The sequence below is a fragment of the Prosopis cineraria genome, unplaced genomic scaffold (genome assembly GCF_029017545.1).
Source record: "Prosopis cineraria cultivar Desert tree isolate PC_DT_omini unplaced genomic scaffold, ASM2901754v1 PC140, whole genome shotgun sequence".
Classification (NCBI taxonomy): Eukaryota; Viridiplantae; Streptophyta; class Magnoliopsida; order Fabales; family Fabaceae; genus Prosopis; species Prosopis cineraria.
In genome coordinates, this window is record NW_026555467.1 from 1 (window position 1) to 68626 (window position 68626).

The window sequence follows — 68626 nt, forward strand, 5'->3', positions numbered from 1 at the left end:
GGGGGAGCCTAATATACAGTATATGTTACTTTCCTTCGTTAAATTACAACGCAAGTTCTATTATATAAAATAAATTTAAAAAAAATAAATTTTATTAATAATATTTTTTAATCTTACCTTTCAAGTGAAGAGAGGAATTAAAAATAATATAATAATATAATAATTAACTATGTAAAAGGTATTTTTGAAAGGTTATAGTTTTATTTTGAAAAAGTAAATTTGTAAAGTATTATTATTTTAGTTTTATTAGCATGTATAATTTTATTTCAAATTTTTTTATAATTTAAGATGAAATGAGTACTCCCTCTAAATCAAAATATAAGGCATTGGTAAGTACTCTTTTTAATTTAAAATATAAGCAATTTTGAAAAAAATTTGCATACCAATATAGCTTTTATTCCATAAAAAATATATATTTTTTATTTTTACTCATAATTCCAGTTACTAATTTGATATAGACAAATGAGCGATATATTTACACAAATATTTAAATTAATAAATATAAGGGGTAAGATGAGAAATTTTTTTTTTACACATACCAGGTTAGTTATATTTGAATTGGGATTAGTTGAGGAGGAAAATACCTATATTTCGGACCAAATGGAGTAATTTACAGTTCTAAGAAAATTAATTGAAACTTTAATTTATTAAAAAAGTTTACATCTTTTCAAATGTTATCTTCATTAAATACCCTACATAAATACTTTGATAATGATAATTAAAATTTTAATCCATATTTTTTCATAAAGAGTAATAAATAAAGTAGAGATATAGTTTAAAAATTAAAACAAAATATAACTTTGGGTTCCTGTATTTTGTTCGAATTTGTTATAAGTCCCTACACATTTTTGACGTTACAATGTTTTACCTTTTTATTTTTCAGTGTTCTTGGTTCTTCCATGAGCGATATATGAACCTAGAACATCAAAAAAAAAAGGTCCTAGAATATAAAAAAAAGTGTAGAGATCTACAACAAAATTTAAGCAAAATGTAGGAATCCAGAGTTATACCCTCCTAAAAATAATTATAAAAATACCTCAATATATTACTCTCTCTGTTAAAAAAATGTAAAGCATTTTAGTCTTTCAAGGTGTAATCATTGCCCTTTTTTTTAAAAATACCTCTATTAATAATAAAATTTATATTTATTGTAAGGTATTTAATAGGTGTAAATATAAAAAGATAAAGTTAGTTAAAAGTAGATAACTACTTTATTGATGATGAGATTCGATTAAAAATACCTTATATTTTTAAACTGAGGGAGTAGTATATTTAGATTAAATAAGGGTTCTAAAAGTTGTCATATTATTACTGAAGAAAGTACTCTCTCTATCCCAGATAATAAGACAAAATTAAAATGTAATGATTTAGTGTATGAGAGTATTTTTGAAATTTATATTTTATTTTAAAAATATAAATTTGTAAAGTATTATTATTATATTTTATAAGTATGCATAAGGACTGATTTAGCAGGAAAGTAAGGTTCAAATTTTTGTTAAATTTACATTGTTTTTACATGTTAAAAATGTTAAAATTAATTTGGCCTCCGATTATTGGAATATAGTTTTGCCTTGTGGCCCTTTCATTTGATTGGGTTCTGATGTGATCTCGTAATTAAATTTACCACAAATGCCAGGTGACATGTCAGTTGGCGTCAGCATCGAAGCCCTTACGGTGTCCTCGCTGGTTTACTTAAATGATCGGTGGTGGGGGCTGCTGCCGATGGAAATAAAAAATAATAATTGAAAACACTGCTTGGGAAATAGGAATTGGGATCAAGTATTGTTTATGGAGAGGGCATGGCTTGTAGAGCTGAAAATTCGAATGGGTGGCTTATTCAACCCAACCCTAACAAGTTTGAACTCAAACAAACTTGACTTTTTCAAAAAGCCTGAATAGTTAAGGGTTGGCCCAAATTCCTTAGCTTTGGGCGGCCCGAATACTCGAATTTAATTTTTAAAATTATTTTTAATTATTTTTTTACTTTGAAAATTAATATTTTATTTTATAAAAATATAAAAAATATATTTTTTTAAGACTTAAATGATGTCTAGGACTCAAATATATGGTATTTTAGTATAAAAGATCTAAAACTTAAAGAATTAATTAATATTTATTATATTATATATATTTTTTAAAAATAAATTTTTTATTCCGGTATTCGGGCCTATTCGAATCGAGTATAAAAAAACACCTTGTTTTTTAAGCCTGACCTTAAAATTTTCGGGCTAATTCAGGCTAGCCCGTCGAGCTTGGCCCGAATTACCGACTCTCATGGCCTGGAGTCTCACATCCTTGGAGAAAATGGGGGTTTTTTTTTTAAAAAAAAATAATCATAATCTTTAGCTGTTGTTATTTTATTAAGTTTTGTTTTCAATTTTTATAATTTTTTAATATTTTTAATCTTTATAATTTTAAAAAAATTGAAATGATGATTTTGTATTTAATTCACATAGTTTTTATTTTTTAATTATTTTTAGTTTCTATAAAGATTGAAACACTAAAAAAATATTAAAGACTTAAAAAATTCAATAAAATTACAGAAATTAAAGATTATATTTTTTTATTTTTTTTAACATGGGAAGTAGATTTTCTCCGTCCTTGTATATAAAATATTTAGGAATTAAAAATGGAGGAAAGAGAAATACTTAGATGAACAGAATACACTACATTATTTATAATCTGTTCAATTAAAATATTTTAATTAATCTAAATAAAATTTTATGTGATGTTTTTAATTAATTTTATTCTTATAATAGAATATAAATTTAATTTTTTACTTTTTCTCTCTCTATTTTTATTAATATCAAAATTAATTTATATTTAATATTATGCAAATGTTATATTTTTATTTAACAGAATATAAATAATGTGACGCACTCAATCTACTTAACAATTTTCATGCAAGTTTTTTGTTTTTTATATACCCACATTTTTTAAATAATAAAATAAGGAAAAATTGCCCATAATGCATATGCATTTGGGAACAAAGGGACGTGACTGGTGGAGTGTCACCATCGGATGGGGGGGCTTGGAGCCTGAAGTCTGATGGACTTATATAAATTTTTTTATGAAATATAAAACATTTTTTTTAAAAATAATATTTCTTTCATTTTAAATTATATGGTATTTTTAAAAGAGTTTTTATCCTAAAATATAAAATACTTTGAATTTAATAAGATTTTATTAAATGTATAATTTTAATATTATCTTTTATCTCTTTATAATTAATTTCCTTCCCTATCATTTTTAATTTATTAAATTATAAGTATTTTAAAAAAATTATTTTTATTTTAAAAAGATAAAATTGTTAAGTATATTTAATAAAATTAATTAATATATAAAATTTTATTTAAAAATATTTTATAATTTGAGATGGATGAAATAATAAAATGTATTTTCTCCGTTAAAAAATATAAGGTATTTTGAGGAATTAAATGTTAAAAAATGTAAGATATTTTTAATCTTTTAAAATATAATCATCACTTTTTTTAAAAAGTACTTCTATTAATAAATAACTATATTTATTATAAAATATTTAATAAAAATTAATTTAAAAATAAATAATTATTTTATTGTAAGATAAAATTTAATTGAAAATAATTTATATTTTATAAAGAGAAAGTATATAATTTCTAACTTTAAAAGACTGACGCAGGCGGCAGGATTGAACCAGAAGAAAACAAAGGAGGTAATAAAAGGAAATGTTTGCAGAAAAAATTAAAAGCAGCGCGAGGCTCCCTATTGCCTATTGTGACCATGCATGTTTAACTTTCTTGTACCATGCACCTTTTGGATGTGGTCCTTGTCTGTTCTAAGCTGCTCCGTTTCGATTGCTTATAGGCTGCCCTAACCGCCTCGTTTATAGCACATTTTCTATCGCAAACATTTCAATTTAAAAAAAAATCTGACATCCCTCTCAAGCACATAATATTCCCTGAAGATCCCCTTCTCCATCATTCACGGATCTAGTACATACTTTTAGTAATTTACAGTATTTGCGTTTAATAGGATGAAGATTTACTCTCTGCATCTGCCCCGATCCAAAATCAATCCCATCATCCAACAACTTCCACAAAAAGAAAACTCAATCACACAGTATTTGGTTCTCATAATTGGACGAATGTGACTGTGCCATAGTCCATAAGATACACGGACTGCACGCATCCTAACAAAAAACTATTGTTAATGTATTCATATGAAATAAAATATAAGAATGACAACATTGAAAAATGACAGATAAAAAATTTTCATTATTAATTTTACAGACAACTACCATCACTGGTTTTATACGTGAGTCACGTTTTAGATGACATCAATGAGTATTTTTCCAAGTCATCTCACAATTTTCTATGACTAAAGTAAAGGTTGCACATGAGTAAGAAAATATTTATAAATATGATGCGCTCCCTCAAATTTTTATTGTAAAGCAAGTTTTGGAAAAGATTGATGGTACTTGATATAAAATACTTAATAGAATATTAAATATATTTTTTCAACATTACCTCTGTTTACACTTGAAAATTTTTCATTTAAACATGGGTTAAATTGAAGGTTTATTTTTTTAAATAAAGTTAATAATTTAATCACATTTTGTTAGCTCCAACAAGGTAATTAAAAGTGCTTTATAATAGTTGAGAGAGTACTTAGCAGGAGTAAATTGAATATTTTTATTTTTTAAATAATGTTGATAATTTGATTACCTCTCTTATTTGATAAGTTAAAATGACTTATATAATTATTGAAAAAAAAATTTGAATCGTTTAAAAAGACTATGCATACCTTGTCCAATACGCACCAACTTTAAATGACACGCTCCTTTCCTTATATGAGTGACAGTTTTTCAATATCTCCAACCTCACTTGAGCCCGGAAATATCTTAGATTTAGTCCGTCCAAAATATAAATAGCTCTGAACAATAATTTGCATCCCAATAAAATAATTATTCTCATGAAAATATATAGTATTATTTTATCCTTTTGCCTTTAATTCTAATTTATAATGAGTGAGAAGAAGGATGTAAACTCGCTGATACAAGAATCTGTGTTAATAAATACAAATAATGAAATCAAAACAAATTTTAAATACTAAGTTGTTTATATTCTAGACTATGACTGATTGAGAGAAAAAGCTAATATTTTATATAAGAGGAAATATATTAATATTAAATAAACAAAGATATGAATAATTAAAAAGTCATTAAAAAACATTAACAAAAATATAAAAAAGGACCAAAAATACCAGCAAAAAAATTAATTAAGATATAAAAAATAAAGAAATTCCTATATCTTATCGGTGAGAGTTGTAAAATACCTCACCCTCGTAGTATATGAAAGTTTAGGATGGAATAGAATTGAGGGTTCTTATTGTGCTGGAATTGAGTGTAATGGATAGCTCAATTTTTTAGATTTCATTGGACTGCTATTGGATAATTATGATTAAATCAATGAAATAAAATTAATTATAATCATATTTTTTTTCTTATTTTAGAGTAGAAAGAGTGGGAGGGTGGTAAAAATGAAGATAATTTTACATCAGTGTTATTTGTTTAAACTCATCCTAGGAATGAATTGAAGATCGCGTCGTTCATCAATGGCTGCAGCCACTTCCCTTCGTTGCATTCCACGTTCGAAAAAACTCGGAAACACTGCCTCGTGAAAAGCAACATTTCAAATCCCAAAACATACATGCGTTGTCTACGCCAGGTGGAGAGGGATGCGTTCGATATGATGTGACTGGATCGCCCATCTTTCCGAAGGATGGGCTTGAGGATGGGGAATCCCACTTTTTATATTGCTTCATCTTTCATCATGGCAATGACAAGTTTTATTTGGGATTTCTGTAACTGGTATGTTTTTTCGGTCAACTTTAGTTTGAATTACATTTACCAAAGATACACCCCCACCCCACGCTCATACGTTCTTCTCTTTTGATGGTCAATTGCGTTCTTCCCTTTTATCGTTACTTCCTCCCATCAGCGACTGTTCTGGACTCCTTCACGTGGAATCCTTGACCGCCCTCGTTTTGGAATATATTCCCCACATACCCATATATTTATATATACATATATACTACTAACTACATAGCCTGAAAATTGTGTGATCCGCACTGGAGTCACTGCGCACAGTCAAGTTCATTTCTTGCAAGAATTAACCAGACTTCCCAGGAAGATATCCATTTATATCATTCTTCACCGGAGGCAAGCCAGCCTTCGTTGAAACAATGAGCACAGGGGACAAGAAAAACCAATCTAGTGAGTGCACAAAGAATTTCTCCAACACGTAACTTTAAATGTGTGCTTGATTGGGAGGAAGGTTAAAATTTTTTCTCCCCTCCTCTCCAAAGCCTCCCTTTCAAATTGTGAGGAGCTCTCCTCCCCCTCCTTTCCCTCCTCTCCCCTCACCTCCCCTTTCATTTTCTGTCCTTGAACCAAACATATCTTAAAATTTTGTTTCTAAGCCCAAAGCTTATCCCTCTCATTTCCTGGTCCGGTAATGGTCGGATTCCCATCTGAGTTGACCAACAGTGCAACAATGATAGACCCCATCTGGTCCTATTACAAGGTCCCCGTTTTCAGCCTCGCGAGCCTTGTATTATACTGCAAGTTGTGTCATTGAGTGATCATACTTTGTTTAATTTGATCCTTGTTTAACAAACGAGGTTCGCCTAACAGTTGGTGGTAGTTATATACTCAAATTCTTCAGATCAGTCAAACAATACTATGGGACGCACACAATCAAAATCATTATGCTGGCCACTAGGAACCCGATATTCCACTGATGTTTGCTTACCATGAAAGAGGACGTCATTGGCGCCGTGCCTCCCATGGGTCCTCCCTTGCTTCCAATCATGACCCCAAAATCCGTCAGCTTCCCTTTTAAACTTGTCCCATCATTATAGTAATTCTTTTTGCTTCCGAGTGTTCGCGTGCGTTTGTATTAGTATGTCAGGCAAGAAACAGAGAACATCATCATGAAGAACTTATAGTACAAACGGAACCAAACAGACTTCTATTAACAGAACGACCTCTGCATATTGTAACGGCATTGTTTCAACAGCAGAGATTACACAGCTTCAAGGGAGCGAGTTTCAAAACCGTCAGATTGAGTACACAATCACGGTGCTAATATATGACAGGGGAAGAAAGACTCGCCATTCTAATTGGCCTTCTCCGCTATGCTTTTTTGTGGTTTCTGGTTAGTACTGATTAGCGATGCTACTGGATCAATCAGAGTCATACAGTGATGGTGGGACAAGGAGCGGCCATGGCGAGCAGCTTCTTCTCTTTGATTGCTGGATCCTGAAGCAGCAGAACCTTGTCCTTCTCTCTAACCCCAACCATGTGAAGGTGTTCTTCATCGTCTCTCTCTTTTCCTCTGAACAAAAGCCTCTGTTCTCCGGGCTCCAAGCTTGTTACCAGTGACAATACCATCTTCAGTTCCCCTGCACACCCATTAATTGATTCACACTCGAGCACCCGCGGAGCACTATCTCTAATTCCTGAAATTAATAACAGCGGATAATTCTAATGGCTGAAACTTACCGAAAGTTGAAGTGGATTGAATGGAAATGTCATGCCAGTGCGACAGAGCTGAGACTCTGATGGTGATAAGCCCATCTGCTGCATGTTGGTCAGCGTCCCTTTTCTGAACAAGCATGCCGCCGGGCCGAAGTTCCCATTTGATGTCAGAGATGCTTCTGGAGTCCTTTTTCGGGGGCGGTGCTTTGCCTCCATGGGCGAGCTTGGAGAAGCTTCTGCTGAATCTGTTGGACCTGAAGTTGATCATCTTCTGTTGGGTTTGGGTATGTGAGAATTGTGCGGTTAGGGTGAGGGAGGTTGAATGCAGTTGGGGAAGTTATATAGTGAAGGAGAAGGACGAAGACGACACGGAACAAGAAAACGAGGAAGGTGGGGCAGCACTTGGGGATTTTTGAGCTGATTTGGGGAATATGGGAGCGGCACATGGGGAACACGCATGCTTAATCTGCGGGCCTAACCAAATTTCTATCTACATTATATTAAATTAAGGGTAAATTACTCGTAATTCTCACCTTCAACAGATTATTTTTTGTTCTTAATATAAATTATTGGAAGAATTTCGGTTAAAAATCACAATAGAATTTAATTTTAGATAGGTTTAAAAAAATTTTAAAATTTTAATTCAGTCTGAAAGAAAAAAATTAAAAAAATTTTAACAGTGAAGAGATCAATATATCTTTTATTTATTATGTAAAATCATTAGTTATTAATTTTTTTGCTGTATTTATTAATTTATCAATATCATTTATAAATTTATCCTTTTGTCAAACAATCACTGATGTTAGTTATTAATTTATTATTAATTTATACAATTGAAGTTAGTAGATTATAAGATCTAATAATAATTTACAATTGATGTTAGTAAATTAACAATTAAAGTTAATAATTTAACAATTGATATTATTATTTATGATTAAAAAATTGATATCAAGTTTTATATGATTATTGACATTTTAACTCATATTCGTAAACTAAAAAGTGAAATAAAAAAATTAATTAGTAATTTCATATAATAAGTGAAGGGTAGTTTCATCTTTTCACCTTTAAAATTCTTTGACCTTTTTCTCCTAAAACCAAAGTGAAATTTCAAAAAATTTTGAGTTCACATAAAATTGGATCTCTGTAGTAGTTCTTAACTGAAATTCTCCCTAAATTATTTTGCTAAAGTTTGTGTAGCATTAATTATTTTAAGTTTATGGTATTTATTAGGGGTGAAAATGGATATCAAAACAACTATTAAATAGTTTTAGTGATGTATCGCGGCATGTATTTTCATAAATTTATTTTATTTTAAAATACTACTTTCTCTATTTTAAATTATAAGATATTTTTTAAATAAAATTTTACATATCATTAAATTTTATTAAATACACTCAATAATTTTATCTTTTTCAAATAAAAATATAAATTTTTAAAAATATCCATCATTTAATATATTTAAAAGAGAAGAGATAAAAATTAATTATATAGAGAGAGAAAAGATAATGTGAAAATTTATGCATTTAATAAAAATTTAATCTACTTAAAGTATTTTATATTTTAAGATAAAAAATTTCTTAAAAAGTATTCTATAATTTAAAATGAGGGGAGTATAAGGGATGTTATAATATTTTTGAACACTGATTGAACAATTTTATCTTTATTATATCGAAAGGGGAAAGGATATCACTCCTTTTTTTTTCCTATCTCTATAAAGATTCTTTTGTCATTAATATAAAGTATTCAATGTGGTGGTAATTATATTTTTTTAATATTTTTCCTGTTTAAGCTCAATCATTATGAAAGGGAGTGTAATTTAAATTTGAAAAAAATTAAATAAATAGAGATAGGATTAACATTTTATTATATTTTTAAATAAAGTTAATGATTTAATTATTTTTCTTTAGTTTTGATGAGAGGGTTAGACATGACTTGTAATATGGACATGGGAGAGTAATTATCTGATTTTTCACCATCGTGATATTAATTTTGATGTTATTAGAAACAATCAGAAAAATATTGTGGTTTTGATGTTCTATAAACTAAATAATTGATATACAAAATTTTATTAAAAACGCCTTATACACGAGGGGAGTGGGGGCAACTAATTCTTCTTGATTATTGTGAGCTAGTCATGGGTGACTTGTAATTAGAATTACAGGGCGTACCCTCTCAGCTTCTAAATACATGATGAAATAACTAACTCATGTAGTTTTGTAAAGTTAGTTGAGTGTAATAATTATATTTAAAAGTAAAAAAATGCACTAATTACCCCTGCAATTAATTAAATAAATTTGTCCAGTGAAAATAAATATTACTTTTATAATGGACAATTTAAGAAAAATGTAATAAATATTAATTTTATTTATAAATAAAAACAAAGGGAAGTTTCTTTTTTTATTCGAAGGTTCAATAGTATGATTAAAAAATTGATTAAGCTTATTATTTGTCATTATTGTGCAAAAATGTGTGTCACCTTCTCTAAAATGCCTCTCTTTAATGGCGCTATTAAGTCAATCGGTGTTGGGACCTGATGGAGCACTGTTAAGACATAAACAGGCCTAAATAATCCATTTTATTGTTTTTCAGGCTCTTGTTTTCCTGGCGATTTTTCTTTTAACCTTGTTAGTTTGGATGATCCGGGCAGACATAACATCGAAGACTGATGACATTTGCAAAGGGAGATTTGAAATAAAACTCTTCCGTTCTTAAGCGTAATTATTTAATATGTTAAATTTTTTTTCAACCACAAAGAGAGTCAATTTTATTAATATAAAAAAAATAAATACATATACTAATAATCGAAGTAAAAAAAAAACACTCAAAAAAAGTTAAGAGCAAAGACACGAAGTCCATTTAATATGTTAATTTGGTTACTTTTTTATTTGTCTGACGAAAGTTGAGATTTATACGTAATTCAACACTCCGTTTCCACCAAATATTGGCTGCCACGTAAACTGCTTTATTTTTCTTGAAAAGAACCACATGCATGCGCAGGGTTTTCAAAGAATTTAATCAGTTAATGTAGATCCTAAATTTAAAATAAAAATCATCAGAGAGAGTATGAGCTCGATTTTTGTTAATACCGCTTCACAGTATAATAAATATTTCGATTGTTCTGGCTCAGCGACATTAAACAATTGTTTGACTGCATTAAACTCGTGTGTTAGCTAAACAACGAATAAATTTAAGACGGGGCATTATTCGTCTGCATAAATATCAATTAATTAATTTCTTCTCTGGAATAAAATCATTTCATTGATCATAACTTCTGTCTTTTGCCTTCATTAAAATATATATATATATATATATATATATATATATATATATAAAATGAAAGATGCGTAGGCTAAACAATTCAAGGCCTAGTGACCTTTCGTTTGCGACAGAGATACCAATGCAAGTAGCTTTGCCTGGACAACCTTTTTAGATCCTCTTCACGTATACAAGGACAAGTCAAGATATGAAATCAACGGTTTAATTTAAGGAAAACTTAATTATTAAATTACTGTAATTTTAATTTAGTTGTAATTTAATTTTTAAATTTTGACTCATTTTTTAAAATTTTGATTCCATTGTAAATCAATTCTTAAATTTTGTTTTTTATAATTTAATTTCTGAAGTTTCAATCTCTTAAATATTGATCTTTATATTTTAAAAAATAAAACAATAAAGATTAAAAATATTTTAAAATGTACTACTAATATCTTAAATTACTAAACTCTTTTAATATTTATAAATATTAAAATTTTAAAATATTTTTAATTTTTATAATTTTATTTTTTAAAATATAAGGACCAATATTTAAAAGGTTGAAATTTTAGAGACTAAATTCGAAGAGGCAAAGTTCAGGGATTAATTTACAATTAAGTCAAAACTTTAAAAATTAAGTTATAATAAGTCAAAATTTAAGAACTGAATTACAGCTAAATAAAAAATATAAAAATTAAATAATTATTTTTTTAATTTAATTATACCAATTTATTCACGAAACAAAAGCCATTAAATGAAACACTAAAACCGGTGGATTGAAGTACTTCCTCTAATTTTTTTTATGTTTTTTTTTGTAGGTTGCATATTTTAGGCTTTCTTTTTGGTGAGTTTTTTTAGGCTGCATTCCTTCCATTTAAAAATATAAAATATTTTTAATTAAATCTTATTCATAATAAAGTAATTATTTATCTTCAAACTAATCTTATATTTTCATATTAATCCCTATTTAATAGGTATTTTACCCTAAAATAAATATAAAAAGATTTATTCAATAGAGGTACTTTTTTAAAAAGTAAATAATCATACATTGAAAGAATAAAATATTTTATATTTTTAAATATCAAACTTCTAAAAAAATATTTTATATTTTTTAACAAAGGGAGTAATTTTTAAGTTTTTTTCACTTTGACTATTAGTATTTGTACTTTTTTTATAATTAATAAAAAGGATTTTGTTTTGGCAACAAATGTACTTCCGCTAATACTTTGTCTGAATCATAATATAAAATATTTTTTAAATTTAAAATATAGGATATTAAGTAATTTTTATAATTGATTCTTCAACTATACTCACACCTCATTTATTACTCTTTTTTTAAAAATAATGCATTAAAATTTTAATTGTTATTATTAAGGCACTTATATAAAATATTTAATGAGGGTATAATTAAAAAGATGTAATTTTCTAAATAAATTTAAGTTTTAACTTATGTTTTTTAAGAATTGTGAATTAGTTACTAATACCTTATATTGTGGTTTGGAGAGAGTACTATTTATAGGTCACTTTCATCATATTTAACTGGAATCAAGAAAACTATTAAATCTCATCTACCTTGTTTTAAAATTTAATAAATTTCTACCTCCATCTCTTGATAAAGACAAAAAAAATTATTTTTACTTCCTCTGTTCCAAAATATGAGCAATTTTTTTTAAAAAATTCACATATTAATAAAATTCTCATTTTCATGAAAATATATATCATTTTTTTTATTTCTAATTCGTATACTAATATATTACATGATGAGTAAGATATAAATTTATAAAAAGACCTAGGTTAACAAATAAAAGGACCGAAATAAGATTTTTTTTTCATGTGATAGTTTGCTTATGTTTTGAATTGAGATTAATTAAGAAAAATATTTATATTTTGAACTGAAGGGAGTGGTAATTTTTCATAACTTTTAATAAAGGTAAAAAGATAAAGAAAAATATAAACCGAGCAAAATTAATTCCCTCTCCCTACTCTATAAATAAGATTGGAGGAGTATGTAGTCGTTGAATACTCCATCTGATCATTTACATAATTCATCTTTCGCTCCTTCACTTAAACAGAATAATTAAGTCACTACCTCACTCAGAACTAGAAGGATGTTTTGCACCCGCCTCATAGGAAATGTTACAAAACTGGCATGACTTAAAAAAATGAAATGGATGCTAGTCATCCAGAAAACAATCCGAAACAAGGAATGGGAAAATGATGGTAACCAAGGAACCTTGACGTTGACGGGGTTACTATTAATTTCATAATGAAAGCGTTTACTTAGTGCAAGGGCAGTTGGTCAGTCCTTATATGAGGTACCAACCCCCCCACGTGAAGGCTCAACCAGAAAGGGGTTGGAGAGAACAAATGAACCAGAACGAGAGGGAAGATCAAATATGCACGTACGAGTCTTGAAATAATACTACTGAGAATTAATAACACGCAATTTGTGCCTTTATTACTTATTGGTTTCTAAGACACAGACCGCATGACGTGGCAACCCCACATGGGCATATGGAAAATAAGTGCGACATCCTCCATAATCATTCGGATTTTGTTCTCAATCTTGGCATGGCCACACATTATCTACTTTTCTTTACATGAATCCACCCTCCCTACTTGCCTCGACCCCTTCTTCTACTTTTTTCCCCCTCACGTTATAGCCCAAAATGTTGTGCTCCAGGTTCACATGTTCTGTTTTGTAATATTGCCGGGGAATCCAACAATAATTTGCATGCTCGCTTGGTTGGTTTGATCCCCGATGATATCTAATTAGATACCCATTTTGTAATTATCACACAAAGCGGATACCAAAAGCCAGTGTTTGTGTTTTGTCACTTTAAAATTTAAAATGGTATTCTGGGACATGCACGTATCTCCAGCTATTATTTATGCACATGTCACCCTTTTGTAGTTTTGCTCCTCACCAGAATCCCTTATATATATATATATATATATCGTCAACTTGTTCTAAATCTCTTCAAATCTCTTTCTCACGCCTGGAACATGCATTTTATTATTCGTTGCAGATTTAATTGGGAAAAATTCTCTTTTAACCCTATATTAATCATATTACTTTTAATAAAAGAACTACCTGCAACATTTTTTTGTTACTTTTTCCATCCTAATTTATAAAACAGTCTTGGAGAAATTTAATATCTCAAAATATAAAATATTTTAATAAAAATAAAATCTCATTACTTATCAGTAATGTTTTTTTCAATATTATTCTTTCTATTATATTCTCCCTCTGTTTAATTTTTTTTTATAAATAGAGTATTAAATGAAAGATATTTTTAAATATTTATATTTATATTTTGAAAAAAGAAAACTATAAATTTTTTGGCGTGTGTGATTTTCATAGTTGTCAAACTCTCGAGTTAACCCTACGAGTTTAATATTTTTATATTTTTAGCTTAATAAATCGTGTCAACTTACTTATAAACTCAGACTAGATACAAGCTCGATTAAACTTGTGAGTTTATCGTTTTAAAGTTTCTAACTTACAAAATTGTGTCAACTAATTTATAAATTCAAACTAGATGTAACATTAATTAAACTTGTTAAGCTCATTAATTTTTTTAGTTGGGCGAATTAAGTATGTATTATAAAGAATTCAGTTCATAAACGTTATAAGACCTAGTCTAAAAAAGAAAAAAACTTGAAGTCCAAAAACTAAAATTAGTAAAAAATTAAAAATAAGTTCCCCTATTTAAAGATTTTTATGTTATGTATATGATAATTTATTAATATAGATGGGTTTAATTTCAATGACTTATATTTTTAATATATTTAAATTAAATTATAATTATATTTTAATAGTTATTTATTAATATAAGTAAATTCTTACGAGTTTACGATATGAGTTTATAATACGAATTTATATTTTTATTATGAATTTTCTTAAATTCATAAGTTTAATAACTTTGATGATTTTGTTTAAAATTATCTTGTAAATTGGGATGTGGGGAGTATTAAATACCTTAATTAATACAATATATATGTATAAATAAAAATCAAATATACCTAAATTATCTTTTGGTAAGATCTACTCTAGTTAGTATTACACCTTGATTAAAATAAAGTTTATATTAATGATTGCCCTGTCCCTATCAAACACCTGACGTAAACATTGGATTTTGCTAAACTAGAAAATCTAGTGGTTAACCTAAATTTGACGTTTCCATTATGACTTCCTTATGCTTTCAACGTCTTCGAACTGTCCATTAAATTCGTACAATTCCTGTTTTTCTTTTACGAGCAGGATGCTATTTTTTCATGAATAAATTACGAGATGATAAATTGGAGAAAGGCAGCGCCACTTTGGTGATAATTACAACAGAGCATGAGAATAAAATGATACATTGCCAGGCACTTTAGGCAGCTTATCAAATTAACTAATTCATTCATTAAAGATGCCACTCGGCCCAATTGGCCCATCGGCCTGCAATAATTTTGCGCGCATCTTTCTGATTTGATTCTTTGATTCCCTAATATTATAAGCACCAGTGTTCGTTTTTATTGGCGTGTTTGATCATCGATACATTCTTATATATACATGTTCCTCTGTATTTAATTTGGATGGTTTTTTGAATCTTATTTACTGCTCATTGGCATTTTTCTATTAAAAAAATTTTATTTGAGACATGATCAAACGTTAAATATGGACATATCTTTTATTAAGGATTTAAATATCGGTTCGTTACGTCGGTAGGGATTAACTTCTTTCACTAGATTCAGACCCATTAGTATTTTATGAATTTATTATTGTTATATTTCGTCAATAACTTGTTCTAATCGATCATTCATGCACCGAAGATTTAGCACCAAACAAATTAAATAAACAAAACATTCGCATATGAAGAACCGTCCTTCCCCTGTCGTTCCTTCCATATGTTTTTCAATATATTGAAGAATAATTACTCACTCTCTCATGTCCTTAATATTAAATGAAGTTAGTCAATTTTACGTCTTTTAAAAAATGATAATTACATTCTTAAAGTTATTGAAAAATATATAATTTGTTTAATTTCATCATTCTTTGCAATTAATAATTATAATAAATTGTATTCTAAAAATTCAAATGATAATAAATAAATGAGAATAAAATTGAAAAAAAAAACAGCATCATGTACTCTAGCTTCAGGACCAACAAAATTTCAATTTTTGTGTTGGACAGTGAGTAACTTTTGGATCAGTGATTCAGTTCTGTAATCTACTCTTGACCAGTAAAAGGAACAAGGCAAAACAGAAGCCAGCAAACCACGCGAATTCCGTCTATCGAGTGGCGATCAACAGACAACAGAAGTCAGAGGGAATCAGTCTTCCAAAAATCTCATATTCTCTGCGAATGTGTCAGGGCTTCAAAGAAAGAATTGAATCCAAAAGAACAAGCTAAAATTACCAAGAATTAAATCAGAGCCAAGAAATCTACAAATCATGCTTATGACAATTTATAAACATATTTGGGATGAATTTTGTCGAAAAAATTTACTCTAGCTTGAAATAACGATGCCAAAACCTAGATTGACAGGCTGTTCAGTTTCAGTGCTATTCTTCTCAAAGTTGGGTGTTACTGTATAAAATTTTGTTAACTAAATTGATTGCACCATGTCATTATAATCTATTTAATTAAAATAATTTAAGTCATTTAAATAAAATCTTATTACGTGACATTATTTTAATTAATTTTATTCTCATAATAAAATGCGTAATTAATTTATTGCATTTTTTCTCGCTATGATCATTGATATTTAAATTAATTTATATTTAATACCACATGAATATCATGTGTTTTTATAGAATAGATCACAAATGAAGTATCACACTCAATTTACCTAAAAATTTTTCATTTCTGTGTTCTTACAAGTTCATATATATTTAATTTGACTGTATATATATATATATGGGGGCACGCAGCATACACGCACAATATCTTTACAAGCAATTTTGCTTATAATTGTAAGAAAATGTGCTTTCTTTTATAACAAGCCAAGGGCAACATATATAATTGGGTGAAGAAGTTAATACGAAGGAAGTCATTATCCGTTTCCCTCCCACAGCAGACCAAATATAAGAAAAATGATGGGGGCAAACAGGGGTTTCAACTTTCAACTTCAAATTGTGAGAGACATTAGTGTTTGTTTGAGGGGTAATTGAAACATTCTCCTCACTCTCCAGCTCCATGGCTCATATGAAGTTCATGTTCAAGTGGTGTCCCTCGTTATGCATCCCTGGGTCCCCAATGCCAATTCGGTTAAGAATTTTAGAAACAGCAAAACCACTTGTTCTACAGAGTTAAAACCAGAAGGAATCAATAAGTTGAGCCAGATATGTTAACAAGAGCTATGAGTTATGAGTATGAGCATGACAAACCCACAAGAGAAACATCTGTACATATGAACCATGATTAGTATTGTGGTTTGTGGGAAAGAAGTTTACCGTTAAATCTGGGGAACTATTTGGTTTATAACCGTTGTTGGCGTGAGATGGCCCGTTCCCACCAGCAGCACCGCCATTGCCGCCCTTCTTCTCGTCTCTCGCTTTACTGAATATCACTGTGAATCCTTCTGCAGAAGCAGGATCATTCACATCCCACTCTCCAAATTTTGGCAGTGGTCGGCCTTTGTCTTCCTGCACTTCAAAACTACGTTTGAAAACCATAACCATGCTGCGCGCGCGCTCATACTGTAAGCCATATTGGATGTTTATCTCTTAATTTCCAATTATTGGTGTAAGTTAATCAGAAGCATTATTGATTCCTTGATACATTGATCACTTTCAGCAGCGAACATTGCTTTTCTAGCTTCGCTTGTCCATTTGGCAACTCTTTTGCATCGCTTGAACCAGTCAATAGAGATATTCTTTAATTATTAATTTTCTTCTGGATGAATTTTCTAGTTTTCCTAGTTGTTATTAGCAAAAAAGAATTACGCTCGTGTTAGATTCGGGGCAGTAGGATTTGGGGAAAGAATGATAAATGGGGAACAATCCCTGACATATTTCGCTTAGGGCTGATGCGGCTTGTCATATCAAATGAACCCAACATGAAGAAAGCAATTCAAGCTATTTGACTTTCTATTGCCACGAGAATGATTGAAGAGCAAGGAAATTAAAGCTATAACGGAATTGACCGTGACTTATCAATATTCACATGTAACATTTTTATATCATGTTTAGCTCATATTTTTGATAATTCAAATGGGAGTAACAGAATGTAAAGCGCAATGAAATTGAATTGTAGAAGTGGCGTTCACAACGGGATGTGCCAAAAATAAAAGCTAATCAGAGAAGAGGCACTTGATAATGAAGAGGGTGATGGAGAATAATGGAAGGTGCATTAAAAACAAAGCGATGCAGAGAGAGAGAGGTATAATTACCGAAGCCATTGGTGAATATAAATATCAAAGACCGTCGTATTGCTGCATCGGCAGAGGGAAGGGGAAGATGGTGCAGTTGCGGGGTGGGGGACGAAAAGGGAGGGAGGGGAACGAGTCGATAGAGACGGGGAAAGCGGGCGCGGGCGTTGAAGCAAGATCGGCAAAAATATCGGCCCTTCAGCCTAAAAGGGTCCTCAATTTATTATTTTTTAATAAATGAATATTTAAATTTTATAATTTTAGATTGATTGTAATTTAATAATTAAGTTTGGGTTTGAATGTATAATCTTCGTCACGAGTTTGAAGTAGTTACACAGGACCTCTTATTTTCAAAAAATTAAAATGAACTTTTTTAATATTTTAATTTTTTTATATCAGATTTTCCTACTATTATTTTTTAGCCATTTTACTAATAAAAATTATCATATTATATTAAAAAAAAATACGCAACAGTTTATGGGGCATCCAAAGTAGGCTAGTAATAACAAAAAAAAAATACATGGATAAAATTTTTAGAATATCATTATTAACTTATATTGAATGCAACATAAGTTATTAGTGTCTATTTTAACGTGATATAATAACTTCTATTAGGTTTAAAAGTTACTTTTTTTCGTTAAAAAATGTAAGGTATTTTTTGAGAAATTAAATGTTAAAAAATATAAAGCATTTCTTTCAAGGTATAATTATTATTATTTTTTTAAATATCTTACATTTTTTAATAAAGGGAGTAAAAAATAAAAATAAAGAAGTGTGTTAGGAAATAAATAAAAGGTTTGAATTTTATATTTTATCCTAAAGTTTGAATTTCTATAAATTAAAATTAAAATGTTAATGGATTCAAGGAATGAAGGGTGCTAGGGGAGGGTCCTCCCCTTCCCTCTTGCGATTTGAATTGTTTAAATTTAATTTAAATAATTTAAGTTTATAAGTTTTTTTATTTTTATTTATTATAAATTATTAATAAATTTGCTATATTATTGTTTTAAATAATTTAAATTTAATATAGATGGTTCAAATTTAATATTAAAAATAAAAATAATCTTCTAACATGTATTTTTTGAAAATATTTTTTAAAAGAATTGTAAGTTAAAGATTTTAAATATGAATTGGTCAAAGTATTTTTGTATAATTAATTTATAAAAATTATAAAATATCGACGCCTTGATCAAAATAAAAAACTAGATCGATCCCGCGCTCACTTTTCGTAGGTCTTGCCTTGCCACGAGGGGATCTGTGGCTCCTGCGCCATGAACATCGACGGTTGCAAGGACTTAGCTTTGCTTGACTAAGATACCTCCTGGAAATCCCTCCACGACTACTCCACTACCCCATATGTTTGTGATCAAGGATCTGGTGGTGGATATGACCAATTTCTACAATCAATACAAGAGTGTTGAACCGTGGCTGAAGAGGAAGAACTCACCTCCCGTGCCAGAGCAAAAAAGACAGGGCTAAGCTTGATGGGATGTACGAGTGCATATTGTGCGCATGCTGTAGCACATCATGCCCCAGTTACTGGTGGAATCCTGAGTCCTATCTCGGTCCCGCCGCTTTACTCCAGGCTAACAGGTAACGGCTGCTTTAACGCTTTGACCATTCTTAAGTCAACGGGCACGCAATGTGGCTATGCTATAATCGCTTTAAGTCTATAAGCGACGCGGTATACTATTTGTTCTATCCCATGAATTGTCTGTTCCATGTTATATGGATTTTATTGTGTTGTTTACGAGCTTGACTTTAGGTTGCTTGATGTATGCTGCTAGTCGAGGTTCTCATTGGTCAAGTGCGCACGTTAAGACGGCGAGAAAGAACATATCTTGAGCTCAGTTCTCTGTCATATCTGTAGGAAAGAACTGGAGACTTTGTTTTACTTTATCATAAGCGGAATCGTGGATTCAAAGAATAGGCTTTTACCGAGTCCCGTTGGTAAATTGATACTCTTGCAGATTTCGTTTTGGTTCTATATTTTCGTAACGTATTTCTTCCTTTGTTTTTTATGAAAAAGTTTTTGTTATATTTGCTATAGTCCTGACCAGCGCATGAAAAGCCTCTTATTTCTTGAAGAAACTGAAGGAGACAAATAAAATGGGGCAGGATTCTCTGCCTTATGAGTTCTCATCTTTGAGCAAGTCAGAAAGTGGTCTTTTTTTTACCCTTGCAAAAACTTAGTCTCTACTCTTGTGTATCTTTAATTCTGATTTTAATTATCTGGCCTATTCCGTAAAGTAGACAATTGCCCTGCTTTAACATGCATCTTGATAGTAGCTCTTCTTTTCTTGCTGGCATTGTCAGTCTGTACTCTATAATGTTTGGATTTGGATTTGGATTCTGGAGGTTAAAGTTTGGCAAATAATTCGTCGAATTTATTGCATGTTTATGTAAGATTTAGTGTTTAGCACTTCGCAGAAAAACTTGAAGCTGCTGTTATTTCAGGCATTTGAGGTCATACATATAATTCACATAGTTGTACACAAGTTTATTTTCCTATGTTTTTTGTTCCCTTTTTTTTAACTTTTTATCGCATTTATCTTGAATCCATGCTGATTCACTGCGTGCGTATTTGAGATAAAACTATATACAACTTTTGGATCTGGTACCTCTGTCCCAAGCGTACTTCATAATCGAATCGCATCTCATTCTTACCTTCAGGTTTTATATGGATTCTATGTCTAGTTGATCCAAATTGGAAGACACTATACTTGATCCCTCTCTTGTTTCAGAAGTTATACTTATACTCAGCTCTTCTGAATTTAGTACAGATTGCCAAAACTCCCTGCTAGTGAAGTTAACATCCGTGAAATGTAAGATTTTGATTTAAAAAATCTGCCAGAAAAACAAATAAACCAACGTTAAGCTCCCATAGGAGACTATTTTTTAAGGACGTGACTGTACAGACGGTAAATAACTATACTTCTTCGAAGGAATAAATATTATGCATAGCCGTATAGTTTAACTTGATGGACTGAAATTGAACCGAAAGAAGAGTTTTTACAATATACATATATATATAATCAGAACGTTGCGTATAGTTTTGAACAAGAGACGTCAGTTAGTTTAGTCGGATTTTAGCAAAGATGGACATGATTAATTTTTATTTGTTAAATTTGTTAGAGGGGAATATTTTTTGTTTCTATTTTGGTTGAGTGGTTGTCAAGAGCGACATATGGCTTGTGATGCCACCGCAGGTGGATAAGTGACAGTCATGAAGAGTTCACACAGGAGCGATTGGAGGCCATTAACGATGAATCCAAGCTGTACCGATGTCGTAGCTTTTTTTTTTTTGGATAATAAAGAGGGCTAAGCCCAATTACAAAAAGAAACTAAACAGAGTTTGGGGATTTAGTTCCATAACCTCCCTATGCACAATGTCCTTTAGGAAAAAAGGAATATAATTGAAAAACTCGGATTTGTTTATTCCTCTTTTTGCCAACATATCCGCAACAAGAAAATGTAAAGATGTCATACCATATTCAACTGCGCTCGTGCCTGCCCAAAGGGCTTGAATCCAGGAAAGCAAATTCAAAACATCAAGAAGCTCAAGTTGGGAGTTGGTAAAGCGCGAGTTTCTACTGTCTGATTCATCATGGTTTGCGCAATTAAATCATTTACTCGTGGAACTTGCTTCCCCCTGAATGTGGTGATAACCCCGGCTGACGATCGGAATAAATCTGCAAATGTTTTGAAATAACCATGCATTCGACCCAATGCAACCCACCATTCGATTATTGTTGGCTGGATAACTACCCTGCATCATACACTTGACAGTCTTACAGTGTTTCCATGCGGCCACCTGATGGGGAAATGACTTTTTTTAATATATATTATATATATATATAAACTGATGTGTGTGTGAGTAATATTTATATCATTATTTTTCATTTATTTCGCTTCTTAGTTTATTTCATTTTATGGGGCCATGTAATTTGCCTGAGTTGGATGTGAATCTGTTTATAGGTCAAGATGACGAGTCGGCCACCATCATATTGTTGGAAACTAATACAAGCTACAAGGGTGGGGATTGACTGTAGAGAGGACTTGAGAGCTGTGCTTTTTGATCAGTAGTTCCCGTGTAATTTACAAGGAGTCCCCTCCTCCCCTTCCCTCTTGTCGGCCCAGCTTCAATTCTGTGTTGTTCGGCCTGGCTCAATTGAAGCTTGCTTTTTGTGGATTTTAAATGCACACTTTCTAGTTTCTTTGAACGTTGTATCTTCCTCCTTCTACATAGGCTTGAAAGGAATCGAGGATGAGGGGATGGCTGATGCCACTCAGCGGCTTTGGGTTCAGAAACTCAAGGAGCATTTTTTTTTAAAAAAAATATTGAATGAAAAATCGAAATCATCTCATTCTCAAGTGTTATATATTATATATGTGTGTGTGTATGTATGTATGTATAAGAAACCATATTAATTACAAAAACTAACAACGATGTCTGCAAGAACAGAAGCAAATCACCCGTGTTCATTCTCCATCTCCAAATACATTGAGGAGATAGATAGAATCATATCTTTTGGCCGAGAAGAAACAGATGAAAGACAGAATCATCTCAACTGAAACCTTTGAAAGCCGTCCAAGTGGATAAAAGAGATACGCTGTCCCTTTCTGCAGACAGAATTCAGATCTAATGAGTGAAATGTGAATTTAAGAAAAGAAAAACAGAGCAGTGACTTGGTGTGATATGCTACCGATAAACTCAAGGACTATCGGACGGTGATGACAATGGTGTCGCTTCCTCAAATCCTCATGATTTCTTTGAAAGACAAAGAGTATGATTTGGCTATGTAAGAGTAGATTATGACGTGCTACATATCCAAGATGGAGTGCACTTTATGTTTCCAATCCGTTGAAGGTCCCCACTCCCCACGCCACCAGGCTCGACCAGAGTTGGGATATTTTGATTTTAAAAATGAGAAAATGAAGTGGGCTAATTTTAGCGGCTGACGAACAAATACCTGTCTTTCAGATAGGAAGGATGAGGATTTATTTAAAATTATAAATTTTCATGATAATCCAACCTAATAAACTTTCAAGTGGTGCGTCCCCACCCCTGGCTTAGCCGTGATAGCTGAAATCAGGGTACGGGAGAGAAGATGGAAGGGTTTCATGGAAGTCGGCGATACTGGAAGGAGCATACGACGCGTGTGGATGGCTGGCCTTCGCATTCTGGTCCAGCTGCTTATACCCCCAGCTGTTCTTGAATTTCCGAAGAAAGAGGTATGAATCCAATCACTGCTTCATTCACATTCAGTTTCCTGTTTCGAACTCTGATCCGAGTTTGTTGCGACTTTCTTAAAAAGCGTGGTGGGTCTGAACTTCAACTACGCCTTGATGAACAATACCAAGCACGCCGTGTATTTCATCTACAACGCTTGCCTGTACTTCAGTCCCGACGTCCAGTTCCAGTACCGCTCCAAATATGGATTTCACCAGGTCTTTCCCCTTCTTCCACCATCTCTTCATTCACATTCCTTGAACATGTTTCCTGCCTTTTCCCATTCATTTCAACAGAAAATGAAGAACCTTGTTTAAAACAATCAAAATAATCTAACAAGTGGTTGGCTCCTCATGGTTTTGTTCCTATTATCTTTTGTTCCTATTATCTTTTTTTTAAAAAAAAAAATTAATCATTCATAACCAATTAAATAACTGAAACTTAAGGAGTCAACTTCCACGAGTTAAACTTTTGAGTTTTTTTCTTTTTTAATCTTTTCCAGATGCTCAAAAAACCAAATGGGGAAATGAAATGCGAGGGATAAGTGGCTTTGTTAATTCTTTTTAGACTCGTTTGAGGGAAAGGGAGGGGAAATGTTGTTTGCTTGGAAAGATTGAAGGAGAGAGGTGATAAATTTTCTCTCTTCCCTCTCTTTCCTTTTCCCTATTTTGTTCCTTTTTAATTTGGAGGTTTTTGGGGTGGGAAGTGTTTGCAAATTGTAAATGATCATTGTCTAATTTTTAATATCCTTAATTTAATTATAAATGCACAGAATTTAAAATTTGAGAGTATTTTTAAATGTTAGGAAGTTTCTTGATAATAATTTTTTTTATATGAAACTTTAGTGTAATTTTTCCTTATAATTAGCCTCCTGCTGAACTAAACAAAAATTGCTAAAAAATTCCCCCCCACCCCAACTTCCAAAGGCACGCCTGACTGTTAGAAATGGTGTACTGACTTTTGATAATAACTGAAGCAAAAAATTAAATTTTAGTACTCTGCGATTTTTAAGTGAAATCAATTTGAGTAAATTATAGAAAATAAAAACGAACACGGAAAACTGGTTGGACTTCCCAGAGTCAATGTCGTTTAAACATGAAATTCGATATCTTCTTTATTAAAAAAAAAAAAAAGCACCATGATAATTTAATTTTAGCAGTAATTAATACTCATCCAACCTACTTGCAACATATGCACACACAGTATAACGCATATTTGTTCTTTTAATACTTGTACCTGTTGTACGCACCCAGAATTAAAAAAATGCTAAAAAATGGGAATGTATGTGGGTTTTGATTGCTTTGGCATGGAGTGATGAGAAATGTGATTATAATAGTAATTTGAATTGAACATACTGATTACTGAGCTTATGGTGGGGTGTGTATTTGGGCAGATGATACCAGTAGCAGCAACGACGTGGCGTTATCATTTCACTTTGTCGTTTTGACACTGCTCACCCTGTTGCAGATAGCAACTTACGACGTAAGCACATACCTTAAGCTTAATCGATCCTAGCTGGTCCAAGAATCCGGATTATACAGGTTCAACCTATTATTAATCTGTTGCATTCTCTTTGGGGGTGTTGCAGCGAGGAAATCAATCGCTGTCGAAATTCACCATTATTATGGTTGGTGGGGTGTGGTTGGGTGTTTCGTTTGTTGCTTTGTGGCCTGGCCTTCTCACTCTTGGCTCTGGTTTCTCTCCATCTTAACGTGTGTCTAACTCTCTCTCTCTCTCACACATACACACACATTTCAAAATTATAATGCTGCATTTCTGCTTATGTACTTGATTCCGATATTCCTGTACAATCTTCAGGCAAGTTACAAGATTCTGATGTGAGTATCAAAATAAACTGATACTATATTATATGCATGAGATGAATATGCGTGCCAGTTATATCGCGCTTCACTTACTAAATAACCATGCAAACTGACAAAGAAAGATTTGTGATTTGGAGAATTTTGATTTGCTGGGCTAATGAGATATGAGTTTGGACTTTTACAGCTCCATTCAAGTGTGTATGACGGCCATCAAATATATACCCCAGGTTAGCTAGCATTGGTTGTTATTTTGTTTTGTGGTAATCAAATGGAAAATAAAGCGATATTGGTATATTGTACGTAATAAATAATGGAAGGTTACGCAGGCGTTGATGAATTATTTGAGGAAGAGCACGGAAGGATTCAGCATCGGTTATGTTCTGCTTGATTTTCTGGAGGAACCTTAAGCTACGCTCAAATGATTATGCAGTCCATCGATCAAAGTACATCGATTTCAACTTTTTGACTTTTATAATCAACTTATGGTTTTTGTAACTAATCGATTGATGTTCTGTTCCTGATCGCAGATTCTTGGGTCAACTTGTACGGAAACATTGGAAAAGTCTTGCTCTCTTTGGTACGTATGCATTTTCCCGAACTTAAAAACACCTAGTACGTTGAAGTTTGCAGCATATTCATTCATGACGCTAAACTGTACTATATGGCAATTATTTACCAAGTTGTTGTTGAATGGAATATGAGAAATTGCAGGTATCAATGTTGTTCGACCTTGTGTTCATGTGGCAGCACTATTTGCTGTACCCCAACACAAAAGGACCTCATTCTTCCAAGTTGGATGAGCAGATCACAGAACCACTGGTGACTCCCTTATCACAGCAAGATACTTCTGTTACTACACCTGATAAGTCATCCACCATCCAAGGTGCATGAACATTTTAGTTTTAGTATTATAGAAAAAAGCCCATTTGTATTAACCAAGCATGTAAAAAGTCCATCATCGTTAATATCAATAATTATGTAAAAATGTTTGCTAATTATTATCAACATGATCATATTGGTTACTCTCAGATTTCTTGGTCATGTTTGTTCGCAATTCCAGTTTGTAAATATCAATATTTGTTATTCAATTTTTAAAATTTTTTATAGAAGACATGAATGTTATTGATTCATTCTCCTGAGATCTTACTGTAATTTAGCCTCTCACTTTTTATTCCTTAGATTCAATTATAGGTTTTTTCCTCCGACTTTTGTTGGGTTTGAGCTCCCTTCCTATGTGAAGAAAAGCTCAATATTAAAGCCTATTGTGAGTCTTATTAAGTAAAGTGGAGAGTGGTCAAATTAGGTAATGTGAGAGAAGTCATATTCAATTTTGGTGGCAAATCCTTCTCTTTTTTTTTTGGAATATCTTTTTTCTATGCATAATAGCACAAGTTCACATAGGATAATTGATTCCAAGATTCTAGTCTTTTAGACACCTTTATAAAAAACATGAGACTTACAAAGTGATAAGAGTAGAGATGACTTTTCTAAAAGTCATGTCTTTATAAATTAAAATTTTTTTATGAAAAGCTATACAGAGAGTTATAGTTACCAAAATCATGTCTTTCTAAATTCTAAAGGCACCTTTAGAGGGTTATGAAATTAAAATGTATCAGTTGGTAAAAGAAAATGTATTTCAAGAAAATTCCACATATTAGAAGGATTTATACTTTCATGGAAAGTTATTATAAATAACCCTAAGTTGATATTAATTATTAAGCTGGGTAGGTTCATGAACCAACATATGAATGTTTATGAATTAATATAAGATTATTCATGAACAATATAAAGATTATGAACTAACATCGACTATAACTTTTAAGAAGAATTTTATTACTTAAAATGTACTACTTCAATATCTATAAATATCCCTCACCATCGCTCACTCGAAACATAAAAAAAAAATTATATATTGAAACCCATTGCCTTTATTTTTTTTTTTGGAGTGCACCAAAGATAATGTTAGATTATTACTTTGTAAAAAACTGTTATTGTCTTTGTTTGAATGTTGGTAGTGCAAACCATACCTAGGGCTCTTCATTGTATTTCGAAGAAAATTTGCTATCAATCCAACTAGCATCCAAAGATTGGTATATATAGGTTGGGGTGAATTAAGCTTAAAGAAAAATCCTGCCCACGTTTTAAAGACAACGTGCACAACTTTCTTCTTCATATTTACTTCTTTCATTTTTTAGAGAGCTATCCCTGCAAATAGCTAAAACGCCAAGAAATTTTTATTACTAGTTTACCTCATAAGTTGTTGGTCGAAGAGATTATATTTTATTCCTTTCTTATCCTTATTTTTATTTTTATTTCTAACAATTAAATCAATATTTAAATCGATCAGATTTAATCCCTTATAAAATTATTATTAAAAATTAAATCATAAAAATAAATAACTAAATTTAAAATATTGAAATTTAATTTAAAGAGTTTAATAATGCAAAAAAAAAGAACAAAAAGAAATGTTCTATAATAGATCAAATATTCAAATATAAATTAACCAAATGTTAATCTCATGGTTCAAAATTAGAAAGAGAAGAAAAGAAAAAGAAAAGGGAGAATTATCCACTGTTATGTGGCACCAATCTCATATAAAATTAAAACTAGTATCCTACCCCCTCTGAGATGCATGCATGAGCAGTGACAAATTTAAGGGAGCCATAACCCATGCTCCAAAATTGCTTTTAAAATAAGTAAAATTTTATGAGTAAAAAAATGTAGAAATTATTGTCAACCCTCATATTTAGATAAAATTTCAATTATGACACCTACAGAAAGATTTCTAGATTCATCTTTGTGCGTAAGATATTATCTAATTAAATTAGTTTATGTGTATTCTTAAAATTACTTCTTATAAAATAAGCCATACTGTGAAGCATTGTTATTATTACATACTATGTATTCAAAATCAATAATATTTATGAGTTATTTATTTAGTTTTTTTTTACTTGGTATGCAATCTTTAACCGGACTATATTAATATGCAACCAATTAAATGATAAATGTAAATGACATAATCATAACAAATTTTGAAAAAAGTACAAACCATAAACGAATAATCAATGTAAGGTGCATCACAAAAAAAAAGTCCATTTTTAATATTCTCAAATATCTCATTTTGATTGTCTTTAATGATGCTTTGTTACCGATGTCATGGATTAGTTTCTTTAAGCCTTTTTGTGTATAAACTCATTTGCATATGACCAAACTTATCACATGTAAAGAAGAACTTATAATGGTCAATGTCTTATTTTATTGATAAAATATCAAATGAGTTATTTAATGTCTTTGGACCATAATAATTTAGTGACGTGTTAAGAGGATAAATATAAATAAAAAATGACTATTAGTTTGTAATTTAATGTTTTGAAAAACATAGCTCCATCCCCTTACCAAAAAAAAATCATGCCTAGTAAATAAAGCACCTATACTCTTAAAAATTTTAGCAATAGAATTCATATTATATTTTTTAGACAATAAGTAATCATGTCCTATAACATTGTAAATTGCTTATTGTTATAAAACTATAATGAGTTATCACGTAGACTATAAAAGAAAGTGTTTAATGGGCATTTTTTATTATAGAAATTAGCATAGTAACTTCAAAGATGATGATGACGATGAGAAACTAAGAAAATTGATATATAGAAATTATAAAACTAAACATAAGAATTCTATTGTAAAGAACTAATTTTTTTAAATATCAAATATGATAACATTAGTAATAAATAAATGAGAAGTGTCTCATTGCCTTTTAGATAATATGACATTACACCATAATTCTAAGCCAACAAACGAATTTAACAAACTATATACCCAAATATAGATCCCATTAATCCGCATGAGGAGGAGCACAACATCTCTAACATCCTGAAAGATAATAGGTTAGTAGTAAAATAATTACGCTTCAAGTTTCAGTTGCACATGATAAAAATGAAGACCAGACAGAATCATAAAGATTTGCAAAGATATCTTGATATGCTAAAGATTTTACACCCCAAGTTCATTGGAGTATTACACGTGATGCCTCAAAAAAATACCATGGATTTATTTAGAGTATGATCAACATGTGATAGATAACAAAAATAGTGATACAACAAACAATTATACTTGCGTACTATTAGTGCACATTCCAAAAATACTAGGCAATAAAGTTATAAGCAAGAAGCTGAACTTTACTGAACTCATGAATGTAGTTCATGAAATGCAAAGAATGGAAAATCAAGACCACAACTATTGCAAATTTAATATGACTAGATAATTTAGAGAAAGGATATCGTTGCAAGAGTTACAGTGCTAACTCTTGGATCAAGGGGATCATCCTTGTTGATGAACAAGTTATAGCCATGCCAACCATGCCTCCTCCAACAACAACAATATCATGTTGAATATTATTGCCGATAGTCTGCTTCTTTTATGCTCTTGCAAATTTTCCAAAAAGTGTTATTCCCATTCACTGTTCTATTAAAATGAGAGAAATTTAAGAAAATGAAAAGGACTATAAAAACAAACTACAACAGAGAGTTGGCAATAACCAATGGTCATAACTATGCTACTATATACCTAACAATTTACAATAGTGAACAGAGTAAGGAAGGCAAATGAGAAGACTCTTGAAAGATATAATAAGTGGTCTTTCAATTCTCTACGCATAAACCTTTCTGTCTATCCTCCATAATTAAGAGACAATTATGAACATCGGAAAAAAAAGAAGAGAAAAAAAACTCAAAATAGTGCACAATGTCAGAATCTTTTAATTTAAGCCCCAATGAAGAAGGACTAACCACCATGATTAAATGAAATTGCAACTTCTATGCAAAACCATTTGTAGCATTCCATTCTATACACCTGTAAAAAGACTACTCTATATCTATTATCTAGACTAACTCCTGTCTACTAATTATTACCAAAAAGTTTCAAGTATATGAGGTAAGGCTACAACAATCATTAATCATGGGTTAAGAGTCATTTTTATTCCTTAATCATATGTAAAAGGTTATAAGTGATCTTAAACTTAACTTGAGATTAATTTTTTCCCTCAACCTTAGAAAATTTGTTAGCCACGCCCTTGACCTTGATGTTAAGTTGTACACTTTTCCTGTTATATGGGCCTCACATTTAATTTTTTTAAATATTTTTATTATAAAATATTATATAATAGGTCCCACCATTTTTATGTATTTTAATAATATATAAATATATCTCTCTTCATCTTCGTCTCTCCTTATCTCACCTTCTCTCCTTCTTATTGAACTCGTGGCTTATTGGTGGGAGCATGTTGGCTTTACTTTGTTACAAGTCATGAGTTCAATTCTATAAGAGAGAAGTGAAGCACTCTTTCCTTCTAATTCATCCCCCTAGGTTTAATCAAGCATGAGAAATGTTGGTTGAAGTAAAGCATCTTGAGCAAGAGAGAGAGAAGCATGAAGTTGAAAGAGAGTGAGTTGATGATGATGTCCACTTGGTTAATGAACTTGATAGAGAGAGAATGGCAGAAGAAAGAGAAGATAAAGAAGATAGATGAGGAGGGCGACATTTTTGAGGGCCAACGTGAAATCTTCATGAGCTCCCTACACAGCGTCGTTGAGCAATTTCTTGATGCTATACATGCTCCATGTCGTTGCTAGTAGTCCCATACACACAGTAGCACCAATGTAGTGGCTATTAAAGTCGATTTTATGATCATTCTCGACTGAACCCAATTGAATCGAACAATATAAACATGTAGAACATGATCACATTAATCCTCTACAATAGGTTTCGTTATGGATTGTTAGGTTGTCTAAGTATGAGTGGACTTAAGTAGGTGTGGGAAGTCTTACATCAGATAAAGTTATGTTTAATAACTAATGTATGATAAAGAAGAAGGATCCATAAACTTAAGCCTTAAAGTTTTTAGTTAAGATGTAGTGTTCTTTAGCTAATCTTTCCTGTCTCTCCTCTTTCCTTATTCCATAATGGTTGCTCCCCATTCCTAACAAGTGGTATCAGAGCTAAGATTTATCTGGGACTTATGAACATGTTATTGCCCACACATTTGAAGCTTAAGATGAAATTGGCCCTGCTTTAACAAGGATTTATGGACGTTACACTATTTGAAGCCTAAAAATTAAGTTGGCCTTAAAAAATAGGGACTTGGTGTTGGAACATCTTTAATATAGGGAGCTTGTGGATTTACACTTATAGGGAGATGGTTAGGTTATCCAAGTGTAAGTGAATTTAAGCATGTATGGGAAGTCTCACATCAAATAATTTGAGCTTAATAACCAATATATAATAAAGAAGAAGGGCTCATAAACTTAAATATAAAGTTTGTGAGTTAAGCATGGTATACTTTCACTAATCTTGCCCATCTCTCCTCTCCTTCGTTCCTAGGTGGTCACTCCCCATTCCTAACATGGATGCTCTGGGGATAAAAATAAAAATAAGTCATTTGCAGCCTTTCGTGCACAATTAAGAAGTAAAAATGACCCTTGTCATTAACCACAGTACCCCTCACTTTATAGGATATCAACTTTTACTAGGACATATTAAATTGTCAATATGGTGACAATATTCAATTTTTCTAGAACTGATGGTCTTTATGGGGAGTATAATGATTTTTTTTTCAAAGTAAAATCATTAGAATTAATCCTAGATGCCAAGTTTTTTTTTTATCATTCCTAATTAGATCAATCAAACTATTAATTTTTTTTATCACACCTCAATGAAGTCGTTTTGTAAATTTAAGCTCGTAAAATAGAATTAAAACAAATAATTCTTGATATAATTGTGTAATCAAATTATAAAAAAAAATCAAAGAATACAAGAAGCATTGATGTCGGCGATGGTGATTTCTTGATAATGGAAAATTTTCCACCCAAAGGGCCAGCAACTTCTACTTTCTCTATACAAAAGAGCTTTCAGGGCTTGTTCATCCTATTAGATCAAGTTCTCTTTTACACCTAACAAAGTATAGGCAATGCAATTCAAGAGAAAAAGCTCCGTCGGTGATAAAATTATAGGTTCCATGGACCGATTAGAAACTAAAAATTGACATAACCATAAAACCACTAATAAAGAGTCAACTCTGTCTCTATCTTGTGTGCCATCCTTAAAGGTCTAATATGTTATTTTCAAATAGGCCACAATCAAATGGTTTAAAGCGTAGGCACTAGAAGTCAAAAGTAGAGATCCCAGACGCAACGACAATCTTAACAGGTTTAGCTACTTGATTCGGCAAGGTCATGAAAGGTTGAACAAAGATTTGTTGTAGAGTGAAGGATGAGTTGCTACGAAGGCTACTCTATCGCTGTCACCGCCATTTGAGGAATTTTGACAATAGGTACCATTATCGATGGTTCCTTAGTCATCGTCGTCTTCTTCTTTGGCCAAATGCCTTATAGAAAAGCTTGGTCTTAGTAAGTAATTATGGATGCATTTTACTATTAAATTTTAGTGATATAATATAAGTAACCCCTCTAATGCCTTATGTGCCATACCAATATTACCTACTCCAAAAATGGGATTGCAGAGAGGAAGGAAGAACAATAGGAGACAAAATCAAGAGGGAGAGAGGAAACCAAGAATGGATTCCCATACAGACCAACAAGTAAAGGAAGTAAAGGTCCTGAAAGGAGGTTAGATGATCAAGGTTAGATTACTGGAAACAAAAGCTTGAAGCTCATAAATGAATGAGTATGAACCCTGGCACACAGAAGAGCAAAAATTTAAAAAGCTCCACCTGCTAGTTTCGATTCCCAAAGAAAGGAAATTAAAGAGTATTTTTGGCAATTCATTGTTCAAGTCAAGGACATAGCATTCTGATAGAGAAACAAAACTTAGGGCATTTTTTGCAATTCATCGTTCAAGTATGGTTCATGGATATACAACTTTTATTAGGGGCATTTTGGGTAGTCCACTATTCATAGTTATATGACTTTTTGATGTAAAACTGGACGTTATGCCCCATCCGTTGCACAGTAAATTCTTGTTATTTGTGACTTTGAATTGTAAATTTGTTGAAGTTTGAAAGATCTATGTCCATTTGGCTTGATCATGAATGATAAATTAATTTATTGATGTCATTGTGTCGCCATAGTGGTGTCCATACGAAAAAAAAATTATTGTTGTATTGAGATGGTACATGTTATATTGCAAATCAAATTGAAAGTTTGTTCTTCAATGATCATTAAAGATGATGGTTGATATCTGACAAAGTCAATTATAAAAGACTGTGAAGAAAATTGTATGTAATTCGTAGAAAGTATTAAAATGTGAAATGTTTGTATGGAATATTGTTCATTTTTTTATTATAAAAATTAGATCATGTTAGAATTCAAGAGGATTCTCCATTCTATATGCGATTCATTAAAAATAGTAAGATCAAAATTATCTTGAGATGCTTGGCATGTGAATATATCTGTGCATTTATTAGTTTATCTAAAAATATGCTTAAAGGTGACTATTCAATGTTTCATTACAAACTTCCTAATGTTAATTTTCGATAGAGGATGACCATTAAAGAAATTATGTTTGATAGCGGAAGGCAATCATAGAATTAATAAGTATATTAATTTCCGTCAATTTTGTATTCAAATGAAGTTGAAGACCTTTACAATGTGCAACAGTTTAGATATAGTATTAGAGTGACAGCCAAGATGTTTTAAAAATTTTATAATTCAATATTGTTAATTTTTTAAGTAAAATTATTTTTAAGTGAATAATTTTGGAGACGTATATGTTCTTAATATTCATATAAATTTAGAATAAAAATTAATGTGAAAAATTTAAACTTTTATGCGTCACTTTTTTATCATAAGTATTTGTCATTTCAGAAACATAATTTGTAATAAATTTTTTATAGAAATGTAAGAAGTATTTTTAAATATAATAGTAGTATTTAAAAAAAATGTTGGAGTTTTTGATTAATGGAATGGTTAATAAAGGATGTCCGTTAGTCTATCGTTTGTTGCGTCATTGAGAACTAAGCCGCAGTTGCTTTGGTCATTGTAAGGAGCGCATTTGGATGCAAAATGCTGGGCATTTTGGGCAGTTCACTGTTCAATTACTGTTCATGATCATGCGACTTTTGGATGTAACATGGGTGGCAAAGAGGAGATTATAGTGGATAACACGCACGGGTCAAATCCCTTCATAATTGCCACAAAATGTCTATTTATTGGAGAGGTTGGTGGAATTGGAGGATTGAATCTTCCCCCAGTAGCGTCTCTGTACTTTATTGGAGGTCGATTTCACAATTTAGAGAAGCTAAAAAATATAAAAAGGCATGCTTGCTTGCTTGCTAAATTTCTCAACCCCAAGTTTGAAGGTTCCGTCTACGAAACATTTGGAAAGAAGACAGTGATTGAAATTCCCATTTGAAACACAGATTGGAAGGTCCTGCCAACATTTGGGATCAAGACAACTGTGTTTCACTTCGCTAAAAAAAAAAAACAAGAAGAAGAAGAAGAAGGCAACTGTGTTTCACACCCCAAATTTCTTGAGAGAATCTGAGACACCGATAGAGAAATGGCTTCCTGGAATTCAATTCATCTTAAAGTCTTGTACCAAGTACTGGGTTGGTCTACTTTCTTTTCCTGGGCCATCAGTTGTTACCCTCAGATCGTGTTGAACTTTCGTCGGAAAAGGTACCGTAATTTTCACGAGCTTCTTGCCCCCCCCCCCTGATTTCTGTTCTTCTTGATTCTTATTCAAATGCGCTTTTCGTTGGTTGGGGTATGGAACACAGTGTGGTGGGCTTAAACCTTGATTACGAGATACTCAACTTAACAAAGCACTTGTCCTATCTCATCCACAATGCTTCCCTCTACTTCAGCTCTGTCATTCAGAAACACTTCGAGAAATATGGTTTTGAACAGGTTTCTGCTCCCCATTATATTCCTGAGAATCAGCTATGTTGCTTTTTAATTACTCTCTCACTGTGTGTGTGTGTGTGTGTAATTTCAGATGATTCCTGTGGCTGCTAATGATGTTGCTTTCTCTACTCATTCAGCTATAATGACCTCGATTGTGCTGTCCCAGGTTGTAATATATGAAGTAAGAATTTTCAGACTTAGACATTCTCCTCTGCTCTTTCTTTTAACCCACCGAATACGTTTTGTGAATTCTTCATGAGATTCAATGTCACTGTCTGCAGCGTGGAAGTCAGAAATTCTCCATGTATGCCATTGGAATAGTCTCCGTGGTATTGTTCATTGCTGCAATTTGTTTTTTCATAGCTTTACATGACAACTCTTGGCTTTGGCTCATCTCCATCTTTAAGTAAGTTCAGCTCCATTGTCATTCTCTTCTTTTATAAGAATGAGAACTGACCCTGATCAATTATAATGCAGCTCAATTCAAGTATGTATGACCCTAATCAAATACATGCCCCAGGTCAGGATGCTTTCCTTGCCTCCCTATTTTGGTTCACAGTTCCTACATTTTGCTGCTTCATTGGTTAGCTATACGTTTACGTTTTATGAAGATGGTTTCGTTGTGAAATGTAGGCATTCATGAACTTCTTGAGGAAGAGTACAGATGGATTCAGCATTGGCGGGGTTTTGCTTGATTTTTCTGGTGGAATTTTCAATTACTCACAAATGGCCGTCCAATCTATAGATCAAGGTTCCTCAAAAGTCAATCATTGATACTGTATTAAGTCTTTCCCCATCACTTTACTTCTCTCAGGGTAATTGCTGATTCTACCTATGTTTGCAGGTTCATGGGTTAACTTCTTTGGAACCGTTGGGAAAGTATTTATATCCTTGGTATGACAGCTCAAAATTCTGACTCCACTCTGTCCATCTCTTAAAGGACTGATTTATTAAGCATTGGAAATATTTTCACATTAGGTGATGAACACTGTGTAACCATCTATGCAGGTAACAATATTCTATGATTCTGTGCTTCTGTTTCAACATTATGTACTGTATCCTGGGAAGAAAGCTGGTGCTTCTCACAGAGATAATGAAAAAATCAGGGAGCCGCTCATCTGCCCGGCTTCAACAGATTTTTTAACTGATCAGCACATAAAGGATTCGCCTAAATCTTCGGATCAGGCTTTGCCGCAAGAGGCGTAAACTAGACTTTGTAAAATTTGCCTTAAGATTGGATTAATTTTCATTCTGTTAAGTCTGTTTTAAATTTCCCGCAAGATTGCAGTAATTTTCATTCTTTTAAGTCTGTTTTTAGTTCATCTACATGTAGCGGAATTTCCAAACTGCCCTGTAATTATATTTATTAAAAAATTTGAAAAAAAAATATTCTTGATTATTTGATCCAGTACAATTTTTTAACCTGGAAATTTGATATGGTACTTTTAATGCACGCTCTTTGCAGAGTTGATTTGTCTATATAAGAACAATATTACAATTGATATCTTAATAGATGCTTGATAAGGAGTGAAAGATTGTGCCTACTTTCGCGAATTACTGCCTGCAACGAGTGAGATAGAAATTGTCTCTCCAATAAAATGCTTACAGGAATTTTATCTGTACTTTTAATGCAGATTGACACTTTTTTTTGGCCAAGATTGCATATCAGCACTTGGTTGACCTAATAAGGCAATTTTGGCGCATAACATTTTCCATTTTAAATAATTTAAATTCATGGACGTGCATGTTGCAAATAATTAAGAGTAGTCATACTTTATTGAGGAGCACTTAGTTCAATTAATCAAAAAAATTGAACCAATTTATAATGGATCTTGAATTCAAGTTTTATAATAAATATTCATGTTAAATAAATATGTCAGGCATTCTCAACATACTTATAAGGCAACTGTTGGTAATAAACAGTCCCACATAAGTGGATTTCATATTAGTTTGGATGAGTTGTGATAATTCCCTCAAAATTTCCAAGATATCGAGCGATGGAATAAAACAAAGGAAAGATTTATTATTTGATTTTTATAAATTATAATTTAATTTCTAAACTTTGATTCCTTATAATTTAATTTATGAAGTTTTGACTCAATTGTAATTCAATTCCTATACTTTAATTATTACAACTCGATCCTTATATTTTTAATATTTAAATATTAATCCTTGTATCTTAAAAAATAAAATTACAAAGATTAAAATTATGTTAAACTTTATTATTATTATTTTAAATTACTAAAATTAAAATTTTAAAATATTATTAATCTTTGTAATTTTATTTTTTAAATATAAAGACCAATATTTAAATGTTTGAAACTATATAGACTTATTTATAAGAGGCAAAGTTTAAAATTGAATTATAACAAATTAAAATTTAGGGATTGAATTATAACAAGTCAAAACTACAAGAATCAAGTAATTAATTTTTTAAAAAGAAAAAAGAGTAGTCATACTCTATTAGGAACTTATTACAAGATTTCTCCCGTAAAAAATTGATGGTCCTTATCATAAGAGATCAAATGAGTTATTAATTAATTTTTTAAAACTATATAATTTTAGAGTTTGATGCAGTTTTTTCTTTTTATTTTTTCTACTACTTTTCTTTCACATTCAATTTTTAGTATATGGTTTTGGGTTGTAAAGTGGGAGTCTTATAAAAAATTATACAGTAATTATTTGTATGCCTGTACACGTTTTTAGCAATTAGTTATTAACAATAATCTGTACTCTTTTTTTTTTTTAAATTGTCTGGTCAAAATTAGAGTATTTGTTATAATACATTCATGGTATCTTAAAATTCAGAGGATTCATTCTATCCCCTTTCATGAATCAATGTTATTAAATGTATGAACATTACATGGGTCAGATACACTTGGATTCATTAACCTTGGAGAATGTACATCGCAATGCTAATGCTGAAGCAATGTAACTAAAAAGATGTCTACCTCAATACTCTTGTACACACATACCACCTCCCTCTTGAATTTTTATTATATGGTACATTTAAAAAATATTAATTATTAATATAAGATATATAAATAATTATTTATTGTTTTTTAATTTCACTTTTATTATAAATTTAATTTTATGATCCATCATTATATACCGTGTATTTATCTCCTTATTTTTTTATAGAAGTAATAAAAAATCAATTTAATATATGTATAATTAGTTAATTATTATTGCTTAGTTCCAATGACATAATTAAAAACATCTTATAATAAATATTGAAAAGAGTATGAAATAAAATAAATGGAAAGACTTTTTCCTTATCTTTCCACGTCAAAATCTTATCTTGCTCTCACTTTCACTTTTTCTCATTTTCTCTACATTTTATATTAGATTAAATTCAAGCTATTAGATTAAATTTGATAATTTATATTTAATAGATTTTAAAATTACATGTTAATTTTATAGTTAAAATTTATAAAAAATGATAATAAAATCCCTTCGAATGATGTAAATGACAATATGATCTTCCAAAATATCATAATTTTAATGAAGTCTCCTAGAATTTTTTTGTTAATAAATTTTAAATTAGAAAGATTATTTTACCCTTATCGATAATTTTTAATTTCTTGTTTAATTCTTATAATTTTTTGAAAAAAAATTTTATTCTTCAAACAAAAGTTGTGAATGAGATTTATTATTTTAAAAACTTATTTTTCAATAATAAAAATTATACTTGTTAAATTGTAATTTTTTGTTCAATTTTGTGAATTATAGAACAAAAATTTTTATTTTTTAAGAAAAAAATTGTGATTGCTGTTTGTTTTTTAATAATTGAAATTACAATTGATGTGAATTCTTATTCAATTTTCATGACATACAGAATAAAAATTATAACTAAAATTTATTATTTTCAATGAGGGTAAAATTATCTTCTCACTAAAAATATTATTAACAAAGAATTTTTTAAGAACTTTATTAAATTTAAAGATTAAATTATCATTTATATAATTTTAAAAAAATTTATTATTATTTTTTTAAATTTAATGTGAGCGATTCATATATTCAGGGAAGGCACAATGGAGGGAGAACATAATGGGTAGAAAGCAAGTGATTTGGGCCCTTCATTGTTTCTCAAATCATATGTGCCGTTGACTTAAAAGTATTTTAAAAATATTTTTATATTAAATTTATTAAAATAAAAATTATAAAAAATTATAATATTAAATATGAACTACTCAAAGTATATTTAGATAATTATTTAATTAAAATATAAAATTTTTAATATTAAATTAAACCTTTCAATTTTTATATATATATTATTCAAAGTATATTTAGATAGTTAATTTATAAAAATTATTAAAAAATAACATTAAATTAAATTATCTAAATTAAATCTGTACTGATCAAATTAGTGACAAACAAATTTATTAAAGATTTTTATGTTTTTTACATATTTTTATTTTAATAAATATAAAATAAAAGTAAAAAGCTTAAATTTGGACTATCTAGATTTTATCAAGGTGATGAGTATTACAATATTTATTTTCTAATTATATAAAAAACAGTTCATATTTAATATTATAATTTTTATATATTTTATTTTTATAAATATAATATTAAAATATTTAAAAAATAATTTTAAATCAACAGTAAAAATCCTTTGAAGATAAATAAAAGGCACAGATCACCTCACAAGAGTGATGAGGGCATGGTGCTCATCAAAATTGATAGACACTGACTGTGTTTCCAAAAATCAAGTTTGCCAGGTTGTTTATACTTTTATAAGCTGGATAACAATTGTTTATTCTCACCATTTTATTTATATGTCACTTTTCATATTTTGTTGGAATTGAGAAAAAATATTAAATTTTATTAATTATGTTTAAAAATTCAATAAACTTCTAACCTCCCTGCTATTAAATAAACATATTTTATAAATAAAATACTCTAATGTTTAATAACTTCATCAACAATGGGTAGGGACAAAAGGATAAATATAAATATAAAAATTATAAAAATGTTTTATAAAAAAATAAAAAAATAAATCATATGTGCAATATTTAATATAGATATTGATATTTATGTATTTAATTTTTATAAGATATATTAATATATTAAATTAAATTATTATTAATGTAAATAATTCATGTCCGTGAGAAAAACATGAAACGTTGACGGAAAAAACGCGATTTCACTTCCACTGCACTTCCTCTAAGCGAACTGGTTCTGGAGCCCTAAAATGCTACAGTACTTCCGATTGCTCTGCCTATACCTGTCCCCTTGGTAGATCATCTTTGGGCATACATCCTCCCTGCTGCCGTCGCAGCGTAATCCGCCCCGCCCCTCCCCTCTTTGTAGTTCTAATCTCACTGTCTCTTACGTGCTTCTCAATTCTTATCATGATCAACACAGGTACCTTTGTAAATCCTGTGCTAACTATGGTTCATTCCCTGCCCAAATCTCACCAGCTTTTGTTCCCCCTACGTTCTGTATTATTGGAGTTTTCTGATGCCATTGTAAAATTCATGTTCTGAACTGTTTATTGGGCTCTATATAATTGTTTGAAGATAACGCAACAATTAAAAATGTTTCCTTTTGGCACCATTGGCTTTCAGATGGGTTCTATCTCGTATTGGGGTCCGTTTTCCTTCCTACATCCATAGACTTCCAGTGGTTGAGATTCTAGCTCCAATTCTGAAGGTCAGCATTGTTGACCGCAGTATGGTTCCCTTTGATTTGCGTTGTGTGCATTCTTCGTACAGTCGACGTCTAGATAATTGTTAACCGTGAGACATTTAGGACGCTAGGACATATCCTGACAGGACCATGTATTCGTACTGTATTAATTAGCTTTATTTTTTTTTTAATCTTTCTCCTGCTGAAACATAAGTCTAGCCCTTTCGTGATTCCTCTACAAAAGATAAGGAGTTCAAGAGCGATTATGGGTTAGACCTGGCTGGGTGTTAGGGTAAATTATATTTACATGCTAATAATTATGATTCATGAGGAATTTTGAAAAGCGCATGGTTAGCTCGTTAGAGTAACGAATTAGTAAAAATTACATATATGGCGCAGATTTATTTACTAGTATGATACTATCATCTGGAGTAATAGAGCATGGAAGTGAAACTTATGTACTATTATCCCTGCTTTTTTCTTTCTGATAAGTTTGACAATGTCTCCAATCATCCTTATATGAATCTCTCATCTTCTGCAGCTACAGCACATTTCTTCCCTTACTTTTTTTGTGGTTATGTTTACATAAAGGTCCATGGAGGGTATAGAACCTGATATAAAAAGCCATCCACCAGAATATGATGTGCAAAATGAAGGTCAAACATCTGGAGCAGCAACTGACACCGGAGCAGAGTCAAAGCCCCAGGGCTTCTTCAATTGCAGATTGTGACATGGTCTTTGATACTGAGAATGAGCGCGCAAGCCCAAATATTGGTCCTGTTGACCAAACTCATATGGGAAATAATGATGATTGTCTGAATTCAAGCATTTCTTGTGATAACAATTTTCAGATTGATGCTGCAAATGGAAATCTGTCTCAGGAATTCAACATTTCTTCTGTTGATGTGTCAAGTAACAGTAATGTCATAACAGCTGAGGAGGAGCTGTGCATGATACCAAAAATTGGCATGGAGTTTGATTCAGAAGACCATGCTTACAAGTATTATAGCAGGTATGCTGTTTTGAAAGGTTTCAGCATAAGAAAAGATTTTGTCAACAAAAGTAGGGTGAATGGTGCGGTGGTATCTAGAAGATACACTTGCTATAGACAGGGTTATGGGCCTAATAAACATAGTGCCAATGTAAGGAAATCCCATCTGGAAACAAGGACTGGATGCCTGGCGCATATGACTATTGCTCGTCAGCCTAATGGCAAGTTTCATGTCACTCATTTTGAAGCAGGGCACAATCATGAGTTTGCAACACCCTGTACGGCTTATATGTTACCATCACAGAGAAGATTGAGTTTTGCTCAAGCAGTTGAATCTAACTTGTCTAATAATTCTGTGTTGGATGGGGTACCAAAACTTGGAATGGGATTTGACTCAGAAGATCATGCATATGACTTTTATAATACATATGCTGGACGTGTAGGTTTCAGTGTTCGGAAAGATTATGTAAATAGAAGTAAAATTGATGGTGCTGTCGCATCTAGGAGGTTCACATGCTTTCGGGAAGGTTTTCGGCAGAAAGACAAACGTGATATGACTGTGAAGAGGCCTCGAAAAGAGACTAGAATTGGATGTTTAGCACAACTGGTCATTTCTCGTCAGCCTGATGGTAGATATTGTGTAACTCATTTTGAAGAAAAGCATAATCATGAGCTTGTTGCTGCTTGTAGAGTTCACATGTTACGATCACAGAAGAGAATAGCCACAAATCAAGCCATTGAGAGCAACATGCTAGATGGTTCCAAGGTGCATCCTAAGTCTGGACCAAATTGCAAGGCTATTAAAGGTTTAGATGATACGGGTTGTGACCCCATAGAATATGGAAATAAATTGCCTTTCAAGCACACAAGAGAAATGAAAGAGGGAGAAATTGAAAAGCTAAAGCATCACTTTCGAAGCAAGCGATCCAAAAATCCTTCCTTCTTTTATGCCTTCCAACGTGATTCTAGTGATCAAATAACTAATATGTTTTGGGCAGACACAAAGATGGTAGGAGACTACTGTGATTTTGGTGATGTTGTTTGCTTTGATTGTAGTTACAGATTTTGTAGAGACTCCCGCCCATTTGCTCCATTTCTTGGTGTCAATAATCACAAGCAAATGGTTATCTTTGGGGCTGCACTTCTATATGATGAAACAGTTGAATCTTTCAAGTGGCTATTTCAAGTTTTCTTGGAGGCAATGTCCAGGAGACAGCCAAAGACAATTCTTATAGATCAAGATGAAATAATAGCTGAAGCAGTCTCTTCTGTCTTGCTTGAAACCAACTGCCAAATCTGTGCTTGGCATGTGTACCAAAATACACTAAATCAACTCAGTCACCTGTCTGTGGGATCTAATTCTTTTGTTAATGACTTGAGAAGCTGTTTTTTTGATCACGAGGAGGAGGAAGGCTTGGTTAATGCATGGAATGATTTCCTGAACAGGTATAATCTTTGGAAAAATGAATGGTTGTGTCGAATATATGAAAGCAGAGACAATTGGGCCCCAGCATATGGAAGGCAAAATTTCTGTGCTGACATAACAAGTCTGCTGTGGAAAGAAAATCTTATTGGTAGCTTGAAGAAGCACCTAACGAATGATACAGATGTGATCTCATTTCTCAAGCATCTTGGGAAGGTGGTGACTGATTGGCACTATAAGGAATTAGAAGCCAATTATGATATGAGCCTGCGTATGCCAGCACTGATGGGAGATGTGATTCTTTTGAAGCATGCAAGAGATCCATACACACCAAAGATATTTGAATTATTTCAGAAAGAATATGAAACTTGTTTAAATCTAGTGATAAAGCATTGCAGTGAGAGTGGATCATTGTACAAGTATAAAGTTAGCTTATATGAACACGTACGAGAGTATACAGTTACCTTTAATTCATCTAACGAGACTGTCAGTTGCAGCTGTATGAAATTTGAGTCCATGGGAGTCTTATGCAGCCATGCATTGAAAGTCCTTGATTACAGGAATATAAGGATACTTCCATCATTGTACATCTTAAAGAGATGGACAAAAGACGCGAGTTTTTTGAGGCAAACTTGAAAACACCAATAGAAGTGAATGGTGAACATTATCTTCCTAAGGTGATAATCACATGATAGGGCATTATCATTAGTTACAAGGAATCATTTTGTTTGGCTACATTACCTTCAAATGTAAAACGAGCAGCCATGTGACTGGCATGTGTATAGTGTAACATTGTCTCCCTGAATTGGTGATTACGCACGTATCATATGAATAAATCATGCCCTCGATTGTTGATCTTATCAGGGTTCGGAGTTCTTTATGCATTCCCTTGGTTGTGAAGAAGCAGTTTTTTCTTCCCTTACATATTCTTCAAAAGCAAATAATGTCAATTGACGGTTTTTCTTTTTGTCATTTAGAATTGAAATTGGCTTCATGGAAGACGGAACCCTTCATTTTAGATATCTTTTGTATTTTGGCTTGGTCATTATCGTTAGCTTGAGTTTTTGACCAATGAGGTTAGTTCTTACATTTTAAGGGGGAAACGTTAGTTATTGACCCCCCCCCCCCGGGTTTCCTGCCAATGCTAGCCAGACGAGACATGTAAACATTATGAAATGCAGAATGATAAAAACAAACAGAATGAAGTGGTTTTCTATTGGAAGGACCATAGACTTCTATTTTGCATGATCAATGATTTAATATTGGTACGTTAGTACGTTCCACTTCTGCAAGCATCTTTTGCTTTTTAATTCTAGTGATCTAAATTTTATGCCAAGCTCTACGACATTTTCTTGTGATGCCCTGCTCTAGCCGTTGTGTGGATTCTTGGCAATTGCTGTCATATGGGGTTTCATGCTGGATATTAGGCGGTGCATTCTCCTGCGCACTCATCCTGGGATTTGACGTTAGATGATCGTTGGAGCTTCGGCCATTCTTTTCTACATAATTCTTTGTGCCATTGTTTTTCACTGTAGATTTCTGTGGAGTCACAGAGGATTTTCTCCGTACCCTACTGGGAGTAAGTTTTTTCCCTTGTTTGGGTGACTCAGGGTTCGTCAATTGGCACTGCAAAGTGTCAAAATGAAACAGAAATTAACATTCCTGGCTTCATGGGGAACCAATGTTGAACCGTAAGATCTTCGTCAAGGGATGGTAGGGCTTGGCAACAACGGTGCCACTATAAACAGAATCACTCACTAAATTCAAGGTATAAAATTGAGAAAGATACCTTGCTTGCCTCGTTCTTCGATTCTTTCCTTTCCTTGTAAAAATCAGGTAGTGGCCTGGCTTTAAAGCAAAAGCTCTGACGTAGTCTTCTGATTTCTGTTTCTGCTTTCTCCTGCACATAAAGACGATCGAATTTGAATTTTTTTTTAATTGATCCGATGACACTACCGTGAGTTTTCCTCGTGAACCCACCTTTAGCTTTGCATGTAGCTGCACCTTTTGTTCCTCATTGGCGTTGAACTTCTCTTCCAGTTTCTGCATTCCATGAAGATGAATAGTGAATAGACAAGGAAAGAAACACATTTAAGTATATCCCTCAAGTTTGAAAAAACTGGATTACGAGAGAAACAAGGTTTGGAGCGTTGCCTTCTTTCTTCTGGCAGCCCTTTCTTCGGTTCTCAAGCTGAAGGGGGAGGATATAATCGGGGATCTCATCTTGTTCCTGCAAGCATTTAAATTAAAAAATTTAAACAATGATCTAAATCTGAAATTAATAGCAGTAAAATTGAAATCCTTTTAAGACATTATAATTGCTGGTAGAAGAACCTCGGATGCTATTCATTCAATCAGTTCAATTCCACGAGCAAAATTTGAATATTTCATGAAATATTCTTCAAATATCATCTAGCATATGATATATAATGCTGAATTCTGTCTAGAAGACTAGAACCATGGAGCTTTTAAGAGACATAATCTAAGAAGTTAACTTACTCTGTAGAGAGCAAGCGCCATTTGGAGCCAGCTGTATTACTACCCGATACTAATGAACCGACAGGGGTCTTGGTCCTACAGCGTTACAACATTAACATGAACATCATGACATAATCAGCTACAAAGAAAACAATAGTAAGAAACAGGTTTTCATGGTGGCAATTATCATAAAAAAAATGTATCAGCTACCTTTTCCTTTCTGTCAATGGGGTCACTGAAGAATGCTTTGGCAACTGATTCTTCGAAGCCTGCAGTTGGGCGGCAATTTGAAGTCGATTTGAAAACACAAACTGTATTTGACATAACAAAAGAAGAAACCCAGAAGAATACCTTGGTTGGGGTTCTCAAGGGAGTCGAACTTTCCTTTGAAGCCTTGGAAACTCTTGCACCTTCAAACTTCCTCATGACCGATGCAGTCAATCTATTGAGTTCTCTAATGGGTGTGAAACTAACGGTTGGCCTTTTCTTATCAACCGAGCTAATGGTGTGAATTTGACGGTTGATCTCTTCTTGTCAACCGAGCCAATGGGTGTGACATTAACGGTTGGTTTCTTTTTATCGACCGAGCCTAATGCTGGCTTGTTGCTTCTCACTGGGGTACCCATAATGTTTTCGTTTTTCTGAGAAACAGGTTTGGCAGGTGTCGAGCTGAACTTGGAAGTTTCAGTGGACTCGAACGACTTCAGGGAAAAGGCTGGCGGTTTTTTGGTGCTCATCGGTGCCAAAACTTCATCTTCATAATCAGCACTGTGCTGCAATAAACAACACGAAAGTTCTAAAACATGAAACATTCACTGGTTACAGAACAACACAATCACATTTCAGTATTCTACCTTTTCACTTGCGTCCTTATGGGTATCAACATCTTCAAGCTGGTTTTGTAATTCAACCTTAATTGAATTAGTCACAAGAGGGCACTCTTCCACTCTGTTATTATCGCGTAGATTTGAATGTGAATCGCTGGGTGTGGCATTTGGCTTGGAATCAACAACATTAACTTCTTGTTTCTTATAGTGAACTGCTTCAGGAGGTGGACTTGTGGCCTGATGAGCCGTTTGGTCGTGTTCTTGGTTGGTGGCATTGTTTGACGTAGCATTATTTGCTTGTTCAAGCAAAGCAGCAGCCTTTTGAGCAGCGAGCTTCTTGTAATGAGCTTCAAAGAAAGCTTTCTTCTCTGCAACTGATCCAGGACGTGAAAACCTCTCTGCCTCTTCGACGTAGCGATTGTGAGAGAAAGTAGACCATCTCTCCCAAGCCAAAGACTCCGAACCAAACCTCCCAAATGAAATTGACTGCCCGAATGCATGAATTAGGTTGCTCTGAAACGCACAATTTTCCCAGGTTTTTCAAGCCATTCAAGACGAAGAAATGTTACTTTCGGTTAATGTGAACCCCAAATAAAATGACCAAAGCGGTTAAACTTAACCCTTCAAGTCAAGAATTGTAGAAGACTGGTCCGGTAAAAGAAAGAGCAGAGGAATAACTTTCTATTCATGGCCAAGGCAGAGGAATAACTTGAAGATCCAATTTTTGTGGTTCGTCGTGAAGAAGGAAAAGACGAAAAGATATGAGAATCGAAGAATGCAAAGTATGAAGCATGAGGGTGAATGAACTGACCTCGTTGGCCTCGTTGGAAATGCCGGAAGCATAGCAGAATGGTTGTTGTTGCAAAAGACAGGCCGATTCTCCCATGTTTCTGGCTTTCTGCAACGTCGAAGCCTCAAAAGATCTGATCTTTTTTTAGTTTTTACTCTTTGGATTGTCTTTGTTTGGATTGATTTTATTTGCGTGGCCCTTCTTGTTTCCTCTTTGATTTTTTTTTTTTCTTGGTTGGTCTGAGCCGCTGAGCCCTTCGCGATTACGGACCGTTCAAATTTGAAATTTAAATCGAAAGCTATGCACGATGCCTTAAAGCCGACAGCTTCGACTTGGAAAACAAGCTTGTACTGCGCAATGTTTGAAGTCTGACCATGTTATAATCGAGCGAGCTCCTCTAATAATTACTCACTATTTTATGTTATCGTACGAATAAATCTTAAAGATCTTAACTTCAACGGTTCTTTTTCGTAAGATGTATAAAAAAAAAAAAAAACCTTTATTTGCTTAATGTCCATCTCTGTGTGGCTGTATATGATGGTCCATTCATTAGATGATCCCTTCACAGGACGTGCACAGAATTTTTTAAATTAATTTGATAATTTAGTTTTAAGAGTATTTACCAGTGAAATAAATAACTTATTAAATAATCAAAATAAATAATTCAATGGTTGGTTAGTAAAGTGGAAGCCATAATTCCCACCCTTTAACGTTAGCAGACTTAAAAAGAGAGAATAAATAATTTAGTCTCAAATTGATGAATAAAATAAAGAGAATAAAAACGTCACTGATTCAGGCTTCACGAAATTTAATACTCTTTCCTAAATTCAATCCAATAAGCCTTAAAATATAATGTGTTTAAAGAATGCTTACATAAATATTTACATCGACAAAATTATCACATCAAGAACAACAATGACAATTGAATCCTCTATTTTATAAATTATCCACTAACTGTGTGTTTGGATACAAAATTTAATCAATTTTTTGAGTTAAAAATCGATTTTTCAATCACATTACTCAAACACCAATTAAACCAAAGAATTGATTTTTTTTTTCAAAAAATTGATTTTTTCCTGAAGCTAAAACACTTAGCTTCTGCGTTGGAATTATAAAGGAATGTGGGAAAATTATAAGAAAGGCCTAAGAAAAACAAAGTATAAAAAAGACACAAAATTTAATAAAAATAAAATTAAACTCCTTTCTCTTCTATTTTTTTCTTAGTAAAATTTAAATTTTAAATCCTTAAAAAAGTTACTAGAATAAATTCTTATCAAACACCATCCTCCACTTAGCACTTGTTATAAAATTAATTTAAATAAAATATTAATTGATAGAGAAAAAAATAATTTAATTTAATTTTAAATTCAGGATCATTACAAAGATTGTTGCAAAAGTCTAGAAAAAAAAGTTTTGCGTCATTTATCACATTGTTACATTTTTTATGTTGCAAAAATTTCTAGACAGTGCTTATCATCTTTGTCGAATATAGCTTATATTCATGATGTCATTAGAGATTAACTTGTATATTATCATATTCATTAGTTATTACAAACTTAATATTTGACATTTAAGAATTAAATCTTTCTCTTTTATAAAATTTATTGAACTAAGATATATTGAGTTATTTATTTATGTAAATTAAAATTGTTAATATTGGTATAATTTAAATTTTTTATAATTAATCATATATATAATTTAAATAATATATTTTACTTTTTGAATAGGATTTAACAAATTCAATAATACTATATATAAATTTATCAATAATTTAATTTTAAAAAGAAATGTCCTTTATGGGAATTAACACAAATAAAATTGATTATGAATAAGTTATCCAAACATCTTCAATTATATTAAAATTAATTTTAAAAAAAATAGTATTCTAACATATTGCATTATAATATAATCAATTATAATTATTTGGGTAAAGGTGCATTTTTATCCTTAAAATATTTTTAAGGAACACCTAACACCCTAACATTTTTGTTGGAGTAATTTTACCCTTAGTGCTATCCAAATAGAACATTTTTGCCTTTTTCAACAAATTTTTTAATAGGCAATATTTGATGTCAACATTAAAAATTTAACGTTATCAAAATGCTCCGTTTTGATAATGTTAAGGGTAAAATTACTCTAACAAAAATGTTAGGATATTAGGTGCTCTTCAAAAAATACTTTAAGGATAAAAATACAATTTTACCCTTAAAATAATTCATTTAATAAATTATTTTTAAAATTAATTATATCTAACTGAAATTAAAACGGATCCTAAATAAACTTTTATTAATGATTTGCACCAATCTTTGTTTTGCTTGAGCATTACCGTCTTATTCACTAGAGCTGAAAAAATGAGCTTGCCCAACCGGCCCTTAACGGGCTCAAGCTGTAACAGTACGGAGCCACCCCTTGGGCCTCGACTCGGTACTGGACTCTGGCCCATCACTGGACCAAAGCCGACTTTCCCACAGGTGGTACTGTGGTTATTCCTCACCACTGCCTCTCCAGGGTCTTTTGGAACCTCCCCAGACTCGAACCTCCAACCTCTACCACCTTAACAAAGTTAAGGCTAAGTCTGGTACCATTGAGTCAAGTTGACTCAATGGTACCAGACTTAGCCTTAACTTTGTTAAGGTGGTAGAGGTTGGAGGTTCGAGTCTGGGGAGGTTCCAAAAGACCCTGGAGAGGCAGTGGTGAGGAATAACCACAGTACCACCTGTGGGAAAGTCGGCTTTGGTCCAGTGATGGGCCAGAGTCCAGTACCGAGTCGAGGCCCAAGGGGTGGCTCCGTACTGTTACATAAAAGGCGCCTTTTATGTAACAGTACGGAGCCACCCCTTGGGCCTCGACTCGGTACTGGACTCTGGCCCATCACTGGACCAAAGCCGACTTTCCCACAGGTGGTACTGTGGTTATTCCTCACCACTGCCTCTCCAGGGTCTTTTGGAACCTCCCCAGACTCGAACCTCCAACCTCTACCACCTTAACGAAGTTGAGGCGAAGTCTGGTACCATTGAGTCAAGTGACCCAATGGTACCAGACTTCGCCTCAACTTCGTTAAGGTGGTAGAGGTGGAGGTTCGAGTCTGGGGAGGTTCCAAAAGACCCTGGAGAGGCAGTGGTGAGGAATAACCACAGTACCACCTGTGGGAAAGTCGGCTTTGGTCCAGTGATGGGCCAGAGTCCAGTACCGAGTCGAGGCCCAAGGGGTGGCTCCGTACTGTTACATAATATGTAACACCCTCAAATTTACAAACCAATTTTTCGCAAATCATTTTTTTTTTCATTGAACCCTTATCATACCCTTATCATGGTAGAAAAATTTCTACCATGATACATCCAAGACAATGTACCACAGGTCTTAAAAATCTCAAAAAGCAATTAGAACCATGAGGGACAGACATGATCCTCATAGCATGTTATTTAAATTAGGTCATGAATCAAAAGGGACAGACATAATCCTCTTGGACATATAAATGCATTTAATAAAAAGGATTAGAGTTTACATGCTCCATAGACAAGATATGTCCTAAGTTGGCACAAGATACATTGTATAATCCAAAATAAGAGGCAACGTAAAAGATGGTGTCTCATACACCATAATTACACCTCTGGTGCTTTCTCGGCCGGATTCGCTCCTGTAAAAATATTAACCACGGGGAATGAGACTTAAAAGTCTCAGTAACCAAAAATTAATATGTAATGATGCATGCGGATGTAACTAATCATGCGATTGCTAAGTGGGCACACAAAACATTTAACCGAACAATATTTTCAAACAAACCGAACAAGTATTTAATTGCATGACTGCACCTTATATCCTCCTTTCGCCATGCTCGGACGCCAAATCACCCGGCCAAAGGTGAGTTGGACCAAGCGACACGCCACTCATTGGGTCCAATGAGGGCTTACCACGTGGTAATAATTAACCGAACAGAAATTCCCATTAACACCATACATTAAAATACCCTGACAAGTCATGCATCATTCAAATATCCAAACAGGAATATATCCGAACAATAATATCTCATCATGATAAACAAAAATAAATTTTTAACCCACTTAGCAATAATTTCAAACAAGTATATACAGTATTTATTTTCAATAATTCATAATTTTTCCAAACAACAAAACAACACATAACCATTCACAAACACACTCATCACACACACATTAATAATGGTTACCTTGTGTCTTGAATAACAAGTTCCCCTTCACAACTCCTTTTTCACCACTATCTTTGTCAATATAATCTACATAATTATTTCACAATACTATATATTAATTTTACATTAAAATAAATAACTCTAATTTAAAGAGTTAGAAAGTCTTAAATCTATAGTCCATATTAACACTAATTTAAGATTTATGCCTTATTTAACTTCCCAAATTCTTTTCTAAAATTCTCGTACCCTAATGAACTATTTTTTTTTATCCTCAATTCACTTCTAGTATCGCAATTTCATCCTTCTACATTCTAAAAATTCATCTAAAAATAAATTAAAAATTTTAGAATTATCCTGAAGCCTCAAATCACCTTTCTATAACCTCAAAAATACCTATTCATACTTAAATAAATATTTAATAATCATAGATTTATCCCTACATCTCAGATTCCACATAAATTCAACCATATAGATCTAGATTTTAACTCAAAAATTCTTAAACATGAGTTTCAACCTTAAGAAAATATTCTATAATATTTACTATATCCCTAAGAATTTTAACCTATATTTTTAATCCATCATATCATCAGATTAACTATCCTATAGAAAAATCCTAATCAAAATATTTACTCTATCCTACAAAATAATCATATCACTAGAAAGCTAATATTATTTAGAAAATAACTATAAAATTAATTTTGTAATTAAATAAATTTTTAAATGCTAATCTAAACAGGAAAGTTAGAACATACCTGAAGAAAAAAGAAAATAATCCCCCCTTGCGAGAAAACGCCGAGCAACGTGAGAGGAAGAGAGAAAAATAATATAAAAATGGGATTGTGAGTCCCAAAATTATATTAAAAAAAAACTATAGGTTTGAATTTAATTATTCAAACCTTTGGGCCCAAAGTTGCAATTTTCTCTAAATTGCATCTTAGCCTCTCATGCTTCTTAATGCACACACCCCCTCCTTTTTATACATGAAGGCACCTCTTCTCTTCCCTCATCTAACCAATGTGGGACTTAGAAACAACAACCTTCCACCCTCCCTTTTTTTTTGTTCCTTCTACCTTCTCTTTTTTTTTAACACACACATAAAAAAAATTATTTATGTATTATATCTTAACTAAATATTGCTTATGTGGTTTTAAATTTAAATTTTTAAATTCATAATTAAATACCTAATCATAATATTATTTCTAAATAACCTCAAATAATATAAATTCCTATTATTATCATTTTTTTTCCTCAAAACCTAAATTCCACAATTTCTTTATTATATAAAAATCAGGATGTTACAACGTAAGCCTCACATCCTTGCTCAATCAATCTTTCAACTTGTAAAGAAGAAAGAAAACAAGAATGACCAGGGTATTCTTTGATCACCTCCGGTACTTCTACCAAAGTCACTGTCTTAGTCACACAATCTAAGACAGCACTATAAGCTGTCAACCAATCCATACCAATAATTAAATCAATCCCTTGCATAGGTAATTTGATCATATTCACCCAAGTTGATCGCCCATTAAAAGTCATCTTAGTCCTACACACCACACTGGATCGACCAACTAAACCAGAAGTAGAGGAAACTTCTATATCATGGGGCAACTGGTCAACAGGCATAGCCATTCTATCTAAGCGCTTGGCAGAAATAAAAGAATGCGTCGCACCACAATCAAACAAAGCTTCTAAATCGAGGCCACAGATAGAAACCATACCAGTGATTAGATTCGATGACTTCCTAGCCTCCTCATGAGATACTGTATACACTCTACCAGGAATCACGTTCCTCCGGTCCGAGCTCTCATGTAAATCAGGGCAGTCACGGATCAAATGGCCTAACTTTCCACACTTGTAACAAGCAAAGCAGCGACCAAAATGAACCCTACCACATCTATTGCAAGGTGACCTCGCTGTGCTTAGAATTGGGGCTTGACTGGTCTGTGAAGAACGTGCTGGAGCGTTCCCAGAGAAACGAGAACCCCCAGATCTCATATTACCACCCCGATTACCTTGAAATCTTGAACCCCTATTTAAATTTCGATTACCAGAAGCAGAAGAAGACCCGATTCTAAAGGAACCACTAGAAGAAGAACCAGAGCTAAAACCCATTCTCTTGGATACACCACCAGTAGGAGCTAACCCAAAAGAAAATCGACCTCGTGTATCCCTACTCCGGCTACTCTCTGTGTCTCGGCCTCGACGAGCGGCAATCCTCAGACGATTGCACATCTCATCATATGTCGCCTCGCCCAACAAAGATAGCTGCTGGCGGTATTCTGGCCTCATCTTTTCTAATAACCTCTTTGCTTTCCACTTGCTATCATTAGAAGCCTTCAGATATGTTGAGAACTTAGACAGCTGATTGAATTTTCTTATAAAAGTCTCCTCATCTAAGTCCCCCTGCTGAAATGCATGAAACTCTGCCTCTTTCTCATCTCTGAAAGCTGGCGGAAAGTGAAAATCATAAAATCTTTCTTTAAATTCATCCCAAGACATAGATCTTCCATCTGTGGGCTTAACAGAATCCCACCAATGCTTGGCTTCACCAACAAGCTGCATCGTAGCCAAGATAACCTTCTGCTCAGATGTACACCTCACAACAGTAAATAACTGCTCCATCCGATCCAACCACTCTTCAGCTTTCCCATCAAGCATACTACCATCATATGTAGTCGGATTAGAGCGAGAGAATTCCTTCCAAGGTTCAGATATGTCATTCTCTCGATTATTAACAACTGGTGCATGAGCTCCCATAGTACTAGAAGATCCCTGCCCAGCACTTAGGTCAACATACTGATCTGGAACAGTATGACTTCTAAGATTTTGCTGTATATCCACCATAACTTCAAGCAGCCTAGCCATGACTGCATCTGTCCCCTGTGGTGGTGGTGGAGGTGGAGGCGGAGGTGGAGGCGGAGGAGGTAGAGGTGGTGGTCGTTCCTCATTCCTCGATCTACCCCTTCCCCTTCGAGCCATATTAGAACTGAAAGGTGTACGGCTACAAGCGTACGGACCTTTCTCCCCTCCTAAAGGAACAAGCCAGAGAAAGAAAAACCATATTAGTCCAGGTTAGTGGTAGAAGGGAAAGAGCATAAAAGTAATGTATTTAAGGTGCCAAGTAGGAAAAAGGAATCATAAACCTAAAACTGATACCAAATGTAACACTTGCCTTGAGTGTTATCCAAAAATCACATAATTCAAACAAACTAAGTGTGGTTAAGGAGTTGATCCTCTAACCAACTTAAGAAATAAATCATTTAAAACCTTAAAAATAATTATAGGTTCTACCTATAGCGCACGGAAGCAAGTTAGACGAAAATGGAATAAAAAGATGCTGTCATGACAGTAATTTATTGCTGTCATGACAGCCCTCCTGGGCCAACTTCCAGGAGGCGGTGTTCCGTCATTCGACCTCCGATTGAAGTGATTTTAAAGCTCACACGTCACATTCAAAGGGTACTATAAGTGTACCAAATTTCAAAAAGATCCAACGGTCGGATTAAAAATTAGACATGTTAAAAGATTGACTATTTTTGCTGTCATGACAGCTAAAAAGCTGTCATGACAGCACTTCCGGACCAACTTCCGGAGTGCACCATTTCATCATCTGACCTCCGATCGGAGTGATTCCAAAGCCCACATGTCACTTTTAAAGAATACTATTAGCATACTAAATTTTGAAAAGATCCAACGGACGGATTGAATTTTGTGCAGATTACAAAATCAACACTGTAGCTGTCATGACAGCAATTTAATGCTGTCATGACAGCACCTCCAGACCAAATTCCGGAGTGCGTCGTTTCTCCGTCCGATATCCGATCGACGTGATTCCAAAGCCCACACGAAGCTTATAAAAGGTTTTACTTGTGACCCAAATTTTAGAGAAATCCAACGGTCGGATTAAGATTTGGACACCCGGATGCAAAAGTGCAGCTTTTTGGTAAAAACCATTTTCAAAATTGTCCAAATCCCATCCTAATGGTCACAAACCTGTGAAAACACTTTGGACACGTCAAATAAGATTAAAAACACTTGATAGAACATTCAAATGATGGAAAACCCCTATACATCAAAATTTGACCACCCGGGTGCCATTTCCTAAAATGGACCCTAAACCCCTAAAATGCACAAATCATACAAGAGTGGTCACAAATCAATCCAAATACCATGTATTTATATAAATACATATGCTAAACATTTTCACTTGGCTCAGAGCTCCTTGTGGGGCCCACGCACCCACTCTCTCTATCCAAGCTGTATGTTTTCCCATAGCACACCATTTGCAATGCAACCACTTTGCATTTGCTTATAAAATCACATATATATCAAAATAAAGATCTGCTTGTAATAGAAACTTTGTCTACTAAGTAAATCCATCAAAACCACACACCATAACCAAGTTTCCTAGCCACAAGTCTGCAAACAGACAAAAATTCATACACAAGCACACAATCCACACATATTCACACACACACACATAATCATATCCTACTGGCACCCTAATCTTAAATACATTACAATATATTTGCTCAAAAGAAAGGGGTTGCAGTTCTTTACAAATCACAAGCAAACCCCTAGCTTTGCTCTTTTCCCCGTCCACCACTGGATCCTTCGCCTGGACCTAGAATATTGAAAAGAAAGGGGTGAGACAACCACAGTCTCAGTAACAGTGAAATCTATATTGATTATTACAAAGTAAGCCATAATTAAATAAATGAATAATAAATTCAACATAGTATATAATTTAGCCATTTAAAATGCATGAATGCATGACCTAGGCCGGTATGGCCTTTCATGACCAACAGAATGCCCCCTGGCACTCTTTAACTCGCAGGTAAACCTTATACCTACTTGTACCTCCACAGGCACAAAACATAATCTAAGGCATGATCTAATCCACCGAACCGCCTATGCCCCTTCGACGTGAATCTGAGCAGTCAAAGCTAACTCCCTCCCAGAGCCAGCCCGACTTACTCTCCATGTGAGGGCTACCTTGGCCTAGGCACTCAACCTCACACTTCATATGTCGGATTCCCTCCCCCACTGAGAGGTGTCGAACACTCAATACACTAACCACTTTAGTGCACTGAGCCCACAATACGTAAGACAACACTGAGTACTGACAGTGTGCCATAGAATATCAAAAATCCACACCTTCTCATTGGTGAACTCCCACCGAGATCATGCCTTTTACTCTTGTCTACCTTTCCTGAGTATTGACCATTCAACACTCTAAAGTAGTATAATATTTATAAATCTCATTTCCATAAAAACATTGTTATTAAACAATTAGAAAACATATTTGCACTATAATCAAAGTAGTACCCCATAACCCCTTATAAAGCACATTTAATCTTTTAAAACATGTAATGCATGATAACTAGTAATATTTATTCAAAAATAGCTAAAACAAAGTAATAAGAAATATAAATTCCCCTGTTACCTCAACCCTTTGGTACTAAAAGAGTTCCCCTTGTACAAAATAGGGCTCGGCTTGTTCCTTACTTCTCAATAAGTTCCACCAACAATTTTCTACAACATATAAGTGATCCACATCACTTATCATGACAAATAGTATTAATGAAGACTATAACTTATACCACACAACTTAGGTCAATGAGTCATAATCCACCCTAATGGTCCATATATTAAACCAACCATTCACATAGTATCACTTAACCACCAAAACCATTTATTAGCCATCACTAGGCTAATTTTCAATTTATATAATTTTTTTAATCAATTAAAAACCTTTACTTAGTGCCACCAACTTTCACCATTAGCCCTTATAATGAAAACCAAACCTTAATTTAAATCTTATTGGGCTCAAATAGCAAAATTATAACTAAATCAATAGGCTTAAACCATTGAGGAGCAAAAACCCAATTTCTCAAGGTTTATTTTGTGCCCAAAACACCTCTTTTCATCCAATTATTCACTCAAAACATTAGATCACTATATAGAAACTCAAAACATGCTCCCTAGAATCCAAAGAAACAAAAGCTTACAAGAATAAAGCCTTTGGGATCAAAATCCAAAAATTTCCTCTTCCAAAAATTGAAGAAAATCAAGAGAAAGAGAAGAGGATTGAAGTAGGGAGTTTACCTATCGTGTAGCCGAGCTCGCAACGGTCGCAAAGACTCCTAGATCCAAGCCTAACTCCCTCCCTTTCTCTTCTCTTCTTCCTCTCTCTCTCTCTCCCGTTTGTGCGTTTGCTTCCTTTCTCATTTTCTCTGCGTTTCTGCATCACTTTGCTCCTTAAAATGCTGGTCAAAAACTTTGGGGAAAATTACAAGAAAGGGCCCAACATTTTTTATTATTGCACAAAAGCCCGGGTCAACTTTGGTAATTTTTCCCATAGTTAAAAATCAAATAAAACCAAACTTTTGCTTAGTAAAATTCGAACTCTGGGCCTCTATTAAATTATTCTAAATTTTAATTTAATTATAGATATTTTATTTTATTTTTGTTTATTTTTTTTAAATAAATTTGAGTCTTAAAATTTTTAGGATGTTACATAACTCTTTGACTATTTATGTACTTTTTATATCCTATTGAAGTATTTTAATGTTGTGGAAAAGTTATTGATACATGCGTAGTTAAATTATTTAGATATATTTATAATTGAAATTAAGTGCATGTGTTATTTGTGTGTTTGGCTACATGTAGAAAAGAATATAGAAGAGTCATATATGTATATATAAAAGGTTAAATAGAGCTTAAAAAGTTAGTTCCTTGATTGGGTTGTATGCAATAAAACATTTGTGTAAAAAGCCACAAAAAAATAATGAATATATAAGTGATTTGAATGAAATTTTACAAGGTCACCTAATTCATTGTTATGGAATGTTTGGAATGGAACCATGTGTGTTTCATCAATTATGGAGTGAATTGGTATGGTATGAACTAGAGGATACTTGGTGAATGGGAGTAAAAGAAATGGTTGCAATATTTTTAAATACAATTGGATATGGGTTGGGAAGTATGATGGCACAAGAAAAATTTTGAACACTCAAGAGAGAATATTCATAGACATTTTCATAAAGTTTTAATGGCTTGCTTTAAACTTACAATGGAATATATCAAACCACAAGACAAGTCCTCTCATCACATATAAAAAAAAGACAAAATAACAATTGATATTGGCCATTTTTCAAAAATGCAATTGGAGAAATTGTTGGTATACATAATCCATATATAGTCCCAACTAATGAGAAATCAAAATATATTTGAAGAAAAAGAATCCCAACTCAATGTAATGGTTGTGTGTGATTGGGACATGAGTTTTACTTTTGTCTTGGCTAGATGGGAGGTTACTGCATATTATGCTTGTATTTTTTAATGTGCTTTGACAACTCGGTTAGTGAACTTTCTACATCTGCCTTCAGGTATATTTGTTGGTTTAATTTATTTATGTTGGACTTTTCAACTTACAAACAATGATAATAATATCTTTTTTACAAGATAAATGTTATTTGGTGGATGTTAGCTATCTAACGCCAAATGAATATTTTGGACCATATAAATGGGAACGCTACCATCTTTTTGATTTTAGAAGAACAATTGAATTTGATAATACCAATAAGGTCTTTAATTATTTTCATTTAAGTTTACGATGCACAATAGAAAGAATATTTGGAGTTTGGAAGAATAGGTTTATAATTTTACTGAATATGCCTAGCTATAACTATGATATACAAGTTCAAATCACTGTTGTAACAGTAACGATACATAATTCACTCTAGTCTAACTTCCTCTTCCTCTCTAGGCTTTTTTTTCTGTTTGTTTTCTCTATTTTCTCTTTTTCATTCCCTCTTATCTAATTATTATGCATCATGTTTGATTTGAATGCCTTATTTTTCCCCCTATAAGATGGCAGAAAGTAAATGCAAATTTTCTTCTTTCAAGACTACATGAAATTTTTGCTGCCAAGATCATCTAGTAGTATAAAGAGAGGGTGAAATGAAGCTTGCTTTATTTTATGGTCTTACATGTTGATTTCACTAGTCATGGTAGCAAGCATGTGAGCTTGCATTTGCATGTCCATAAGATAGTGACTGTGTTTTTAATATCATACATGATGAAGTTATGACTATTATGATTTACTATTTCCTTCGATTTTATTTATAAAATATTTTTAAGTAAATCACATGAATTAAGAGAGGTAGTTAAAACTAGTTAAAAGTCTTGATATTTTTAAAATTTTCCATAGAGATCCCAAATTACCCTTAATTAAAATTATTAACTTAATCTTAAATCTTAAAGTCAAACATGCACCCAAACAAACCAATTGGATTTATGAGCACTTTTTGGAAGTAACTCATTAATGCTTCATCATGTTTTATGAGATGTCTTATGTTAAGAATCAAACAAAGCTTCTAAAAGGTAGTTTATATTAAGGAACGAAGGGAGTATTTACTAACAGCTTGTTTGGCCTGTCTTTAGTAGCCTAAAATTCAAGTGAGGCAAAAGCTTAGAATAAGATGTTCGAACATCAATTTAAAACTCGAGTGATTAAGAAAGGAGATTATAAGTCTACATGGGTGGATATAACATGTACAAAAACGTGAGTAGGGGAAATAGCAAGATAATGCCACTTCTCGTGATTGTCTCCTTGCCTTAATATGTCAAAATCAAACCTTTCTTATGCTGAAAGCAAAAAAGAAAAAACAAACATGACCTCCTTTTCTTTAAAAGTTGAGAAACATAGCCTACTAACCTTGGAAAATTTTAAAATGCACCCTTTAAGCATGACCCCACACAAGGTCTAACCATCCAAAGACTCCTCTTTGAACAGTTGCAACAAGAGATTTTTACCAAACATGATAGGAACTAGATAGTATAGAATACCGAGTCACATATCAAGTAGTATAGGATGCTCATGATAATTGTTTAACCCATCACGTAACAAGTTTTTGGACAATCTATAAATATTTTTGTAAGTTCTCTTTTAGCCTAGAGCCATTCCTAACTTTAGTGAGTCTCCAAAGTTCAACTCACCTAAACTTTTTGTTATTAAAATAAAGAAAGAAAAGAACATGTCTTACATTATGGATCAAAGGGAGTATATTTTGTGCATCATTCACACAATACAATCAAAGTTGACCTTGTTTTGATTGTTTCAAAGTAATGTAGATATTAATTTGTGTGATATATTTGTTCGTCTTTCACTAAAGGAAATTGATAGAATCACATAATGCAGTGGCAGTTAGTTCTAGAATGTCTACTTATAGTGCTATATAAGCCCATGTATCCATATATTTCTCCAAGATGAGCCTTCAAGCATGTATGCTTGGCTCCACATAGCAATTCTTTTTCTTTTCTTAACTCAGAGTATCATTTTGACATTTTCTTGTGAAGGAAATACTCTCTTTATCATTGAAGTAACCTACTTGTGGGTAAATGGCTCTCTTACTCTCTACTAACAAACTTCTCTCCAACCAAATCGACCCCAATTTGAGGAAGAAGATGACCTACTCGCAAGAAGCTCAAAGAAGATAAAAAACATGGTAAAAGCTAATGCTAATCTTCTTCAAGGACACTGGCCCCAACTGGGATCAAAAGAAACAGGAAGTACTTTAAGAAATCAAACCTTTGCTAAAAAACTAAAGGGTACTAGTAAGGATGATGACATGTCTGAAGACGAACCAGTTAGAGAAGGAGATGAAGATAATGATCAGATCGTTACTAACTCCGATGAAGAAAAAGAACTTGGCTTCTCTATCATTAAAGATCCCAATAGAAATTTTCCAACTTTCGTCTTCTCATCTAAGGTGAAAAAAGACTTCATTGTGCATGGAAAAAGGCAGTGATTGTAAAGCTTCTGGACAAATCTATTGGGTTTAAAGCTTTGGAAGCAAGATTACAAGCAATGTGGGCGAAAAAGGGTGTGATCAGACTTATCAATATAGGTCATGTTTTTTGTTGTTGTCAAGTTATCAAAGAAGGAGGATTACTTTATGGTACTCACTGGAGGCCCATGGATGATATACGATCATTATCTTACTGTGAGGCTATAGGAACCACACTTCAAGCCTCAAGAAGCCACCGTTGATAAGGTAGCTTATTAGGTTTGGGTTCCAAAAGTTTTTCTCAAATACTATGACAATGAAGCCCTTACATATATAGGTGGTAGGATTGGCAAAACACTAAAGGTTGATATTCACACGTCGTGCTAACTAAGGGGACATTTTACAAGAATCTGTGCTGGTAGATCTTAGTAAATAATTAATAGCAGGTTTTCACTTAAATGGTGAGGACTATTACTTGGAGTATGAGGGTCTACACTTGCTATGCTCAAGTTGTAGAATCTATGGTCACAGATCAGAGGTTTGCATTAAAAGAAAAGTCCCACCACCTAGCAATGATAAAACAAAGCATCAAATAGAAGTTTCTTAACCAGTTCCTAAAAATGTTAAATAAGGGACCTTAGTAGTAGATCATTGGTCAGTAGTATAGAAAAATTGATGTTCGAGAAAAATACAAGAAAAGACGGTGAAACCTCACCAACGAGATCTATCCGGCTTTAGGTTTAGATTTCTTGCAAGGGAAGGAGAGCTGTATGAGGATGACACAGTTGATGCAGTGCCTTTCATGTAAGAGGGGTCACATTTTGACATCAATGGCATACTAAGCAGATATAATCAAAAAAAGGATAGAAAAGAAAAAAAAGGAAAGATCATAGAGAATGATGTTGACTTGGAATTAATTGTGACGCATACAGTAGTGGTGCAGTAGATCATGTCTTCTTAACAGTCAAGAGAGAGTATGTAGCATCGAATAAGTGACTATGTTTAGAAAATGGTTTCAAAGAAAAAGTAGGAAAAAAGCAGTGTATGACAAGCGAATACAAATAAAAGAGCAAAAAAGAGAACAAGGAAAATGGTTGGACAACACACCAAAAGTAATGAACTACTAATGCTAACGTGGGAGGAGAATAATGGTAGTTCAGCTAATACCACCAATAGTGAAGGGAATCACATCAAGACAAATTTTGACAATATGGCAATTTGTCCTAAGCCATCGGATCCAGGTGGGTTTCACAAATCAAATTTAAATCCAGGAGAAAAAGTTAGGCTTTATAGTCAAAACGCATCTTGGAGTGACATGTCTTTGGACTCCTTTATGCCAGAGACCTATTTATTAACTGGACTTTAAGCCTTGTTGGGTTTTATTTCGCTCTAAATTTCCTTCTGGATTTACTATGAATAGTAAGGTTTTTTATTAGAATTCCAGGGGGTCTTATGGACCTGGAGTCCTCAGGAACTTAAAAATCATGCTTTTGGGGAAAAACCTCTATATCCTCGTTTTATCTGATACTAGATGTGACGATGAAACTCGCTTACGCTATATTTCTTCCTTAGGTTTTCAAACAATTAAAATAATTCCTATTGTTAGCCACTCAGGAGGATTAGTGATAGCTTGGAATTCTAGCAAAAGTCATATTCAAATCTCAGAAGAAGATAGACGATACTTTCATCTTTGTTGCTGCATCAATGGTTCGCCACCTTTCTTAGCTACAGTAGTATATGCTATTCCATATTCAAGTTTTTAAGATAGCCTTTAGTCCAGATTATTGAATCTCTCTATAGGCATTTCTATTCCTTGGGTTGTCTATGGAGATTTTAATGATATTTCAGATCCTTCTAAGAGAATTAGAGGTAGACTTTAAAGTACGGCTCGCATGGATTGGTTTAATAATAGAATAAATGATTACAAGCTTCTTGATCTGGGTTTCAAATGATCAAAATTCAACTAGAAAGGACCTTGCTTAGCTAGTTGTGCTTATCTTTTTGAGAGATTAGATCAAGCTCTAACTAACACTGCTTTCATAGCTTCTTTTTTGAACTGCACAGTAAATGTAATGACTAGAACCTCTTTTTTGGATCATAACCCACTGTCTATTTTGCTCAATAATGTACCTGATTCAAACTCCAATTCAAAGCCATTCCGTTTTGAGGCTATGTGGATGTCTCATGAGAATTTTAATGAATTTCTTAAAGATAATTGGATTATTGGAAATCAGTTTGAGGAAAAATTATATAACCTTCGTGACTCTATGCAACTTTAGAATGAGGAAGTATTTGGTATGGTTGAAGCTAAGAAAAAAACATGTTTTAGCTATACTTGCTGGTATTCAAAGATCAGCTGCTTATCCTTACTCTTGATTTTTATGTAATCTTGAAACTTCCCTTCAGTTTGAGTTGGAAGGAATTTTGAAATGGGAAGAAACCAAGTAGTTTCAAAAACTAGAACTAAATGGATAAATAGTGGTGATAGAAATACTAAATATTACCACATTAAAGCAACCATGAGAAGAAGGAATATAGTTCTATCTCTAAAGAACGAAACATGAGATCTTATAGAAGGGGAACAAGAACTGCTGTCACTTGTTTCCTAATTCTTTTAGCAACTGTTCAGTTTGAAAAATAATCAGGTGACCCTTTTGACTACAAACACCTCTTTCCCTATTGTTAATTCAACTCTTATGGAGACTTTGTCTGCTATACCTACTGAGGAAGAAATTAGGGGGGTTCTATGGGTTCTTATAAAGCTCCTGGTTACGATGGGTTTCCAATAATTTTCTTTAAAACTAATTGAAAAACTGTAGGAGACTCTTTCAGTCACTTCATAATAGATTTTTTCCAAGGCAAGATTTCTGTAATAGAAACTAACAAGACCCTCATCTCTTTGATTCCTAAAAAAGACAACCCAGATTTAGTCAGCCATTTCAGACCAATATCACTTTGTACTCTCCACTACAAGTGTATTGCAAAAATCATCAATCAAAGATTGAAAGGTTGTATGGACTCAATTATATCTCCCTTTCAAGCTAGGTTTGTTCTAGGCTGACAAATACAAGATAATCTAATCATTAGGCAAGAAATCATGCACAATATGAAGAAAACTAAGATGGCCAAGTCTTTTTGCCATGAAGATTGATCTTGAAAAGGCATACGATCGCATAAGGTGGGATTTTCTTCAACAAGTCTTATTTGATATTGGTATAAGTTCTGGTTTTATTTCCCTAATTATGAAATGCACTACTACTGTCTCATATAATATATTATGGAATATAAACCAATCTGATTTCTTTTCTCCTTAAAGAGACCTTCGGCAAGGGGATCCTTTGTCCCGCTTCTTATTTGTACTATGTATAGACAGGCTTTCCTACTTAATCAATGATACAGTTGATTTTGGTCAATGGAAACCTGTTTATGTTACTAAACGTGGTCTAGCAATTTCACATTTGATGTTCGTAGATGACCTACTTCTCTTTAGTAAGGCTACGGAGAGACAAGCTTAAGTTATGATGAAATCCCTAAAAGACTTTTGTTCAGCCTTAGGAGAAAAAGTGAACATCTCAAAGTCTTCACTATTTTTTTTTAAAAATGTTATTGCTAAAACAAAAGGCAGACTTAAAAGATTAGTCAGCATGAAAGTCTTTGTGGAGATAGGTAGAAACCTTGGTTTTTCTTTCTTTTAAGATAGATAACTAATAAATAAATTTAGCTTTATTGTGGATAGGAAGGCTAAACTAGCCGGCTGGAAATCAAATTGTCTCTCTTATGTAAAGAAGGTGATTTTAGCTAAGTTTATCCTTAGTACTATGCCCTTATATCCTATGCAAGTAGTAAAGGTGCCTATTGTTATCTGTAAGGAGATGGAGAAGATACAATAAAATTTCATATATCATAGTCAAAAGGTTTCCACCTAATTAGTTGGAGCAAAGCATCTCTACCTAAAGATTATAGGGGTCTGGGTTTTAGAAAACTCTCTTCAATTAATGAAGCTTTTGGTATAAAGCTTGCTTGGAAATTAATTACTGGAGATAAAGGACTTTGGGCTAATTTGCTATAGAAAAAATATATGCTCAGATCTGAAGATAATTTACTAAATAGAAATAAAGGGGATTCTCCCTTATGGAAGTTCATATGTCATCACAAAGATTTGGTAGAGGATGGCAACTCAGAAATAGTAAAGCCATCAATTTCTTTGAGGATTTGTGGTTATTTCTGGACAAAAAAATTAAGCATATGGCTATTAGACCACTTTCAGCTGATGAAACCAAGTCCAAAGTTATGGATTAGACTTGCTATAGAGCTTGGGACTTTACCTCTTTATCTTTTATTGTGAATAATGAGGTTCTCTCTAAACTCATCTCTACTATGCCCCCTTCCTAGGCTACTGAATGTGATATTATGGTTTGGAATGGCACCTGTAATGGGTCTTTCACTTTGAAGAGTGCTTACTTTATGATAGAGAAACCCCCTCCAAATCTATTCGATCCCAATTTTAAATTAGTATGGCAATGGAAAAGCACTGAATGCATTCGTCTTTTTATTTGGCTTTCTTATCACAATAGACTTCCTGCTAATAAGTGGTGAAATTCTTGGGCAAGTTGTTCTCATTGATCTTCGTGGTATGCAATAGAAGAGGAAGATATTTTGCACATTGTTAGGGATTGTAGTTATGCACATTAGATTTGGTGCAAATTATTATCTAACATTCACCATACAAATTTTTTCTCCTTGGATTTGAAAAACTAGATTGTGTGCAATCTCAAGGCAACTTTTCCTGGAGTGTCCTTAAATTGGAGCCAAATTTGGGGAGTTGTAATATGGAAACTTTAGAAGTAGAGAAATTGTTTTACTTTTTAACAGGAATTCAAAAAACCAACTAACTCTATAGCAATTATTTCCTCACTTGGAAATCTTTTGTGATGAACGAGGCATTCTTATCTAATATTGATAAGGCTCTTAATGCAACAGGTAAATAGAACACCCTTCCATAAGGGTGGGTGAAATTTAATACTGATGGGTATAAGGTCTCCTTTACTAAATCATATTTAACTCCAAATCATGACAATCTAAGGTTTAACCCTTAAAGGATTACTAAATTGTAAAATTTTATAAAGGAAATTTCTTAAATTCTTTCAAAGGAATCTCAATTTCAACAATTTAAATCTCAAACATTATTTAATAAGTTCATATCAGAGTTTTGAAAGTAATGCAAAAGCTTAGAAATCAATTGGGACCCAAAATCGTGAGTTTTAAAACTCATAGATTTTGTGTAAAAATTGGCACGTGTGCCACAGGTTACGGCATATGTGCCACAGCTCATATTTTCTGTGCCATGTGCCGCGACGCATTGCATGTATTTGACAGCAATCAGTGTTATCATTTGATAGCACAGGGAACAAACTTCTGAAACGTCCCAATTCTCTGTCTGACGTTTGATTGAGGTGGTTTCGGTGTCTTTACGAAGCTTTCTTCTAGCTCTAGTTAATGGCACTAGTTTCACACTCTAATTCTCACTCTATAAAAAGTTGGATACCAAAACCTATTTTGACAACTTTTTCGCAAAATTTCATAAATGAGGTGTCCCAACTTAACCAAGCACGCTAATAGCTCACACCAACCATCTGATCACACTCAATAGACTCTAACAGACCCATGCAACGCACCACACACAATCAAAAACACTTATATCATAAAATAACTACTAAACCCCGATTTTCATAAAACATAAAGGGGGAGAAAATGTTGCACAAAATCATTAGTTTCATCCTAAATCTTTCAAAATATAAATATTTTTACTTGCACAAGTATTTTGGCCCTATCCATAGGTTTACAACTAAAACTCACTAACCTAAGGCACAAAATACACAAGTTATACACAAAATCATGCAAGTAATACATAAATCATGTCAAATGATCTTAGTTGGCAATTATATTAACAAATACACATGGAAAAACTAAAAAGAGGCATATAAAGGGTTACTCCACAATCCTAGGCCTCTATGTGTTTTTCTCAACTTGGATTCGATGAGCTAGGTCCTGAAAATATTGAGAATTGAGAGGTGAGTTTAACCACTCAATAACCAAGTTTCACCTAACCCATATAGTTGCATATCAATTATAAACAGATATAAATAGGCAAATAAGCATAGGTATCACAAATAACACTCAGCCACAGTTTATAAAACTAACAACCATATGACCAGGCTCGCTATAACATACTTTATCATGATATTACATAAAGCATAACACAGGGTCACAAAAATAACAACCATGTGCCCTTAACACATGTTGGACCATAAAACTAATAATTATATGGCCGAACTTATATACATGATCATATGCCAACCTTACACTCTCCTATTACCTCCGACACGAAACTGGTGACTTTCACGTGGCTATGTCCTTTATTGATTAACCCGGCCTTTCACTTGTGAGGAGCTACCATGCCAAGGTGAACTCACTCACTTATGAAATCCAATTTCCCTCAATACTAACAACCATAGGGTATCAAACCCTTAATCTAGCCTCCTTATGAACCAGTGGAGACTAGTTATGTTTAAGTCCCTTATAGAATAAGTAGGACAGTCCTGAATCAACCATGAAATAAAGGCTACCTCTCGATTCTAACGGTTGGTGCCAAGTCAAGTTTCTAATTCCAATGGTCACTGTCAATACCACATAGATTTAAATCAATCTACTTATATCCCTAGGCAAACTCCCATCAATGATCATGCTATGTACATTTCTCATAATATGAATTTTAAATAATTAATTCATAGCACATGAACTCATAAAAACTTAAATACTCCACAAATCACAATCAATTTCGTAAAACACAAAGGGTGGCATAATCAAGGTTTTCTTTTCAAAATTATTTCATAAGTCAAACACATTGCCAATATGTATCATTGATTTAAATCATAAATCACATTTCATAAATACAATTGACATTCAACTACAAAGATTAAGTTTCCCCCGGTTACCTCAAACCTTTAAGAGGTTAAAGGTTTACCCCTCATTATATCAACTTCCCAAGCTTCTCTCAAGCTTGAATGGTGTCAAAAATGAACCTCACTACATCTATACCATAAGAATATTATCATTGTCTAAAGTTTAAAAATTTATCAACATATAACTCCACACACCCTATTATATCAACCTATAATCACTACCTATTCATACCCAATAAGTTCATTAGGTTTTATTAATACACTTTATCCTTAATAACATTTTAAACCATCATTAATGCACATAAACCTCTCCCAACTACCTTATAAATATCAATTTTTAGGTATTTAATGCTCTCATAAACCAGCCACTTTCAAATCATCAATGTGGTGTTCCAATACCTTAAACAACTCCCATTGTATTCATTTTAACCAATAAAATTGGATCTATACTTCTATGAACTGAAAATCCATCTTTCAACTCAAATATACTATAACTCATCATAAATGAGGGAATAAA

At 32.7% G+C, this 68626-nt stretch overlaps 4 protein-coding genes and 3 pseudogenes across 9 annotated transcripts; 4 read left to right on the forward strand and 3 right to left on the reverse strand.

The window, feature by feature from the left end:
• Window positions 1-6981: 6981 nt before the first annotated feature.
• Window positions 6982-7850, reverse strand: LOC129295549 (BAG family molecular chaperone regulator 2-like). The gene is made up of 2 exons (XM_054934074.1): window positions 7544-7850; window positions 6982-7443 (listed from the first exon to the last, which is right to left on the reverse strand). The coding sequence occupies exons 1-2, from the start codon at window positions 7785-7787 to the stop codon at window positions 7235-7237; spliced, it is 453 nt and encodes a 150-aa protein (XP_054790049.1). The 5' UTR covers window positions 7788-7850; the 3' UTR covers window positions 6982-7234.
• An 8835-nt stretch (window positions 7851-16685) lies between these two features.
• Window positions 16686-18279, reverse strand: LOC129295542 (protein NOI4-like). 2 transcript variants are annotated; one of them, XM_054934064.1, is made up of 3 exons: window positions 18151-18279; window positions 17213-17404; window positions 16686-17004 (listed from the first exon to the last, which is right to left on the reverse strand). In XM_054934064.1, the coding sequence occupies exons 1-3, from the start codon at window positions 18157-18159 to the stop codon at window positions 16978-16980; spliced, it is 228 nt and encodes a 75-aa protein (XP_054790039.1). In that variant the 5' UTR covers window positions 18160-18279; the 3' UTR covers window positions 16686-16977. The 2 variants fall into 2 exon arrangements, with proteins under 2 accessions (XP_054790039.1, XP_054790040.1); XM_054934065.1 differs by having other exon boundaries at window positions 16686-17060.
• Window positions 18218-22175, forward strand: LOC129295548 (succinate dehydrogenase [ubiquinone] iron-sulfur subunit 2, mitochondrial-like; annotated as a pseudogene).
• Window positions 22176-23252: 1077 nt separating this feature from the next.
• LOC129295546 (cystinosin homolog) lies at window positions 23253-26315 on the forward strand (annotated as a pseudogene).
• An 8057-nt stretch (window positions 26316-34372) lies between these two features.
• LOC129295545 (cystinosin homolog) lies at window positions 34373-36444 on the forward strand. 2 transcript variants are annotated; one of them, XM_054934071.1, is made up of 8 exons: window positions 34373-34817; window positions 34919-35048; window positions 35137-35226; window positions 35327-35451; window positions 35523-35565; window positions 35679-35796; window positions 35890-35939; window positions 36054-36444. In XM_054934071.1, the coding sequence occupies exons 1-8, from the start codon at window positions 34699-34701 to the stop codon at window positions 36249-36251; spliced, it is 873 nt and encodes a 290-aa protein (XP_054790046.1). In that variant the 5' UTR covers window positions 34373-34698; the 3' UTR covers window positions 36252-36444. The 2 variants fall into 2 exon arrangements, with proteins under 2 accessions (XP_054790046.1, XP_054790048.1); XM_054934073.1 differs by having other exon boundaries at window positions 35137-35211.
• Window positions 36445-40174: 3730 nt separating this feature from the next.
• On the forward strand, window positions 40175-44092 carry LOC129295543 (protein FAR1-RELATED SEQUENCE 5-like). 4 transcript variants are annotated; one of them, XM_054934069.1, is made up of 3 exons: window positions 40175-40415; window positions 40619-40703; window positions 41221-44092. In XM_054934069.1, the coding sequence occupies exon 3, from the start codon at window positions 41318-41320 to the stop codon at window positions 43727-43729; it is 2412 nt and encodes an 803-aa protein (XP_054790044.1). In that variant the 5' UTR covers window positions 40175-40415; window positions 40619-40703; window positions 41221-41317; the 3' UTR covers window positions 43730-44092. The 4 variants fall into 4 exon arrangements, with proteins under 4 accessions (XP_054790044.1, XP_054790042.1, XP_054790043.1 ...); XM_054934067.1 differs by having other exon boundaries at window positions 41271-44092; XM_054934068.1 differs by having other exon boundaries at window positions 40619-44092.
• Window positions 44093-44279: 187 nt separating this feature from the next.
• LOC129295547 (protein WVD2-like 7) lies at window positions 44280-47415 on the reverse strand (annotated as a pseudogene).
• Between the last annotated feature and the right edge of the window lie 21211 nt (window positions 47416-68626).

Coding starts and splice junctions, on each gene's coding strand:
- LOC129295545 (XM_054934071.1), top strand. CDS start 34,699: ATGGCTTCCTGGAATTCAATTCATCTTAAAGTCTTGTACCAAGTACTG. Junction 35,049..35,136: donor AGAAATATGGTTTTGAACAG/GTTTCTGCTCCC, acceptor GTGTAATTTCAG/ATGATTCCTGTGGCTGCTAA. Junction 35,227..35,326: donor CCCAGGTTGTAATATATGAA/GTAAGAATTTTC, acceptor CACTGTCTGCAG/CGTGGAAGTCAGAAATTCTC.
- LOC129295549 (XM_054934074.1), bottom strand. CDS start 7,787: ATGATCAACTTCAGGTCCAACAGATTCAGCAGAAGCTTCTCCAAGCTC. Junction 7,444..7,543: donor TCAATCCACTTCAACTTTCG/GTAAGTTTCAGC, acceptor ATGGGTGTGCAG/GGGAACTGAAGATGGTATTG.
- LOC129295543 (XM_054934068.1), top strand. CDS start 41,318: ATGATGTGCAAAATGAAGGTCAAACATCTGGAGCAGCAACTGACACCG.
- LOC129295542 (XM_054934064.1), bottom strand. Junction 17,005..17,212: donor ATAGTTCCCCAGATTTAACG/GTAAACTTCTTT, acceptor TTGGGGACCCAG/GGATGCATAACGAGGGACAC.